Raw genomic sequence first — 72,089 nt, 5'->3', positions numbered from 1 at the left:
TCTACCAGTATCATCAACTGCACATAAACATTTATGCCCCACATTACTTAATTTTATTCTCATTTCATTTCCTAAATATAGACTATAACCCGTTTGTTTCTACTTTAAAAATATGTGATTTTACAGTTGAACACTTTTTTTTATTTTAATTGATTTTTTGAAAAGCAGAAATTAATTTATGTTTTTTTTACACCGGAAAGATAAATTACACCCTCTAGAGATTGATCACTGAATTATCTTCTCATCCCTAACTCATGTCTCTCAAGTCTTACCACTTGAGCTATCATTCGGAGATAATTTATGTTTGTTTATAAAATATTAAAATGTTTTCACTATAAAAACTTACTAGAAATAATAGATTATTACAAAAGCTAATAGAAATAGTTTTAAAGAAATAATCACATTTTTTTTAAATTCAACATTTTTGTTAAAAAGCGTATACAAACCCTAATTTAATAAAAAAAAATATATAAACAGTTAAAAATACATAAATAATTTTATAAAATAAGCGAAGATAAACGGACCCTTATATCGTCCCTATAGGATAGCTCAAATGGTAGGAGCTGAGTGACATATAAGTTGGGTAGGAAAGGTCTAAGGATCGATTCCTGGCGAGTGCAATTTATCTTTCCGATGTATTAAAAAAAAAGGAACCCTTATATCATTATATAGTACACTAACCACGATAGTGAGGCCCCTAAATGCATCAAGGGTTGCAACCCTCTTCTTCTTCTTCATGAGTGATTGCTCTTGCTCTATTACTTCCGGAACAGTCTCACCTAGCTCCGGTGCCGTGGTTCTTGTGGCTCGGTCATCATGCTCAATAGAATCTCTATAGCCATTGATTTCTAATTTTAAGTCATCCTTATGGTAATCATTTGGGGGAGTATTGTGCCCTTCTTTCATTCTATTGGCTTCATCCATTTTGGATGATGAATGTTAAAAACTCTTACCCAATATTAATTCTCTCTCTTTTGGCGAAGAAATCAATCACTATTGTATTGATTTATGGGGGCAAGAGAATAATGTAAATGAAGAGGAGGACACAACCAAATGAAGTAGAATCGTTTGCCTTAACCTTGTGATCATAGGATGTGGACATATTTATTGGTAATTACATCCACTAGAGACAGATAAACCGTCTTTGGTGTGAGAAAGACATGGAATGGGATCAATACGTACTCTCATTTGATTGAGATCAAAGTACCATGCATGTTTGAACTCAAAAAACACTATGTTTAGATTTTGAATCATGTCAAAACGTTAAAATCGAACATTTGGTTTGTTTCTACTTTCCTATTCAACATTTGGGATTTTTTTTTCCAGAAAGAATATTGAAATCATAAATCATATTATTGGTTTACAAATCGATTTAGAGTAGGTAGCTTTGTGGTCGGCTAAGAAATCAATGTAATGATTACTTAATTAAGCGGTTATTAAGACACTCTAAAAAGCTCTCAGTGATCGCTATTAAGAAGTTGCGACTAAGGTAAAACCATAAAATAAGTGAATGGCTAAAATGGGTAAAAGGCTTAAAGCGATAAAATCGAAGGTTGAAGCAAAGGATTGAAATGTAAGGGGCTGAAACATTGTAAATGAATTAAAGTGCTTAAAAGTAAAAATAGTAAAATAAAGACAAAAGTTAAATGCGGGAAATTTGTAGATTTGATTGATTGTTTGAGTTGTGTGTTGTACAAATGACCCTTCCTAGGTCAATTCGGCGAACCTACGATAGTTATCAACTACCTGCCACTACCTACATTCCTCGGTCTTTACAATCATTTACTGATTGTGGGGTGTTAGTACTTTGCTTCTCATAGTCAGCTCGAAAGCTTGTTTTGAGCCAACATTCATTGTATCGGTTGATTCATTGGCAATAACTGTTTTTTCTAAGTCAAAGGGGTTGAACCTGTTGATACTTTTGCACGTTAGAATCTTCTAGAAGCCCATAAAATCCCTTTAATTCTGCATTTGAGGCCTTGTACCTTTTCTCAAATCTTGTCCATGTACATAATTCCTTCATCTTGTCGTTTTATCATTGTCCCAGCAGTTGACCCTAGACCCTCAACTAGTACATGCAACTACTAGTTTATCTTGGCGGCTAGCAAGTTTCTTCGGCTGTTGTAGTAGTTGTCGTAGATTTTTAGGCAAAATCAAACCATTTTTGCAAAGAGTTGTTATATATATATTGGAACATGTTAAATACTAGCTCACTCATATTTTTACAATTAACATTCAGTACATATGATAAAAAAACATATTACATATTTACTATATGCTAATTAATTTGTAGAAATTTCTTTTTAACTTGTGAATTTTGTTTTTCTTTGTCAACAAGAGGCAAAGCCTTTTGTCCACCAAATTGTTCTTCCACTAATAGAACTTCAAGCTAGAACCTCCGCTTTTTGTGTGGCGGAAGTAAGCTGAATGGTCTGGTGGTGATAACAATGACCATGACGAAGCTTGTCCGAGTACAGAGGGATGTACCCAAAAAAATTACTTCGAAACTCAAGTGATCATCTTAGACTAGAAACAAAATCGATCTCAAAACTTCGACTATAAGAAAAGCTTGTTATATAGGAAAAATTTAGCGACGACCCGGCCTGATAAGTGCTCATTTTACATATATTTGAATATCATTTTAAGCACTTATTTGACTTGTATGCTTGCATTTTTTATCATTTTATCCCCCAAAGTAGATAAATTATTATATACTTAATTTTAGCTTAGAAATAGTATAAATATTATATATTTCATAAGATTAACTTGGACTTTTGATGCAGGGAAGAAATTCATGAAGAATCCAAGTTTAAAGTGAAAAATTGTATTTTTAGAGAAGCAGAGCGCTGAGCGCCCCGAAAGGGGCGCTGAGCGCCCATGGCGGCTAGAAAACCCAATTCTGAAGAAAGTTGGGCGATGAGCGGCCTCTGAGGAGCGCTGAGCGTCGTCGGCCGCCTCAAACACTTATAAGTGGCCAGAAATCAGATTTTTTGAGGATCTTTCACCATTTTCTCTCAAAACTCATAGCAAGAGAGCTAGGCACGACTCTAGAAGGATCCCTGGGCTAGGATTGGATGGATTGGAGCTTCAAGATGGTGATGGCAACCATGGGAGGACGGTGACAACCTCCCGGAAGCCATGGAAAGCTTGGGAGAGCTTCCATGGTTGTGGTTACATCTTCTCCTCTTGGGTTTCAGTTCTTTCTTCCCTTTCCCTTGTAGTTGTTGTTTTCTATTTGTGTATTTAGATTTGTATAGCTTGACTCTTTGATTGTTCTAAGTTCATTCATTGATGTATATGGAAATCTTCCATGCATGGTGTTTCTTTCTATGCTTTATGCTTTTAACCAATCAATTGATAATCAAATGAGCTTCACTAATTTGTAAATAGATCGAGAGGTTGATATGAGTTGGTGAATGCTTAGATAAATGAAAGTATAACGCCTATGTCTTAGGTCACAACACTGTGTTAAAGTTTTACTTTCTCGCTTCAGGTATCGATTGATTTGTGTTAGATTTCTATGGACTAGCATGAGATCGGGAGATAATTGTGGGTCCGGTTTAAGAGAGAAACCACTCAGTGAACTAGTTGTCCTAAAATGAGAATATCTTGGGTAGGAGCAATAGTGGATTTTCATGTGACAGGTGGGGTTCTGAGTTCTAACAGAAGTTTCCGACGTGACAACGGGGACTTGCAAGCCTAGGGTACCTTGTTCTAGGAAAAATTGGTCGTTGGGAATGTCTTTGAGAGAGAATCTGAGTTGTATTGTTCCTTTTCGGTTTTCTAGATGGTAAGGGATTACGTCTAGGAATTCCAACTGATAGATTCACCTAGGCTAGGGATAGTTAGGTGAATAACTCTCAGCATCATAAATGAAATGAACTATTACAAAAGTGATTGAGCGGAAGCAATTAGAGGATTAGGTGAATGCATTCTAAATACGTTTTCTTCTTCGTTGTCTCTGTAAAGATTCTTTTACTGCTTTCATTTATATTCAAAAACCACAAAAACAAATTCTTCAAATATCTTTTCTATCCACTCGAATCAATATTTAGCTTGTGGAACTGATATTCACACAGTCCCTGAGGACGATAAACCCGTATCTGCTTTACTATGATTGAATCATAAAGGTTTAGCCAAAAGCAGTACAAACAACGAGGAAAAAACCTTTATCAAATTTGTTATAGGTGATCAGGCAACACTGTTTTTACTCTTTAGGGTTCCTGCCGTTGTTCAACTTAGCTAATTTTCATTCTAAATGGCCAATATATATTCACTTAGTTGTGAAACATTTATGCCATCTATGATGATATTGAGTCTTGTGGCCACTTGGACCGACCAGAACAGAAATAGACACCACCATATATAAATGTTGATACTTTTTTTTTTTTTTTTTGAATTTGGTGTTTATTAGAGTTCATTAATACTACCTATTTTTTTTTGGCCTTTTTAAGCAGTTTTGTTGAAAAATTGTTTTTGTTGTTGTGTGGAAGTTGAGATGTAATGTGCTGATGGATGAGGTTTCGTAGACAGTTCATGAAGCTTGGAGAAAGCTTTGCCATGACCACGACGAAGTTAGATTTATGACGAATCTCCTGGAGGTTGGGGGAGAAAGCCTTAGCAATGTTTAGCAGGGACCTCTTGTGGACTACGTCAAGCTCAATGTAGACGGTAGTTCCAGGGAAGCAGAGCGATGTATGTATGGTGGTCGGCTCGTGAGAGACCATGAGGGGAGAAGGTTTTGCGGGTTTCCATCTTATGAGGTTAGGGGCGATACCCTGAGCTTGAAGGCTCAGGCTATGACGAATTGTCTCTCCTTGATGTGGAGTAGAGGTTGCGAGGTTGATTGTAAGGACATGTTTTCTTTGTTGGAAGATGTTGATAGTGTGACGTTCTCTCCTTTGTCTCATGAGATAAAGTTGTTGTATAGGGAGTGTTTGACGTTCCTGATGTTGAGTACGTTAGAGACCCTTTTGTGTCTCATTTTTTGTTTCTAGTTTTCTTTGCTTGTGTTTTATTTTTCGATGCATCAAAGAAAATTTAATACAACATTCGTTGTTATTTTATCAATTTTACCCTTATTTCACTTATTTAATAAATTGAAGACATTTTTGAGAAAACATTAACAAATATTGAAAAAATTAAAATATAATTTTAGAATAAATAAAGAAATTATACATTTTTAATATGTGTGGTATCACTTTAGACTTGTTCAATAATTACAAAAAATAATAGAGTGACTTTGAAGTCAAAATATTTGTATAAACGATTTTAATTAGTTATCAACTACTAAAGGCTTAATCCTCAAATTAGTCCCTGTCTTTGTCTCGCCGTCTGATCTAAGTCCCTCACCGGAAAAATTTGTGGAATACGTCATCATCAACCCATTCATCTACAGCGATAGTGCGACGCGAAGATGGAGGTTTGAACTGGTTTGGCGGTGGTGCTGGTTTGCGGGAGATCGTGTGGTGGTTGGGTGCTCCGTGATGGTGGCTCCATGAAGACTCAGAGGTTGATGATGGATGATGTGTGCGGAGGAAGGAAGGAAAGGGAGAAGCAACAACGTTAATTGTTGTTGATGTATCTGAGTTGATGCAATTTGGAATTGGGAATTAGGGTAATTTGGGGGGAATTAGGATAAGTTTGTGGGAGAATTAAGTTTGGTTAATTAAGTTTGGGTTAGATTAAGAAATAAGTTTATTTATGTTAATTAAAACTTAATTATATGATGTGTAAAATATTTTTTATTTTTTTTAAATCTACGTAAGCGTTATTAGTCCAGTCATCATGTCATTTCATCACTCGCCGGAGCTCCGGGCTCCGGCGAGGACTGGCTCCATACGTTTTTCATTCATGAGGACCTTTTCCATAAATTTTTCCGATCAGGGACCTACCTCAGACGGCGACACAAAGACAGGGACTAATATGAGGTTTAAGCCAATAATAAATTATTTATAAGAGAGAAAAGGTTTGTATACCAATGTACTTACCAATGTACCATTTATTCTTATTTACATATTTAAAAATTAGTTTTCAGAATAATTTTTAATTATAATAAATAATAAAATCAAAGGAAACTGAATTGAAATATTAAAAAACAAAATTTGAAATATGATATTGTGTTTAATCTAACCAAATTTAATTTTTTTTAATGTTTCTATTCCAATACAATATATCATCTTTTATTTTAATCATGCAATTTCAAAATGATTGGATTTCTTCTAGGTAATTCTAGACTCGCGTAACTTTAGTAAATAATAAATCGTGAATATTTAATAATTAATAGTATTATAAAATTTTTATGATAAATTTATTTTTATAATATAATTATTTATTTCTTCAATAACATTAAATAAATAGTAATTTATAATGTATAAAATCTATTATTAATTCAATTTTTGGTGAGTGGGTAAAACTATTATTCAGTAATTAACATATTCAAATAAATTTTATCAATATATATTATATGGTTGCCCTTTTAATTAACATTAGAGTAATTTTACATTTAAACGTGTAATAATATATAAATTTAACATAAAAATATCATAACTTAAAATAATTTTCTATAAATTAAGGAAAAATTAATTCTCTGCTTTTTTTATTGGTGAAGCCAATTTTATTAATATATTTATATGAATTAAATGTATTTAAAACAATTTTCTCAAAACTACGATTGCAGTTTTAAGTAACTTTTGCACTTATATATATATATATATATATATATATATATATATATATATATATATATATATAGGGAGCATATCATGTGAGAGGAGTGTGTTATTATGAGAGATGAGAGGACCCAATATTGATCGTTGGATTTAAATCGACGGCTGAAATGCAGTCTCCCTTAAATGTTTCACGTGACACTTCTTTTTCGTGGTATTTCCAAATCCCACGCGCACCTGTCAATTTTCTGAGTATCTGATCCTCCCTGCTCCGTTCGATCTTATTTTGGCGAGCACCATCAACCTCGCCGCCGTCGCCGTCAATGGCTTCTGTGTGAACCGCCGCCGCGCCGTCACAAGCTCCACTCTTGCGTAACAGCACTGCCACCGCGAGCTCTGCATCACGCCGTCGCAGCAACTCTCTCCGTCACTGGTCGCAGCTCTCCATGACCCACCGGAGCTCCTCATCGACGGCGTCGATGCCGGCTAGGCAGCCTCCTGTGCACGGCACGAAAGCTTCTCCCCTATTCTTCGTTTGACCGCTGCGTTTCTGTCACACAGAAAAGCAGCATCACCACTGTTCTGTTCTCCTTTCAGATCTGCGTTTTTGGTTCTTCCTATTCTCAGGGAATTGAGTTTGGTGCCCCACCCCTTAGGCTTTGCACCCCACTTTATTAAATACGGAATTTAAAGTTCCGTATCAATACGGAAAATAAAATTCCGTATCTGTTTTAGTATATAATGAGTGGTTGAAAATGTGACACGCATGCTTAAATACAGTACGGAATTTTAAGTTCCGTATTCAATAGGGAGAATACAGAATTTTAAATTCCGTATTTGATAAAGTGGGGTGCCAAGCCCCATAGATGGGGTGCCAAACCCAACTCCCCTATTCTCATCGCCATCATCGTATTCCCTGTTTTTTCCATGAATTAGTCATGCCATGGGTGAATAGGCTTGAGGCTTGTATTTCCTACCATCAATTGTTGCAAGCACAGAGCAAAACCCCAAGTGAAAATGGTGATCATTTTAAATTGCAAAATACCCAAAATCAGTAGCAGCATGAGGATATTGGACGGAGAGAATGATTGAATATTGGTTTCATGCTGGGTAAGTGTTGAAATTGCATCTTGATACACAAAATTGAAAAAGGAAAGAGAAGGCATCCAACAGGAATACAAGATATAGAATCGGTGGCAATGGTAGAAGGAAGAGAAACCAGAACCAATAAAACGCACAGCAGAGAAGACGAACGGTGGGTGTGGTTCACGCGCAAGAAGAAGGAGTGGAATTTGTAAGATAAACATTAAAAAGAGTCACGTGGATTTTCTAGACTGGAATTGATCCTAACCGTTTATCAAGATCAAAGGGTTATTATTGGGTCCTCTCACCTCTCACAATAACACACTCCTCTCACCTGATATGCTCCCTATATATATATATATATATATATATATATATATATATATATATATATATATAGTTAATGGTCAAATTAGTCCATGAGTTTGTAAGCGAGTTTGATTTTAGTCCCCCTGAAAAAAAATAACGTTTAGTGACGGTTATTTTATAATTACTAGTGGGTTTTTTTTAAGGCAAATTTTTATTAATGAGAAAAAAAGCAACATGAGTACAAACTAAGCGAGATAATCAAAGCAAAACGTACAAAACCAAACTAACACGCCCCCAAAGCAAGACACACTGAAATCAAATAAGGGTGATCTCGCCTAACCTGAGCATATAAATCCTTAAGCATAAGATCTTCTGAGCCTCTAGGACGCAATCCGAGTTCCTTTCCAACTAACCAAATTATCTTCGCCCTAGTAGTAACCCCATCCTCGGGAGCGACGGGCTCTAAAAAATCTCGCGGCGGCTCAACCTGTCTATTGCGGCTGGCGACCACGCCGTGACCCACCATCCTTCCCCGTTGGGCTGGGCGTCGTCTCCAAATTTTGCAAACCATCGCTACACCCGGAGACTGGGGTTGGCCCTTCTCCAAACCCCCACTCCACCAAGGACATGACCATCCCCCACATTCGACTCGCTAACTTGATGCTCCCCATTTCTTAGAACTTCCATCCCAACATGAGCTCGATCACACCCCAACTCCTTTTCATGCTCAAGCCCCAAACGCAACGACGGGTCACGAGAACTGTTGTTCCTTTGTTTGATTGTTTGAATTTTAGCTAAGTATGTTGTGTGCCAACTTGTCGGACCCGATGTTGTAACATCAGAGCCTATGACATATGTCCCTGAGTATCTGTTGTGAGTTGGTTGGTTGTGAAGCTTTGTATTCAACTTAGGGCTTTTGCTGGAAGCTTCAGTGTGCCGTCAAGGAATATTCTTTGTGTATTTGGAGCTATTTATGGAAGTTAGAATCTGCTTATTTATTGATTGTTCGAAGATCTTGTGCAGATTTGTTACTAGGTTGTTTCCAATAACAACTTCCTGATCTTGTGTATGGACCGTGTGATCCTTCAAGCCCAATGAAGACAAGGCATGGAAGACTATATATGAAGACCCAAGACCTAGGCTCTAGGTATCGAACGTATCATTGTATTAGGATTTTTATTGAGTTCATATTGTTCTTGTACCCTTAGCAGCTTTATGCAATTGTTGTGAGCTAAGAGTTGAGTGTTTACTGTGTGATCTTGAGATCTGTCTTTGTAACTCATACTTGAGTTCAGTCACTGTGACAGTGATTGTGAGAGAGAGTGAGAGGGAGTTGTCATACTTAGGGGGAGACCTAAGTAATATTCCACGGGTAGAGTTAGGTAGAAAAGGTAGTTGAACTGGGGCAGTTCCTGTGAGACCTTTTGTGTACAATTTCTCTATAATAGTGGATTATCTCTCTTGGGTGAAAACCCTCCAGACGTAGGTGATATTGTACCGAACTGGTTTAACAATTTCCTATGTGTTTTTAGTTTTTCAGTCATATATCTTGCTGCAATATTCACTGTGCTTTTGTAATGTTATACAAGATGTCTTAGACATCTGGTAGAACAAATTGTCCTACGGTTGCCAGAATTTCAATTGGCATCAGAGCAGGTACCCCTGTTCTACTATTGGGTGAGATCTAGGGAGATACTTCTGGTATTATGGACAACAGCAAGGAAGGAAGATCTGTGCATAGGCCACCAATCTTGGATGACTCTAACTATGACTACTGGAAAGCACGAATGATTGCATTCTTGAGATCCATTGATAGCAAGACATGGAAATCTATTGTCAGAGGTTGGAAGCACCCGGTGAAGAGTGACAAAGAAAGAACTTCAACCATTGAACTGAAGCCTGAGAAAGAATGGACCAAAGAAGAAGATGATGAGGCTCTAGCAAACTCAAAAGCACTGAATGCTATCTTCAATGGAGTGGACAAGAACATGTTCCGATTGATCAACACCTGCACTATGGCTAAGGATGCTTGGGAAATCCTCAGGGTGGCTCATGAACGTACCGCAAGAGTGAGAGTGTCAAGACTTCAACTTTTCACCACTAAGTTTGAGAATCTGAAGATGAAGGAGGATGAAACTGTTTCTGAATTTCACATGAGGGTACGAGACATGGAAAATGCATCATTTGCTCTTGGAGAACAAATGTATGAGGAAAAGTTGGTTAGAAAAATTCTCAGGTCTTTACCTAAGAGATTTGATATGAAGGTGACGGCAATTGAGGAAGCTCAGGATATTGGCAACATAAAAGTTGATGAGTTAATTGGTTCTTTGCAAACCTTTGAGATGCCATTGAATGAAAGGCCAGACAAGAAGAGTAAGAGTATATCATTTGTGTTAAAGGCTAAAGATGATGATGATTCTAGTGAGAAAGAGTCTGATGAAAATCTGTCTGAGGCAATTGCATTGCTTGGGAGAAAGTTCAACAAAGTTATGAGGAGGTTTGAAAGAAGACCTAGACCAAATGTGCCAGACAAACGGTCGGACATTGGGAAGAACTCTGGTTTTGCTCGCAGAAACAAGGAAGAAGACAAACCCAACAAAGGCAAAGGAGTCCAGTGTCATGAATGCGAAGGATATGGGCATATTATAGCAGAATGTTCAACATATCTAAAGAATCTAGGAAAAGGGATGGTGGCAACTTGGTCTCATGATGACACAGAAGAGGAAGATGAACCTCAAGTCATAGGTCTTACTGTGAAGTTCAACTCTGAAACAGAGTCAAGTGATGGTGAGATATCTGAGGAGGAACTTGCTGAAACCTATAAACTTCTATTCAATAACTGGAAGAATGCATGTGAAAAAGGGAAGAAATTGGAAGGAATTATCAAAGATCTGGAGATTGAGAAAAAGAACTTGCTGATCATAAATGGCAATCTTCAAGAAGAAGTCACTGTGTTGAATTCAAAGATTGAAGGTATGATAAAATCTATTCATATGTTGAATAAAGGAACTGATGTGTTTGAATTGATTATGGAAACAAGAAAAGTGGCAAAGGATATGATAGGCTAAGGCTATGCTGAAGGCTCCACATCAGATAAAATAAAAAGGTCAGTAACAAGTTCATTCCAGCTGAGAAGAAGACTAAGTTCAAGGTGTCAAACCAAATGTCAAAACATGGTGTTCGACATGGGTATCGTCAGATTCCTTATTCTTATCCTCTAGTTCAGAAAATGAGAAGCTCAAACTGGATATGTCACCACTGTGGTAAGCAAGGACATATAAGACCCTATTGTTACAGGCTGTATGGGGCTCCTCAAAATTGGAAGATTACTCAGATGCACACCTATACTAGTCCAAAGAGAAGATAGTGGAAACCTAAGAACAATGCCACAACACTAGTTGCTTACACTTCTCAGAGAGTATCTTCTAAGGACGATTGATACTTTGATAGTGGTTGTTCCCGGCACATGACAGGTGTGAAGATGTATCTTGACAATATCAAGCCACATTCTACCAGTTATGTTACTTTTGATGATGGTGCTAAAGGAAAGATCAAGGGATCTGGGAAGATAGTTAGTAGTAGCTCTCCAAATCTGAATAATGTACTACTGGTGGAAGGATTGACAACAAACTTAATCAGTATAAGTCAATTGTGCGACTTGGACCTGAATGTTTCATTCAACAAAGCTGGCTGCAAAGTCATTGATGAGAATGAGGATGTGGTCATGGCTAGAGTGAGATCCAAAGACAACTGCTACATGTGGTCTCCACAGAACAAAGCTATGACTTCAGTGTGTCTCGTGTCAAAGGAAGATGAAGCAAAACTATGGCATCAAAAACTAGGGCATCTAAACCCTAAAAGCATGTAGAAGGTCATAGCTAAGGAAGCTATCAGAGGCATTCCCAGACTGAAGATTGAAGAGGACAAAGTGTGTGGAGAAGACCACGAATTTTTATTTTTTTTGAAAATAGTCTTTATGACATCACCAATCACTTTAGAAATATGTTTTACTTAGACACCCACCTACGTGACAATCCTAGTAAGATATAAGTGTCTACATGTAATTTTCACATCATTTTAGCCATTCAAAATTCACTTTCATCAAATTTAGTTATTCTCCCATTTCCCCTCTTTTTTTCTCTTCCTACTCACACCCATCACCTCTTCTTCCACCATGTTTTCTAGCGAACCACCGCACTCAAACCTTCTCTCTCCTCTATATAAAACTAAAACTAACAAGATTTCCAAATAGATTTGCATTTGTAGCATTCATATCAGACACTGCATGTATATAGTTCCAAGTTATGACGGTTTTCACCGAGGATCGCATGGTGATGCATTTTCTTTATTCACGTCTCACTGATGGAACTTCTCATTCTGTCGAGAAAGAACGCTTCCTATTAAGCAATTGCAAGATTACAACAAAACAACGACTTCTAGGTTGAAAGGTTGCTCTATCCCACGGGATGACGCCTATACTTTTGGTGAATGAAGGCTACAACTTCCCTGTGAGGAAGAGGCGATGAGTGAGAGGGAGGAGGAAGAAAATGCGAAAAGGGAGAGGAACTTAATTTGTTTAAAGTGAATTTTGAAGGGCTAAAATTATGTGAAAATTACACGTGCACACCTATATCTAACTATGATTACCACGTGGACAACTATATTTGACTAAATTTTATTTCATTATCTACCTCTTCTTCCTCCACCAGCCCACCCACCATTATCCTTATCCTCGATCTGTTCCCACCACCTACCTCTTCCTCATCCTCCATAACCACCACATCATAGATTCTGGCCTCCCACTGCCAACTCTATCACTCTAAAGAAAAAACTAACCATAAAAGATTTTGCATATTAAGAGATAAACATTGGAGAAATTTCAGGGTCAAAAATCTTGTTTCCATTCTCTATTGTTGTAGGCTTAAACATCTGGCTTGGTTGAAATTGAATATCTTTCAGTTGGTGTTTCTTCCACTTCTTTTTAAACATCTGGCTTAAAAATTGTTTCTTCCTTCGTGTAAAAGGTAATCGCTTCTCCTTTCCTACCAACTTAGCAAGAACGACCAATTCTGTCCTAGATTAAAAATTCAAACCCTAAATCGCAGCGATGGTGGTTCGAACTATGGTTCAATTTGCAAAAAGCTACTCTTATTTTAGAAGGGTTGTGACGATGTTGGTTCAAATTGATTGCACGGGCCAAGAGGGCATTGATTGCGTTCCATGGATTTTGGCTCGCAAGAACTTGAGCTCCTTGATATGTTGTTTACTATTGATGTTGACACTGAAAGGAGGGATAAGGCCACCATGGATGAGTCAGAGATCTCCCAGATTGAGGGTCTCTATGCAAAGTTCCAACCTTTTCCAAGATCTGATCAACGTCATCACCCCCTTCTCCAAGCTCGAACTAACGACCATACTGCATAACTCACACCGCAACACATCTGTCATAGACCTCTCTCTCCCCTATTTTCTTCTTTCTACCTTTCTCCTAGACATATTGTGTGGGGGTGGGTTGAAGTGAATGATGAGTTGTTCTTAAGGGAAAGTTATGGGTTTGAGTTTTTTAATTTGGGATCTGGATTTTTGGGTTTTGTGGAGAATTTCTGGGTTTGGTGAACATGGTGGGGGTGGGAGAAGGAATATAATTTTTTTAATGTTTATTTCTTAATAGGCTTTTTGGGGTTTGTTTTTCTTTAGAGTGATAGAGTGAGAGGAGGAGGAGGAGGAGGAGGAAAAAGAAGAAGAGAGGAAGAAAGTGGTGTGGTGGGTGGTCGGAATCTATGGTGTGGTGGTTTTGGAGGGAAAGGAATAATGAGGAAGAGGAAGGTGGTGGGTGGTGGGAGGAGATTGGGGAACAGGAGGGTGGTGAATGGGAGTTGGAAGAAGAAGAAGACGTGGAAGATAGAAAAAATAACACCTAGGATGAGTGACATTGCACGTAGGCATTGACTAGTCAAAATTAGGGAAACATAAGCGGGAAAACTCAAATTGGACTATTGCAAACAAAAAATGTACTTAAAGGATTGATTGCTAAGGATTTTTTTATAAGGACCTACTTAGAATCCTCTTTAAATATTAGGGACTAAAATCATATTTAAACCTATATTTTACCCTGAATGCAACAACTCATGTGGGTATCTTGCCAGTATACTGGAGGAGATTTAAGTGGGTTGTAATAATTTCAGCTTAACAATTTCTTGAAGAAGTTGTTATATGAAGTGCTTCACCTACTAAACATAATGGTCTAGTTGTATTTGTTAACACTTATTTAATCATTTTTAGGGTTAAATATGTTTCGGATCCTGACTTTTTGATCCTTGACAAAGTTTCTTTAATTCAAATAAGAACAAGTGACGTCATGATGCTCACATTGCCAATCTATGTGGACTTTTCACATCACATTTAATCCTTCTAAAAATTCTTCAATCACATCTGGTCCTTCTCCTCCTATTTCTCCTTCTTCCTCTTCGACTTCGTCTTCCTCCTCACACCCAACCTCCACAACAACCACTCAGCCTCCACCCCGCCCTTCCTCCTTCCCTTCGCCTACCTCCATAATCCCCTTTCCCAATTAATAGACAAAAATTTCACGCTGGAGAGTGAAAATTGTAGGAGCAACTAGGGTAAACCTCCGAAAATCAAATCAATTTACGACTTTTCCATCTCTGTTGTCTTCCCTGTGCAAGTTTGGGGTAGAATAAAGGTAGTCTACTTTCGATAACAAGAGCTAGAACATTACATTGAGGTGATTTTAATGGTCCAACTATGTAATAAATATTTAGGTCATTTGAAACATATGGGGCAAGACCGGAATCGGGGAAGAAAAGGAATTTACAAATTACAAATTTCCGCTCATAAAAGAAAAACAAATTGCAAATTCCCTGGAAATGTTAAGATTTTAACATTCAAAAATAACATTTGGGGAAAACAATACAATGAATATCAATTATTCCTCTTGAATCCAAAACTTCAGAATCTTATCAATATCAAGTAAAGGTTAAAAAATGGGGAAGTGGAGGAAGGGGAAGGGGTTGTAGAGGTAGGGGAACAGAGGGGGAGGAGGGGGTTGGTGAGGGCTGGGTGGTGGTTAAGTAAGAGCTGGGTGGTGGTTGTGGAGGTTGGGTAGGAGGAGGAAGACAAGTGATATAAAAAAAGTCTACGTGACGGATCATGTGAGCACCATGAAGTCAATTGTCCTTTTTTGAATTAAAAAAAGCTTCGTTAAGGACCAAAAGTCATGGAAAAAAAATTTCTAAAGACCTACATGGATTTAATCCTATATGTTAGCAACCTAGAACATATTTAACCTAATTTTTATATTATTAGAAAGCCACAACATTTGTTATTATAATTAGTTAGCAATTTATAGTGTGATAACTCTGAATAAAATTACTAAAAGGGGGCTCTTCTAGCTCTCGTCCAAAATTTTGCTGGTAAATGCTCCATACATAATAGGCTTATATTAGGAGGAGGAATTACAAGACACCAAAAAAAAAATATTGAAAGTAAAATTGCTCATGTGTAATAGACTAACTAGCACCATCATATCCTAAAAACCAACTTCTCAGACAATCTCAAGAAGAAAGTTACATAGACATCAGCTTTGGTCCATTATCAGGCATGCCCATCCCTGCAGCTAAATCCGCATCAAGTTGAGTATGTGGTGCAGGTCCCATCATTTGTTTTGCACTGCACAAAGAAACACCAATATCAGAAGTAAAGCATTCCAACAAGGTGGGATAGCAGCTAACATGCTCGTAATGCAATTGGTATTAGTGCGAAATTACACCCTGTGTGCTCGGTTTTCAGTTCATATGTTATGAGACACCTTAATATGAAAAGAACTCCTTGTTTCTTTTGGCTCAAATGTATTTTCAAGTTGATGTCAACTTGAATCCAAACATACACATTTGTGTGATTTTGAAGTTAAAGGTTTGGTCATTTCACCTTTTGTTGACAGAGCCTAGATGAAACAAAAATATCGGCTTGATTAAGCTCAAGCTCAATATATTTTGGTAAATGACGCTTGAGCTTACTAGGATTCAGTTCAACTCAACTCGAAAACCTTAATATATTTTAGCGAAACAAGCTTCAGCTCGTTAGAAGAAAACAGAATCAAATATATGGATTATGTAGCATGTTTGGTGTATACTGAAAATGCAAAAGATATCAGCACAAACAGTGCGAAAAGCAGTATATTTTAACTCTATATAAAAGGGTAGAATAAAAATAAGAACAGAACAAGACAGGTTACTCTGTTCTCTTCGGTATACAAGTCAAACACAGCCTAAGGTATGTTCCGTCCAAGTGTCCAACAGCTTTATGTGTTCTTAAGCAGAAAACTTCAAAACTCAAATGACACCATCAATCTAACAACTCTTCCCCAATATTAACACAGGGAGAATGTTTGATAGGATTGAAAATAAGAGAGGGAGATATCATACCGCTTCTTGTGTCGTTTGCTCTTAAAATGCTCATCCCTCACAGCTACATTTGAAAAGTATCGGCTGCAGAAATGAAAAGAAAAATCACTGCTTAATAAAAACCCAGCCAATAACTAAAAAAGAATGGACCAAAAGAGGATACAACGATGAAATCGAAAACTAAAATGAACTGAGCCCAATTCAAATAATATCAGTTTCTCTATAACAAAAGCTATTCACATAAGCCTCTTCCCAAAGTTATTCTAGCTTCAAAATCAATTGTAGAAGAGATTCCAAACACGCGCTAAATAATCAGTAAACTAATATTTTTCTCCTAAGTTGCTCCAAACCCTCTGTCAACACTTAGTATGGCAGTATTCTAGTAACACTAACACACTAAACTTTTCATACCCATATCACAAAATCATTAAATTTGCAAACTTTTTTACATAAATCAAAAAAAGCACAACATAAGAATCAAGAATAAGAATTTAGCAACATACTCGCAGTGCAGGCAATAGTACTGGCCCATTCCAGGCAAATCTTCATCTACAGGTAAAGGGATCCTCTCTTCATCAGGCTTGTTAAGCTGCGCATAAACCAAATCATCGCGTGTCGAATTCACCAGTCAAGAATCACATGATCCAAATAAATTCGAAAAAGTGAAAATTAGGGTTGGGGAAAAAATCAAAGAGAACAACAAAAAGGATATCCATGTTGAGGAATTTGGTGCGGCGAGCAGTTTTGTGAGAGTATCTTCTCTTCTTCACGTGCCGGTGCGGACACTTGCCTCCCATTTTCGCGTTCCTGGATTGTTAGGGTTTCTGAGATTTTGGTTGGTCTTCTTCTTCTGTGGACTCGAATTAGGGTTTTTGTTATCAAGGTGAAGAAGAAAGATGGAACGACGGCGCTTCAGTAGAATTCGTTGATAAAACAATTACATATTTATATGTTTTGACTTTTGAGCGGTAGATGTGTGGCGGTTTCGGAGGAAATAAACCGGGCTTTGCTTAAATTCTAAGTGGACCAAATTAAAATTCTTGAGTTTCTTGCCACATATCCTCAAGTGGTAAGAGATAGGGGACATAAGGGTTGGGGAGGGGAAGGTCAGGGTTCGAATCCTGGAAGGGAAATTTGAAGGGATTTTCTAATTTACTAACAACTAACCACTAACATTTGCCTATCAAAAAAAAATTTGTTGAGAATTTAAGTATGAAGTAGGAGCTCCACATTTATCTCCCCTAACAAGTGATATAGGAGTCGATGATTTGTGCAATCATGGTTATGGCTCTGTATCATTACTCTACGAGTAACTTGAAAGAGTTGTCTCCTCCATCCAATTATTAAATCTTAATGGCTGAGATAATTTCATTAAAACCATCACATGACCCGAGTTGTGCGCCTCTTCTTCTTCTTTGTTGTTTTGCATCTCGTGATATTGTGTTCGAGAGTTGTCCGCCCATTTTATTTGAATCTAATTTTTGTTTCATCGATTGGATTTTTCTCCCTATATCATACGTGAAGCTTCTCTCTTTTCAATCTTGAGCTCTCAACATGATTCATGACTTATTCTCCAAGTAAAAGTTATCACTCTGCTTGTTTGTCTTTGTTTTGCAGCAAAAGATCATATAATTATTCCCTCGTATGGATAATTATCACCGCTTTCGCTGCAAGCCTGCGATGTGTCGTGCTCAACGTTTCGCTAAACACTTTTGTCGAAGTATTTTATTACAATCGATGGGAACGATCACATCGAGTTCTTGGCCAAATCTGTATGATAAGTTTACAATAAAAAAAAATCGAAATTAAAATTTTATTAATAATAATAGATAAAGAGTACATAGACCCCCCCCCTCCAAAAGTCAATCAAACCAACCAAAAGAACAAACAACAATGCAAACCACAAAACTATACAAGACAAAGCCCACCCCCACCAACCTAATCACAAAGACTTGAATGATTAACCTTAATTTATTGTGTTAATCCCCTAATCATGATGCCATCACAACCTTTGATTACATACGGTTTAATATGTTCAACCAAATGACCTACTGACTTATGATCTTCACCAAGTTGAGATGACCAATTTGAGTTTTATTATATTGTTTTTTTTTTTTGAGAATAAACCAATATATTATAAAGAAAAGGGAAGGAACGGTGCAAAGCACCCAGTACAGAGGAACGAAACCGGAAAGAAAAAGAACAGGCAAAGGAACAAAAACAGCTACAACTAAGGGAGAAAAAACATAACAGATCAAAAACAAAATAAAGCAAGTAACAACAAGTAACAAAAAGGAAAGCAGGGAGGCCAGCATCCAGGATCACCAGCAGCAAGGAGACACGGCACTAAGGCAACCTCACAACGAACCGGAGCACCACCAAAGAGAATTTGTTCTGTTGCACCCCGCTTTAGCCACCGAGTCAGCAGGACCGTTGGCTTCACGAAATATATGAACCACCTTGGAGCATTTAGTTAGTACCATCAAGGAATCAATCTGGTTAAGCTCATTCAGTAATTTCCAGGGCCTATTTGCTTTGGAATTAACCCAACCAACGGCGATTGTCGAATCGCTTTCAATCACCACCCCCTGGATTAGGAACTCCTGGCAGAACAGAAGGGCTTTAAGGATGGCTCGCACCTCAGCCTCAAAAGCCCAGCCAAACCCAGCATTAATTGAAAAATAACCAAGGACACGATTCTGGTGATTACGAAGGACACCCCCCAGGCCACTAGGCCCCGGATTCCCCTGAGAGGCACCATCAACATTAAACTTCAGGGTTCCAATAGATGGGGGATGCCAGGACGCTGATCTAGGAATATGAACCTTCCTAGAAATTTTGATATTGCAGAAGTTTGTGCTGAATTGATCCGAATTGAAGGGGTAGTCCTTCCAATAGGCTTTCTGTAACACCCCGATTTCGGTGGCGTCACTTTAGTAACCAAAAATAAACTTAATGCGGAAAAACGTGAATATTTTTTTTTTGATAATAACTAAGACAAGACTGAATTAAATAAAACCCAACAATAACAATAATCAGAACTAATATACAATATATAAACAGCCCCCGCTGTAGTAGTAACCTCGTCACGAGTAAACCTTCAGTGACGGAAAGAAAAGTGTAACGCCCGAAGGCAATATGTACAGACTGAAAGTAAAGGTGAAGTGTCCGCAACACCATCCCTCAAACTGAGAATGAGCTGGCCCATCGGCCTGAAACAAGACCTCCTATGTCCAACCAACTCTCTGTGATTCCCGTAAAGAAACCACACAAAAAGCTATAGGTGAGAAACTACCCTGTCCCAAAAGAAACAAATGATGTTCAGAGCTAAGACTCTACTCCTACACTAATCCCATCTTGAGGAGCTCACACCAGCACTAAAACCTACATGCTAGCATGATCGTCGTCCGAATTTGAAATCCAGAACGACCTAGTCTATGTACACCATCCGTCCTTCTCTCGCTACCGCGATGCACTCCTGTTCCAGCATCCCAACCCTAGTTCCCCCCGAAGGGTGAACCATCATGAGCTAGCCCGTCAAAGACATCTGACAATGGGCGTTTGTCCGCCAAAGCACACACAGAAGACGCGAGGGTCAACTTCAAAGAATTATATAAATAGTACCACCGATAGATACAGATAAGGAAATAGCCATTTAGGCTTATAGCTAGGGATAACATCCTAGGGTTGCATATTTCACAATGAACATAAACGACAGTAATCACAATTAACATGCCTCAAATAGAATTAACAAGTATCACACACACTCATCAACTAAGTCAGTATGCATGTTGCATGAAATGATATGCAGGTTAACCCAGTCAACCAATATGCAATCCGGAACTGATGGACATCAACGGATCAGCCCTAGCACCAGCCACGGTGGGACCATTTCGGCCCGCGTGCCTCTTATTCCAACGACAGCGGTAGTCAGATCAGCCGTAACCCGTAGGTCTGCCATTTCGGTCTGCTACAAGAGACGTCTACAGACGCTCTTACACGGAAATCCGGGTCTTATGACCATTTTGGAATCCGACGAGGTCCAGAGTACGTCCTGTGTTAATACCTCATTAATGTTGCATGAATGCAGGATGATTAGTCAAACAACGTCTCCGATCTCACTCGACACGTCGCCACGTGTTCTAGCTAAATTAATGTCTCTAAAAGCTTACCCTAAGGTAACAGTCGATTCTGCGACAAAAGACACACTTCACAACAACACATAACTCATGATGATCTCCAAATCATCCGACTCATCTCAATCCGATGGTCAAAACTACTCAACGAGCAAGAGTATCAACATACTCGGGAACTATCAATTCCCCGGACTTATCCCCAGGATAGCCCAACCACACAGCTGCTCCAACAGCACAAGAACATCAACATACTCAACACAGCTGCTCCAACAGCACAAGAACATCAACATACTCAACACTTGGATCCGACGACACTTCTCGTTTTCCAAAACTAAGATTTGCATCCGAAGCTTCCTTTCGAGTTTGTTATCATTATTTGAAGATTTAGAGGTTGTTTAATGTCTTATGAGTTTTCTTTTCAAAATAATATCCTTTTAGTCTTATCGCAAAATCTTATAAGTTCTCGGGATCTCCTAATCCCCAACTGACACCAGAGAATGTCTCGATCCATAAACATCCTAACAAGGCCCGAATCTCATTCGTCCTATCAAGCTTTCTCAAAACTCTCAAAATAAAATCGGCATGACCTGCCCGCTATTCTCACCGTTCAGAAACTCAGATTTCATTGCATAAGTATAAATAACTCAGCACAACCAATCAACTGAAGGTATGAAAAACGGTAGAAAGGGGGGGTTTGAATAACGTTTTCAGTACAAAACTTCCACCTTAAAGATTTTGACAAATCTTTCGAGAACTTAAGTGCTAAAGATAAGAGATAGAAAAGCACACAAGGATTTTATCCTGGTTCACTTGATAAATCACTCAAGCTACTCCAGTCCACCCGTTAAGGTGATTTCTTCCTTCTTAGAATGAAGGCAATCCACTAATCAGGTAAGAGTTACAACTGCACTTGAAACCTACAAGTGACTAACAATTACACTGACTTAGCTCACACTAAGATTCACTCTCTTAGTCTTCTCTAGGATCCGATCAACCTTGATCTCCTAAAGGAACTAAACAAACTGTTTATCAAAGAAATGTTTACAAGAGATTTGCTTCTAAAAAGCTAATAGTAAACTCAATGAATTTCAGATGAAAGAAAGCTTAGAATAATTTGAATATGTCTTGCGCGTGTGTATTTTCTTCTTCTCTTTTTTTTCTTAGCCGCTTCTTTCAATCTTCAGCCTCTATATATACTCCAAGGATTAGGGTTGAGCGTTGCATGGGAAATGCTACCGTTGGAGGGCAGTTCTGGAAAATCCAGCTTCTGCTGTGGCTGAGAACGTTAGGTAGGTCGTCAGGAAGGTACACTTGCTTTTGTACTTGGATAGCGACTTGACCTTTTAACCTAGGAGACTTCTGATCAGAGGAATACTTCATATTGGAACTTGTGAAGCCGGTTGATCAGAGTCAGAGGGAAAGCACAGATCCTCTGACCATTGTATCTTCTGATTCTGAACTCAGAGGGAAGAACATGGCCTTCAGAGTTTCTTGCTTCTGGACTTCAGAGTTTCCACTATTCAGCTTCTGGATCTTCAGAGTCTTCTACACCATCAGAACATCTGAACCTTCAGTGTTTCTTGGTTATCAGAACTTCTGGATCTTCAGAGCTTCTAGCGTATGAGTCCACATCAGAGTTTGTATAGCTTCAGAACTTCTGAAGCTTTTCCACTGTTCATACTGAACATGGTGAATGCGAAAGCGTTGCTTGGGTTACTCTTTATACACAGTGCTTCTGATTTGTGTGAGATTGAGTTGAGGTCAGAGCCTGTAAATAGCACACTCAGAAAAACACGTTAGAGTACCACAATTGTTCATATCAAAAGGTTAACTTGTAATCATCAAAACATAGAGTTGTACTACTAGATCAAAACTTGATCTTACAATCTCCCCCTTTTTGATGATGACAAAACTAAAATTTTTGATGAACAATTCTTAAACATTAAACTGAATTCACTCAGAGTTTAGAGATAAGGAATAAGACTTATCCTGATGTGAATAGTTTATCTTGCTCATTCTGAATTCAAGTCACTGCTTGATTCTGAGCTTAGCTCCCCCTGAATCTAATACTTGATGAAAACGTTAGTAAATTCTAGATTCTGAGCTAAATGATGTAAGAGTTCAGATTGAAAAACTTATGACATAGATGAAAAACGAATAATCAGAGCGCATAAGTGATCAGAGTCATGGACAAGGTATCAGAGTCATGGGTATCAGAGTCAACTTAGAATCACTTCAGAAGAAGTGAAATGTATTCCTTGTATTTGCCCAGTGACACATCTATGGTCATGAAGGTGGAACTCTTAAAATCTCCAAAAGAAAAATAAATCACACTAACACATCTTACACATCAAAAACTGGGTTTACTCCCCCTTTTTGTCATAAGCAAAAAGCTTGGGGTGTGAAAAACTTAGCTTGAAGTACAAGGTACTCCCCCTTAGAGAAGGTCTAAGTTTAAAAGAAGGTAAAAACGATGTAAGAACCAGAGTGAGGCGAAATAAATAAAAGAGTTAATGCAAGGGATGAACGTTTACCACCGGTCAAGTGAGTAAATAGAAGGGTCAGTTACCAAGAACTTAACCTCGAGAAACTGTAGAAGCATTAACTTGCAGAGAGAAAGTGAAGCCTATATAAAGCGTTGGAGAGAAAGGTAAGCTTCACACCTCGAATAATTTTCAGTAAAAAAAAAAATGGCATCATACAACGTAGCACTAGAAGAGCTGAGGAAGAAGGCCTTTGAAGAGGACTTGTTCCTGAACATCAGGCATCCAGAGGGTACAACGACCATCTCGGAGCGAACACGGACACTGCTGGAAGAGGACCTGCGTCCAGAGTTGGAGAGAGACCTGAAGGAATTTCTTGCCTTCGTGGAGGAGGTGCAAGAACTCAGCCGGCTTGAACTCAAGCTGCTGGAAGAAAAAGAAAGTTTGGAAGAGAAGCTCAAGACTTCAGAAGAGAGTCTGGAGAGGGATGAGCTAAAGGTCAGGCTCAACAACATCCAGCATGTACTGGAGCGTCTGGAGAAAGATAGGTCAGAGCAGCGCCAGGAGTGCAGAAGAATGAGGAGAAATCCTCCATTTTAGACTTTTTAGGGAAGTAATGTATGATGTAAACGCAAAAAGATTATGAATAAAACGAGTTTAGCAAACATATGTGACACAAGTATATAGATATGCATATATAATCACAAACGAATAAAATAGAATAAGTAAATAAAAAGAAACAGAGTTTAAATAAAACAACGTTAGATAAAAAGAAAGAAAAAGAAGAGATCCTAAAACTAAGGTTTGTCAGATCGTCGCAGAAGTTCCATCATCATTTGCTTCATCTCAATCAGCATGGATTCATGAGTGTCAAGACGTTGTTCCATGATGTCGAGTCTGGATGAGCTTGGCTGAGTAGAACTGGAAGGAACATTCTGAGCAGCTTGAGGATCTGGAATGGAAGCAGAAGCAGCAGGAGTAAACACAACTGGTGCAAGTGCTTGGCATCTAAGAGCTTCAGCCTCAGCTTCAAGTCGCTCTGCCTCAAGTCTGGCTTGTTCAGCTTGAGCTGCTGCTTGACGTGCAGCTTCTTCTGCTTGAGCCTTCTTTCTCTTGGCTTCTTCAATGGCTTCAAGAAGCTTATTTCTCTGTTCGAGTTCATGAAGAGCCACCCTTCTAGCAAACCTTTGCTTTGCAGCCTCAATGCTCTGACTTCCCTCTGCTTGCAGGAGCTGCATCATAATTGGAACTTGAGCCACTAGCCAAGTGCTCAGATTGTTCCACTCATCAGCCACACTTTCAGCGTTCTCACTGAGGTCAGTCTGACCGTGCACATTGCGGAGCCTCAAGGAGGCTTCATGATAGAAAATATTGATGCACTCAGAGAGAGATGTGGGTTGAAGGTGAGTATAGGGAATTATGGAGAGGTTGGTTTCAGGAGAGGCTGGGTGATTGCTGCTATGAGCTTCAGAGACACCTTGTGGAGAACCAATGTTAATCATGGGAGCATTGGGTTCAGAGGTTCCAAGGTGAGGGTCTGAAGTGTCAACCAGAGGATGAGGTGATCTAACCGAGGATTGGTTAGACACTGAATGTTCGGGTTCAGGTTCTGGTTGAATAGGCTCGTGTTGGTCAGGGACAGGGTAAGCTTGTTGAACCAAGGGGTCTGCCTCTTGTAAAGGATTAGCCAAGATAGGTTCATCTGGGTCTACTAGACGTTCAGGTCTAGGTCCAGGATATCTCCTAGGGCTTGGACAAGTTAGGTAATATTCTTCCAAGGCAGATACCTTTTCTTTTCTAACCTCCATGAATTTTCTAATGGATTCAGAGTTATTGGAGGGAGAAGAATCAACAACATTGATTGGGAAGGATACGGGTGTATAGGCTGTTGATGAGTCTGTATCCGTGGTTCTGGCAGCAGGACGTTCTGATGCTCTGGGAGCAGAGTGATCAGACGTTCTGGGTTGTGGTTCTGTTTGGTTTGGCTCGGGTTGGTCATGGATGGTTGGTTCAGAGGTTAATGGGTCGTACGGAATGGTGAGGAGAGAGGTTGGTTCTTCTGACCTAGAGGGTTGGTTCTGAAGCAAATTCCAGAGAGGTGCTTCAGTAGGAGAAGGTTGAAAGAAGGAAGATCTTGGGGAATGTGGTGGAGAGGTGGTTTGTGCGGCTGGCTGGGATTCAGGAATAGGAGTGAGGGGATTGGAGGAGTGTTTGAGCATAGCAGAAATAGGGAGTGCATCAAATAAATTCAAATCATCATCAGAAGCAAGTGCAGGCTTACTTGAATGTGCTGATGATCGAGTCACTCTGGCAGGAGGTTCAGTCCTTCTGACCACTTCAGCAGCTGGTTCCACCCGAGTAGGCTTCACCACGATTCTGACCTTCTTCGTCTTCTTCTTTGGAGGACCATCCTCACTATCATCACCATCATCATCATCAGGCTTTCTCTTCGTCTTCTGGACCAGAGGGACATCAGATTCCTCAGAAGATTCGTCCAGAACCATCTTCCTCTGAGCTTTCCTCTTGGGAGGAGAAGGAAACTCTGGAGCTGGTGGTAGTCTGTTGACGAAATCATCAAGGTCAATTTCGAAACCTTGAGCCCTGAGGTCTTCAACATAGCATCTGATGGCGTCAGGATGGTCTGCTTGAGTCCACAGAGGGTAGTCATTCAGAGGCATCCTTCTTCCTCTGATTTCAGAAGATGTGTCTTCATGAGCAGGAGCAATCTTCTTCTGGATCAAACCCATCTTCTTCAGGGAGTTTGCAGTGAAGACATCACTGACAATTGTGCTTAAATCCTCTGTGCAACCAGCATTGATCAGATCTTGAATGAGGCCACTCTCAATCAAGAGATCAGACAACAGTCTCCCAAAGGGGATATACTTGATTGCAGACTTGATGGAGGCGGTGGTGCAAGACTTCCGGATGCATTCCTTCAAGTAAGAGAACAGGAAGTAGGGAAGGCAGATCTTCTCCTGATTTTGGATGAAAAACAACATCGCCTTCTGGTTGAAGTTGATGTAGTCTGGGGAACTGCCCTTCGGTCTCTGGTTTATGCAGTTGAGCAGGATCTTGTCCAGATTCTGAGTTTGGGATGAAGATCCATCACCTTGTAACTAGTCTTGCCCGGTTTGAAGGTGGTGTACAGAGCCTGGTTGACTATGTCCTTGGTGCTGGGTTTCAGCTTCGATTCCGTCAGTTGGAACCGATACCCAAGAGCAGTTTCTGCACCTAGCAGATTTACGAATGACTTCTCAGTGATGATGATCTTCCTTCCAAGAATGTGAGAGACCACCTGAGTATCATCGTAGTCGGCGTGCTTCCAGAATTCCTTTACCAATCTATCATACACCGGTCCTCGAAGTCGATTGAAGTAGTTTCCCCAACCTTGAGCTTGGACTTCAGGACGAAGATCAAACCCATTTGCAGCCAGGTTGTCGAGGTTGAATCTCCATTCTGCCAGGACTTGGAGTTCCTCAGGAGGATAAACACAGTGAACGGCACAGCCCCGTTCTGCAATTAGAACACTCTGTTCTTGAGCTTGAACTTGTTCTTGAGTTGGAATCTCAGAGCCCCTTTGACCCGTTGCTAGACCAACTACCATGTGAGGGAACTGAGGTGCATCTGCAGTAGATCTTCTGGTTTGTCTCACCATTTTGAAGAGGTTGAAGGTTTAAGGTAGAAGACGAAGGTAAAAGATGAAGAGAGATCGAGAGAGAAGTCGAGAACAAGGCGGTTTTGAAAAGCAGAGAGAGCGAGAGTGAAAACCGGAAGTGAGAGAGAACGTGTGTGTATAGTGGGTTTTATCAAATAACCGTTGTTGATTCAAAAAGCACTTTAAGATCAACGGTTGAAAATTAAAGATAGATAGTAACAGTAAAATACACAATCACACACAGGAGATAAGCATATCTACACGCAATCATAACAGACTGTCACACGGGCACAAGGAACTATGCATCAGAAATTCTGACGCACGTGTTGTTGTCTCAGCTTCAGAGTCAGTACCAGTGGGTACACACACTCTGATTGAGTTACCTTCTGGACTAGACATCTTCTGATCAAGAAGTATCATAGTCAGAGGTTCTGATCCATCTTCACTCTGGACAAAAGTCCATGTTTAGATTTTTCAGAATAAAATTAAATCTATCTTCAGCTAAGGGCTTTGTAAAGATATCTGCCCATTGATGGTCAGTATCAACAAACTTCAGAAGAAGTACGCCCTTCTGCACATAATCTCTAATAAAGTGATACTTTACCTCAATGTGCTTTGCCCTTGAATGTAGGATAGGATTCTTACTCAATGAGATTGCAGCAGTATTATCACAATAGATTGGGATATTGCTCTCAAGGATCTGATAATCCTCCAGCTGATGTTTCATCCAGAGCATCTGAGTGCTGCATATTGCTGCTGAGATATATTCTGCCTCTGCAGTTGATAGTGCAATGGTTGATTGCCTCTTGCTTGCCCATGAGACTAGATTGCTTCCCAGAAATTGACAATTTCCGGAAGTACTTTTTCTCTCTGTTCTATCTCCAGCATAATCAGCATCACAATAACCTGAAAGCTTATACTCTGATGTTTTCTTATACATCAAGCCAAGGTTAGTGGTGCCTTTCAGATACCTTAGGATCCTCTTAACAGCAGTTAAGTGGGTTTCCCTTGGATCTGATTGGAAGCGAGCACATAAGTGAACACTAAATAATATGTCTGGCCTAGATGCAGTTAAGTATAGAAGTGAACCTATCATGCCACGATAGAGCTTCTGACATACTTTACCACTTTTATCTTCTTTCTCCAGAATGCATGTTGGATGCATTGGAGTCTTGGCCACTGTAGATTCCAGCATATTGAACTTCTTCAGAAGTTCTTTAGTGTACTTGCTCTGATGGATATATGTTCCTTCTGGTGTTTGATCAACTTGTATTCCCAGAAAGTACTTTAATTCTCCCATCATACTCATCTCAAATTCAGCCTGCATCATCTCAGAAAATTCTTTGCATAGAGATTGATTAGCAGAACCAAATATAATATCATCAACATAAATTTGCACAATTAAGATATCATCTTTATAAGTCTTGCAAAAAAGAGTTGTATCTACTTTACCCCTTACAAACTCATTCTCCAGAAGGAATGAGCTAAGTCTCTCATACCATGCTCTGGGAGCTTGCTTCAGACCGTAGAGTGATTTCTTCAATTTGAACACATGGTCTGGTTTCTTTTCATCTTCAAAACCTGGGGGTTGATGAACATAGACTTCCTCTGAGATATAACCATTTAGGAAGGCACTCTTTACGTCCATCTGATGTAGAACTATGTTGTGATTTACTGAGAAAGAGATCAACAGTCTGATTGCTTCCAGTCTTGCTACTGGAGCAAATGTTTCAGTGTAGTCTATTCCTTCCTGCTGGCTGTAGCCTTGAGCAACTAGCCTTGCCTTATTTCTGACTACCTCTCCTTTCTCATTCAGCTTGTTTCTGAATACCCATTTCGTTCCAATAACATGGACACTCTCAGGCTTCTTCACTAAGCTCCAAACATCGTTCTTGGAAAATTGATTCAATTCTTCTTCCATGGCCAGAATCCAATCCTTGTCCTGAAGAGCTTCATCTATGGACTTGGGTTCAATTAAGGACACCAATCCTTTCAGACTCAGCAAGGTCTCTTCAGAGGGTCTGAAGGCAGATCTGGTTCTGACTGGTTCGTCTTTGTTGCCTAGAATCAATTCCTTAGGGTGAGCTGCAGTGATTCTGCTCTTCTTCAGAGTTTGTGAGTTAGAGGGACCAGCTTCTTCCTCTGGCTCATCTTCCTCTGGCTCAACTTCCTCTGGAGCTTTGCCTTTGTCAGAAACATTAATGCTTAGATCTGCAAACTTTTCAACTAGCTTTGACTGGTCAGAGTCAAGCTTATCATCAAATCTAACATGAATAGATTCTTCAATAGTCTTAGCATCAGTATTATAAAATCTAAAACCTTTAGATCTATCAGAATAACCAAGTAATAGACACTTAGAAGACTTAGCATCAAATTTATGCAATCTATCCTTAGTATTGAGAACATAACAAACACAGCCAAAAGGATGAAAATAAGAAATGTTGGGTTTTATGTTCTTCCACAATTCATAAGGAGTCTTATTCAGAATTGGTCTCACAGAGATTCTGTTATGAATGTAACATGCTGTATTTACTGCCTCTGCCCAAAAGTGCTTAGCCATGCCAGTTTCTTGGAGCATGGTTCTAGCCATCTCCTGAAGAGTTCTGTTCTTCCTCTCAACGACACCATTTTGTTGAGGAGTTCTGGGACAAGAGAAATCATGTGCAATTCCATAGGAATCAAACAGACTCTCAAACTTGTCATTCTCAAACTCTCCACCATGGTCACTTCTGACATGCACAATCCTACAAGCCTTCTCGTTTTGCACTTGAGCAATGAAGGTAGAGAACACAGCATGAGACTCATCCTTGCGGGTTAGAAACTTTACCCATGTCCAGCGGCTATAGTCATCAACGATAACCATCCCATATCTCTTGCCACCTATAGACTCAGTTTTCACTGGTCCAAAAAGGTCGATATGCAGAAGTTCCAACGGCCTTGAGGTTGAGACAACATTCTTTGCCTTGAAAGGGACTTTTGTGAATTTGCCTTTCTGACATGCTTCACAAAGAGCGTCTGAAGCGAACTTCAGATTGGGTAAGCCCCTGACAAGGTTTAGCTTGCTCAGCTGAGAAATCTTTCTCATACTGGCATGCCCTAACCGTCTATGCCATACCCACTGCTCTTCATTAACAGACAGAAGGCACTTCACATTCTGAGCCTACAACTCAGATAATCTGATCTTATAGATGTTGTTCTTCCTCTTGCTGTTAAATAGAACAGAGCCATCGATCTGACTTACAGCCCGGCAGGACTTTTGATTGAATATAACATCATAACCCTTGTCAGCTAATTGACTTATAGACAATAAGTTATGTGTTAAGCCGTCTACCAATAAAACATTATCAATGCATGGGCTACTATCTACACAAATAGTACCAGTACCAACAATTTTACCCTTTTCATTTCCTCCGAAGCCAACTTCACCTCCAGGCTTAAGTTTCAGCTCTCGGAACATACGCTTTTCTCCCGTCATGTGACGCGAGCATCCACTGTCCAGATACCATGATTGGTGTTTCAGTGGAGCTATCAAGGATATCTGCAACATAGATAATCTTGTCCTTAGGTACCCACTTTCTGGGTCCTCTTTTGTTAGTTACCCCAGAGGTTCTGATCACCTTGGGTGTCTCAACATAATATTTTAAAGGAATATTTGCATGATATTTAGTCATAGAGAAAGATCCCTTTTTAAGAGGATGTTTAGCAACTTTAGCAGGTACAGGATCAGGCAATATGGTACCAGAGGGAACAAAGCATTCATACAAGGATTTAGCTTTAGACACAGAAGGCTCATTTCTAATTGGTTTAGAATAGCCAATGCCATGCATTCCATTTCTGCTTACGCCATAGATCATTGAAGCCATTAAGCTTCTATCCACGCTTTTAGCTAGGAATCTTTGAAAAGACTTTTCATACTTAGATTCATTTTTACAATCAGAGGCATCACAGGCAACAATTTCTTCTAACTTAGCAATCTGGTTCTTAAGCACAGAGTTAGAATTTACCAAAGCATGATTTTCATTTTTCAAATCAGAAATAATTTTCTCATGTTCAGAAGGAGTCTTGGAGACAGCAGATAAGTTCTTTTTCAACTTTTTATGCTTAGACAATAAAGAGTTATACTTATCCATGATATCAGACAAAGCATGTTTCAGTTCAGAGGTAGAGAAAGAAGCAAATACCTCATTTTCATCGTCTGAGTTAGGATCTCCTTCTGATTCTGAGTCAGAGTCAACAGCTTCCTTTGACTCTGCTCCTTTGTCTTTGACAATGGCCATGAGTCCTTGGACTTCACCATCAGAGTCAACATCCTCTGACTCTGATTCATCAAATGTCACCATCAGACTCTTCTTGGTCTTGAAGTGCTTCTTTGGCTTCTTGTCTTTCTTCAACTTTGGACAATCACTTTTGTAGTGCCCAGATTCTTTGCACTCAAAACATGTGACTTCCTTGATTGAAGACTTCTTCTGGCCTGAGGACTCATACTTTCCTTTTGCCTTTCCAGAGCCTTTGAACTTGCTCTGCCTGTGCTTCCAGATGCGGTTGAGTCTCTTGGAGATCAGAGTCAGCTCATTTTCATCAGAATCTTCTGATGCTTCTTCAGATTCTTCTTCTTCAGCTTGAAGAGCCTTTGACTTGTCAACCTTAGCCTTTTCAGATTTGGATTTCAAGGCTATGGACTTTTTCCTCAGATCTTGCATCTCTGAGCGCTTCAGCTCATGGCATTTCAAAATGCTGATTTTTTCCTCAGCTATGGACTTTTTCCTCAGCTCATTGCATCTCTGAAGGTATGAAAAACGGTAGAAAGGGGGGGTTTGAATAACGTTTTCAGTACAAAACTTCCACCTTAAAGATTTTGACAAATCTTTCGAGAACTTAAGTGCTAAAGATAAGAGATAGAAAAGCACACAAGGATTTTATCCTGGTTCACTTGATAAATCACTCAAGCTACTCCAGTCCACCCGTTAAGGTGATTTCTTCCTTCTTAGAATGAAGGCAATCCACTAATCAGGTAAGAGTTACAACTGCACTTGAAACCTACAAGTGACTAACAATTACACTGACTTAGCTCACACTAAGATTCACTCTCTTAGTCTTCTCTAGGATCCGATCAACCTTGATCTCCTAAAGGAACTAAACAAACTGTTTATCAAAGAAATGTTTACAAGAGATTTGCTTCTAAAAAGCTAATAGTAAACTCAATGAATTTCAGATGAAAGAAAGCTTAGAATAATTTGAATATGTCTTGCGCGTGTGTATTTTCTTCTTCTCTTTTTTTTCTTAGCCGCTTCTTTCAATCTTCAGCCTCTATATATACTCCAAGGATTAGGGTTGAGCGTTGCATGGGAAATGCTACCGTTGGAGGGCAGTTCTGGAAAATCCAGCTTCTGCTGTGGCTGAGAACGTTAGGTAGGTCGTCAGGAAGGTACACTTGCTTTTGTACTTGGATAGCGACTTGACCTTTTAACCTAGGAGACTTCTGATCAGAGGAATACTTCATATTGGAACTTGTGAAGCCGGTTGATCAGAGTCAGAGGGAAAGCACAGATCCTCTGACCATTGTATCTTCTGATTCTGAACTCAGAGGGAAGAACATGGCCTTCAGAGTTTCTTGCTTCTGGACTTCAGAGTTTCCACTATTCAGCTTCTGGATCTTCAGAGTCTTCTACACCATCAGAACATCTGAACCTTCAGTGTTTCTTGGTTATCAGAACTTCTGGATCTTCAGAGCTTCTAGCGACTGAGTCCACATCAGAGTTTGTATAGCTTCAGAACTTCTGAAGCTTTTCCACTGTTCATACTGAACATGGTGAATGCGAAAGCGTTGCTTGGGTTACTCTTTATACACAGTGCTTCTGATTTGTGTGAGATTGAGTTGAGGTCAGAGCCTGTAAATAGCACACTCAGAAAAACACGTTAGAGTACCACAATTGTTCATATCAAAAGGTTAACTTGTAATCATCAAAACATAGAGTTGTACTACTAGATCAAAACTTGATCTTACATCAACATGTCATATATCAATATATTAAGCAATAACCACATAGCACTTAGCATATAAGGCATGCACCACACATCCTAAATTACCCAATTAGCACTTAGCATGAAGATTCAATCTCAAAAGCATTCAGTAGATTTATCATCTACATTGTCAGCCGAAGCCTCAGAAAACATTTTTCCAATCAAGCACAAACAAGTGCATAAACAGTAAACAATGTCGAAAGCATCGACCCTAAGCATTAACTAGAGATTCAGTGAGAAGCCCTCACCTGTAGGTTCTCCAGGATTATCTTCTAACTCTTCCTCACAAGCAAAGCGTTGCTCCTCAGGAAATTCCTCAAAAGTTCCTTTAAAGCAAAGCCACAGAAATACTATCAGAATCTATCGAAAACTAAGCTATCGATACTTACTAAGGTTACAAGAAGTAATCTATACTCTAAGGTACGATAATCTAGCGCGAAAGACAAGTTTTCGGAAAAGGAAATTTTCCTCCTCCCCCCCTAATAGGTTCGGCCACTTTTCACAATTATGGGGCTCGATTTTTCTTCGATCAAACTTGGTTCCTATGCTATCATTAGCCGTAACTAAGGGTATTCTGAACTCGGAAAAATTATCGGATCAAAAACTGTCGTAGGGGTATTTTGGTCATGATTTTTAACTTAGAAATTTCAAAACTGAAATCCCAAAAACCAAATTTGACAGGGACGTTACTAACGACGTTTATGACAACTAATCCTACTAGCACTAAGCTAAGGCGATAGTTTTCAGCCTAAAGGTTGAAGCTTTACTCCAAAAACTCCAAAAATGGGTATTTAAGGCTAAAATTGATTCCGGCGGAATTCCGGCGACATAACGGAAAATCTAACCCGGCAGAAGTGATCTTGGGCACATAAGGAAGAGGTTTAGAATCAGAAATGAAAGATTCGGGATAGTTTTGCAAAAACCCATAAACTATCAGCTCAGAAAAGTCTACAGAAAAGCTATGGAAAAAGCGATCAGAGGTAAGGATTAGCGACTATACCTCGAAACCTTGAAGCAGCAACTAACGGATCAACGATCAAGCAAGTAATGAAGAAAATTCTTCTTCCTTCTTCCTTGGATGAACTCGCGGCCTTGGAGAGAAAAATGGAGGAGTTTTGTGTTTTTTTCTCACTTGCTTGCTATATATAGAAGATGGAAATTCGCGGGAAAATGAAAGTTTCGCGAATCTGATTTTTCCGGCGTCATTCTCCATGAATTCTAAGATAGGTTTTGGCGAAAGAATTCCAAAACTAAAATGAGGTCTCCTTGTATTTTTAGTGACTAATGCATAATCGGTATAAAACTATTTTACCCGATAAGTTGCTTTTTGCATCGAATGTCGGAATGGAAAACTTCCTTCTGAAGAAAGATTGAAATCATCAAGAGAAATGGGTGTACGCGTGTAGAATCTTCATTTGATGTTCCGAATAGAAAAAGTCTTCATTGTCGGTTGATTCTAGGGTTTTGAAATACCAGGGTTTCGGTTTCGGCAAACTTCCGATGATTGGAATCAGACGTTCGTAGATCCTAGAGTTTCGCCTCGAAACGATTTTGATATATGGAAAAAGAGAAGTTCTAACATTTCTCTGAAGATTTTTGGACTAAAATCCTACAGTGTTCCAAGGGTGGAACATAGTGTTATTTCCTAAGATTCTTGTCCTAGGTTTTTAAAGCGAATATTAGTCGTGCTATAACTTAAATCGACTTCGATACAATCCTCAGACTTTTCCTGAACTTTCTCCTTCACATATTTATTTCATTTGGTAAACTCTAGTTCAGGTTTCCCTTCACGATACATCAACCCTAATCGTGAATAGGATTCTATTTACTTGACACAAGCTTAAAAACTTGGGCCTTACACTTTCACCCACCAAACAATCCTCAACACATGGAGATCCCATACCTCTTCCTTGCTGAAAGGTTTGTGCCTGAAAACCACATCATTTCTCCCCACCCACACAGACTACACCAACGAGTAGGGAATCAATTTCCAAAGCAGAGGATCAGAAGCTACACACAGAAATTCCCACTGATTAATCTATCTCTCTATCTATCTATCTATCTATAATCTATCTATCTATAATCTATCTATCTATAATCTTCTATAATATATATAAAAGCAAAGTTTTGCAGCCTTGGGGGCAAAAAAGTCCTTCAACAATTTATTCCAATAACTATGAAAGCTGGACATGGATATTTTTGTAAAAATTCATTTTATTTCACTCAGGTTTGATCTCAGCCGTTCATTCATATCAATTTCACTCCTTCTTTCATTCAAGGGATTTATTAAATTTGTGAAACGCTTTTCAGTTTCAACAAAATACAGACGTTTCCCCTTTCACCTTACCTTCTTCCTTTTCTCCTTTTCTCAGCCGTTTCTCTAGGTTTCTAAGTTCGTTTAAAACCTTCTCTCAGACACAGCTTTTCCATGTCTACCTCTGATTTCCAGCACCTCCTCGACACCCTCCCTCGCCCTTCCACCGCCGTCTGGAACACCCTCATCATCGGCTTCATCTGCGATCAGAAGCCCCTCGACGCCCTCCTCCTCTAAGCCCACGTGAGAGCCACCACTTCCCCCCACCCACTTCGATTCCCCAATTGACACTGCGGCATCTTCTTCCTTTTCCTCTGAAGCTCACCTGTCATGTTCTATTATGTTCCAAAGGTAAGCACTGTCACCAGTTTTCCTCTAGATTCCATCTTCGCTTTCCATGATTCTTACGCCTTCAGATTTTTCCATAAGGTTTGAAAGATTTAATCTTGATTGTCCAAAGTTTTCTACAATGTTTCAGGTTTGCTTCTCTTTCTCGCATCTAGGAATCGTTCATTCTGGTGAGTAAGACGTTTTCCTACCCCTTTTTCTTAGTTTTGATTTCACCCCTTTATGCTTTTACTCCTTAAATTTCAGAGAGTTTTCATCGTTCGGGTTCATAGTAAGCACTGTAACAACATAAAAAATGGATTTTTAGGTTTTGGGAATTGGGCGGTGAAGTGTGGACACAATTGATTGATGATGGCGGTGGAAGAGAGTAGCGATTGCCTTCGCACTTGCAGAAACTATTGCGTTTCAGAGCGTCTGTCATCCTTCATGAACATAAGCCACGAAATTGGAAGTTTGACTAATAGGTATGAGTGTTTAATTTATTTATTTTACTTTAGTTGTTTCAAGCTAGGTTTTCATCTAAAGCATTGTATTTTCTGATTCTCTAGGAGCTTTACTGTTTAAACCAATGGTGTTTTCATCATTTCCTCTTTATCAATTGTGTACCTATATCCTTTTGAATAGTTTTGGGGCTTAATATTGATGACCCTATTTTAGTAGTGTTTTTAGGGTCATTTCTTTGTTTGTTTTGAGTCTTTTTGTTGAGTCTCATGTAGTGTTTCATGCATTATCATGCATTTTTATCTTTTCGTTAGTCTTTATTTTGTTTTGGTAATTTAGTAGTTTTATAGGGAGTTTTCTTGCATTTTAAGTAAAGTTTAGGACTTGCATGGTTTTGTTGTGTTTTATGAAGGACCTCTTGTGCTAATGAGCTCTTTGAGCTTCTAGAATCTTCCTTGACTTGTTGGTTAGGTTTAGAGAGCAGAAACTGAAGGAGAAAGAAGGCCAAGAGTGCATGGAATTGAAGGAGATCTTAAAGAGGATTGAAAAGAGGAGTTTCAGAAGCCAAAAAGTCCTTTTCAGGCGAGCTTGAGCGCCTAGGCGCTGGGAATTGGCGCCTAGGCGCCAATTAGGTCCAGAAGCATGTTTTTCAACATGCAATTGGCGCTCAGGCGCTCTGAATTGGCGCCTGAGCGCCCAGCCTCGTTTATTTTGCCTATAAATAAGGCTTATGCCAATTTCTTTGATACATTTGGACATTTCACTCATTTTTGATCAAGTTTGAGAGCTGAGGAGAACTTTGGGGCCAAGGGAGGCTTCCAACTTGTATTTTTCTCAGGTTTTCTTTACATTTTCCATATGAATTCACTAGCCATGAGTGGCTAGTTTACTTTTTGCTTTGGGTTAAGAGATTCTATTAAATTTTAGTTTGTTAAATCCTATCTCACTACACCAGAAAAGGGCTTTTACAGCGCCCCTTTTACAGCGGATTAGGTGGCAGCCGCTGTAACAACACAAACACGGAGCGGTTGATGGGCTATTACAGCGTTTTATTAAACTAACCGCTGTAAAAGCATTACCTTTTAACAGCGGTTCTCTTAGAAGGCGCTGTAAACACAAAAACACGGAGCGGTAATAGGCTTTTATAGCGGTTTATATACTGACTGCTGTAAAAAATAGGTTCCACTATTTACAGCGTTTATTAAACTAACCGCTGTAAAAGTAACGTAAATAATAAAAATCAAGAATTCAGGTTCCGTGGATCGAACCCAGGTTCCCTTAATAAAACGCAATAGTCTTTCCACTAGGCTAGATTCACTTTATGGTAGATATGTACAATTTATAGTATTAATATAAGATTTAGTTGATTTCTCTTTAATAATTGGTTCAAAAAATGTTCTGTGTGGGATTCGAACCCGAGGCACCACAGAAAATATAATGAGTCTTTTCCACTGGGCTGTTACACGTTTTTTATTAGTTTGTTCGTTTTGTATATATAAGTATTATTTTCTTTATTGATTTTGTAAAATTACATCTGTAACTGCAAACCCTTATTTTTTACCAGTTACATTTTTCACCAATCTGCTACCTCACGACGTAATCTCGACCTGCTACTTCTCTCAAAGCCCTCGCCACCTCCTGCCTCCGCCGTCCTTGCCGTCGCCGCCTCCATCCCTTCCGCCGCCGCCTCTGCCTCCGTCCCTGCTGCGCCGCTGCCTCTCTTGTTTTGGGTCGCTTCCTGCACGGTTGTTGCCCTGTTCTCATTATCATCCTTTCGAGACTGTAGCTTTGAAGAGCGTTGCTTCCACCGTGTAAATCATGATGTGGAGACTCCAGGTAGCTTCCATTGCTCAATGTTCATTATTGTTCTAACTCTTGATCTTGCTCTTTGTTCATCATCGCTCCTATTCTCGATCATGCTCTCTTTGCTGTTCGATCCTGGATTTAATGCTCTAACTCAATGGATCTCATAGGCTCTAACTCAATGGCTCTATTCGCTATCAAAAATCCCTCTTATGCAGTATTTCTCGCTCAATTTCATCAATCTAGGTCTTCTCAAGATCTGATGCCTTAGTTCAATAGATAGTTTAGTCGAAGCTTGTTGTGTTTTAGATTAATGTTAGGGTTGTTTTTTTTTTTGCTAGATTGACATTTCAATTAACATTGCTTTCTTACTTTCATCGAGGTGAACAATGTATGGTTAGAGGGAACACCCATCAGTTCCCCTTTCAGCGCTCTGGAAGAGCGAATTGGCGAATGAGAAAACTAAGAACCGGAGATGGTAGAGGCTAGCGAGAACAAGAAAGGAGAGGATCTCATGCTACTAAAAATCGAATGCCAAAGGGTGGTGGGAGATGGAGTGTGTACATACTCTGTTTTTTTAGTATGTTTCTTTCTTGCGCCATCACCTCCTGCTTTTCTTTTACTCAGATTTGATAGATTGTGATTTTGATGCATCAAAAAGTCAATTTTTGTGTGATGTCTTATTTTCTAATACTAGCATGGCAAGATGATAGAGAAAAGTAAATGATTGAGTGAAAATGTTATGCTATGCTGCTTGATGCTGAGTTGCTTTATATTTGTCTCACCTTTGTTATTCAGTTTGAATTTTTAAATATTCTGAACTGTTGATGCTACACATGTATGCAGAGGATCAGGAGGTATTCGCCGACTGAAATTGAAGGCATACACAAGTATTTTTATAACTTCGTATATTAAGAGAACATATTGAGTACCCTCTCTGGAAGCTAAATATTTGCATGTGCTTGACAATTTTTTCAGGAATATATACGAGATGGCATTGACTGGGCTAAAGTTGAATTATACCTGTACCCTTCCTTGGATGCTGTCATTTCGGTTCAAACTGATTTACGGAAGGCACACTTCCATTAGCAATGGATTCACTCTTCTCCTTATCTCTCTATGTGGATAATGATGTCTTATGCTTGATTGTGTTGTGTTTATTAGGGTTTCATTTCGATTACATTTCAAATTTGTTGTTTTGTATTTGATTTAGGTTTGAAATTGATATCGTTAACTTATAATTTTTATTTCAGATCTTTCTCTCTTTGAATGCTGCAATTTAAGATTTGGATTTGTGGGAGATGGTGATTCCGGTGTTGTGTTGCAGGTTTTGGATGCATGTGTCGATCATAAGATGCGTTCAGTCTCTCATACAATACTTTCTTGATTCTTCACTCTACTCCACCCTCACAACATCGATTCTCAGAATTGAAGGGAATATGAAGAACACCTCTGTCCAAGCATAGTTGCCTATGCTACAGTCCCCGGAAAAGAAGCAGGTACCACCAGTATAAATAATAATGCTAGGAAATCATCTTGCTCCTGTTCAGGTTTCTATTTGTCTATTTGTGTATTATTCCTAATCTAAAGAAATTAAAGCTAGGAAATTCCAGATAAATTTTGTTATAGATGCATGTGTCTCTTAGTTGGATAGTGAGTCTAAATTTTAGATGTTAATGTCCTATAATGATAATTCCTATGATTTCCATCTCAGCTTACATCGTCTTGTGACTTAAATCATAAACAGGTATTGATTTTGCAGCAATATATTTTGCAGCAATCATAAATCTGTAGTTGATGTCTCATGTTTAAGGTTTGCATTGTTATAATCCAAACTCCACTGAGAAAAACTTTGAGAAAGTTGTTGTATAACTGATTTTGTTCTGAGGGAAATTCCCTCATCCGGTGGCAAACTGAGGAGATGTTTTAGAATATCTTTCATCTTTCCAGAACGTCCCGGGTGCAATAAAAGAGAGAATTTTTTCGAGACAAAGTCTCGGAGAGTCTGCAATGCTTTCTGGGTTTCTTCAATTTTGTAAATGCAACCTATGGGTAGCAACTAAAAATAGAGATTCAAATGTGAGAGCACAGGAGCATATAAGCCTATTAAGTGGTTGTATTGTTGTTAAAACTCTGGAATGAAACTTGAATAAGAGTTATTGTATGTTTAATGAAGCTGTGAATGGATTTGCAGATGATGGCTGGTCCATGTTAGAGAGTGATGGCATTGATGATGTCACCCTTCTTGTGAATTCATCACCGAGCAAGATGATGGGTGCAAATCTTGGATATAACAATGGATTCCCATCCATGACCAGTTCTGTGCTATGTGCCAAAGCATCCATGTTGTTACATGTATAATTCTTTAATACTCCATAATGTGGACTAATGCTATTGCTTATTGCTCAGCTCTTAGGAATTGCTTTTACTTTCTATTGTTTTCAAGCAATTGATTTCCATGTATTTAGTTGTCTCATGCTCTTTTTCTGTCTTTGTAGAATGTCCCTCCAGCTATTCTTCTTAGATTCTTGCGGGAGCACCGATCAGAATGGGCAGATAGGAGTATTGATGCTTACTCAGCTGCTGCCATTAAAGCTGGCCCCTGTAGCTTGCCAGGGGCCAAAGGAAGTTTTGGGGGTCAGGTTATTCTTCCACTAGCTCACACAATTGAGAATGAAGAGGCAAGTTGTTTTCTCCTAATTTTATAATCTAGTACATATTTACTATTTAGAAATTACCATTTAATCTTCCAACATAAAATTGAATACATGTTAACTTGGCTTGTGGATTATATTAACTTTTTTGTGTTTCTCTTCCGGCATATTACATACTAACTGACACTTTATCTCTAAAATAGTTCATGGAGGTTATTAAGCTTGAAAACATGGGCTACTATCGGGACGACATGACTATGCCTGGTGATGTTTTCCTCTTGCAAGTAAGTACTGCTCCATGATGCCATTCTTTTCAACATATCTATGTCCATACCTTACAGCATCATGGAAAAATTCATAAAATTTTAATTGAGGGAATGCCTTCAATTAAAATCCATTAATATTCTGTTGGTTAATTTTTCTCATTTGTTGTTCCTTTGTTGTCATCAATTTTGTTAAAAACAACCTGATGTCCTAGCCGATGTTGTGACATCTGCCTTGATGAAGGCCAGGACATCCGCCCCTGCTGGCATGCAAGTGGGTCCCTTGTGGTTATGCTTTATGGTATGATCTGTGCTTACTTGAAGGTCAAGTAACTGTGTGTTGGGAGCCAGTTGCGGGTTGTTATTGTTGAAGCAAATCTGTGATTAAAAAGATTTGTTTCTATTTTTACTTGTTGATCACTCATATCAGATCTTGAAAGATTCTCTGCTGATATGAGTTGGATCAAAGTGTTCTTCAGCCCAAATAAACCCTAGCCGCCTCTGCTGAAGTATATATTGACAAAGACCTGAAGCTTGAAGTTGATCGAGAGAATTACCTTGAAGATCAAGTGTTCTTAAGAGTGTAAGTTGTTCTTTGTCTTTGTTAGTTGTGAACTCGTCTTGCTCACTGATTCTATAAAGTGAGACTGAGTTCTGTGTTGTGTTTGAGTGTCAAACAAACTCTGTGTTATTGTTGTTCACCAATCACTGTGGCAGTGATTGAGGAAAAGTGAGAGGGGCTCTCATACTTAGGCTGTGGTTCTAAGTAGAATACCACTGGGTAGATTAGGTTAAGAACAATGAACTTGATGTGTTCATGTGGGTCTGTAATACCTAGTTCTTGAGATAGTGGAATTCCTTTTCATTGGGCAAAAGCTAACCAGACGTAGGTGTAGTTTCACCGAACTGGGTTAACAACTTCATGTGTCTTGTTTCCTTTTAGTTGTTTGTTGTTTTGTGTTCAGGTCTTTCAGTTGTATGATGTTCTAATCGATTGTCCCAGCATCGTGCAGGACATTTGTTCTAAGGGATCTAGAATTTCATCATTCGCTAACTAATCGTCCCTGGCTTCTAGAGTTTGCAAAGGATAAGATGCATCAAATATCATGAATGGATTTGCATGTAGTTATAGGAATAGTCAGGAATTAAGGATCTATATGAAGTTTGATTTTAATTGAATAGCTATAACACTTGCGCCTGCATATAGTTCAGAAGGTTTAATCCAATATCAAGTTTATAGCTAACAGTGTTTGTTGCTGCACCTGTCATCAGCTTTGCAGTGGAGTGGATGAGCATGCAGTTGGCACCAGTGCAGAACTAGTTTTTGCTCCAATAGATGCGTCTTTCTCTGATGATGCACCCATTTTACCTTCCGGTTTTCGTATTGTACCTCTTGATTCTGGCACGGCAAGTCTTTAGCTTGACACATGATTTGATTGTGTTGTTTTTGAAATTTGCTTGCTTGCTTTAATTTTCCCTTTTTCTTTAAGTTAGGATTCTGATTTCTGTCTTATATAAGATGCAGGATGCTGCTAGTCCAAACCGGACACTTGATCTTGCCTCATCACTTGAGGTTGGAACCACAGCAAACAAAGCTGCTGGTGCCAAATACAGACAAAAAAAAAACAAATTACAGAGCGGTTACCGGCTGAAACCGCTGTAAAAGAAGACTCAATTACAGCGGTTATTCTAGAGAACAGCTGTTGTAGGTCTGTATTTACAGCGGTTTTATTAAATCAACCGCTGTAAATAATGCATCTTTTACAGCGGTTAGAACCGCTGTTAAGGCTTTTACAGCGGCGAGATCTACAGCGGTTCTGGACCGCTGAAAACCGCTGTAAAAGGCCAAAAAAAACCGCTGTAAAAGCCACTTTTTGGTGTAGTGTCTCTATGCATGAGTCTTGATTCAATCTTGTATTTCAATTCCTTATTGCATGTTTAGCTTTGGTGCACCTTTGCTATAGGCTAGATTATAATCAAATGGAAGTTTGTTATGATTTAGGGACATGAATTGGAATAGATCCTTCTATACTTGCTTCTAGGCATAGAGTGAGGGTAGGGTTTTGTTGGCCTGAATATACATGCTATCATGCTTAACTTTCAATTTGAGAGAATTACTTTTGTGAGGAATCAACTAGTAAGTACATAGGCTATAACAACAAGAGTTAAATCAAGGTTTCACATGCATAGGATAGGTGAACTAAAGTGGATTGGATGATCAACAACCCAAGGCAATTTTCCATCAATTGTTATTTCAAACATTTGCAACATTGCTCTTTTGCAAAACTTTTGTCACAATCAACCAAAACCAATTACTGAATTTTACTGTTTTAAGAACTTGCAAACTTTAGGCTTAAATCAACAATTCTCACTCACAATCCCTGTGGTTCGATATTTTAAAACCCGGAGGTATTCGTACACTTGCGAATTGACCAACAAATATCAAGAACCACACTTTGGTCGCTTCTTTGTGTCTGTTCATTTTCAGTTTTAGATTTCACAATCTCTACTAATTCATTTTATGTTTCATATTACATTCATCAGAATCGTCCTCTACACACATCGATGCGGCGACTCATGCCAGAAGAACGAGAGCTTTAGGTGGACTTGGGGTTGCGGTGGTGGGGTTGTGACATGTTGGGATTGACGGAGCAAACGCCGTTGCCGTCAAGATGAATAGCGGCAGCGCACCAGGTTTTGTTCCCTTTATTCCAGTCTTAATTTTAAGGAGTTTTTTGAATTCCTCAGTACTTAACTTTTTGTTAATTTCTTCTTCTTCTCATTTTTTCTTTCCCTGGCAGCTTTCTTTAAAAAAAAAAATTGGCATGGATCTAGCCATTTTGCTTAAGAAATTTTTGAGGTTATGCGTGGTGCCTTTGCTATATTGGTTAATTATGTACATTTAATTATTGATGTTCGTTTCTGTTTGATTGTAGGACCTATGCTTACTTGCTCATGTTGTATGTTCTTCTATGCTAATTTGATTTGTACACAAAAACCACCTCTTTCCTTCTCTTTTTTCCTTTGTATTTTTTTTACAACTTCTTTTTCTTTTCCACTCCCTCTTTACCTTGATCTGGCTCTCATTCTCATCCATCTTCCACTTACTCATCATCCTTTTGCCAATCTCACCTCATTCAGCTCTCCATCTTCTTTCTTTTCAAGCTCAGGGTTTCAATTCCTACTGTGACTTCTCTTTTCTATCATGGTTGCGATTTGGGCTTTTCCATAAGGTTGGTTTTGAGACATTGTTATGCTTGAGATGGTCAACATAAAAAAATGATCCATTTTTGTGTTGACATTGATTTCGCGGTCATGGTAAACCTTATAAACTTGGATTCATAATATTCCTTTTTTGGTCAATTTTATTTTTAGTCCTTTGGAAATGATATATATGTGTACTTGAATTACTTGCATATTGTTGAGGTGTTATGGTCCCTATAGAATGACAAAGATACTTACCCACCTCTTTTTTAAATAATCAGGTTTTTCTCACTTCTTCACTCCCATCTTGAAGAAAGTACTCCATTTTTTTATAATGTGAAAAGAGAATGCACCCCGTAAATGGAGTTGTTATTTGTTCATTCACACAGAAAAGAGAATGCACCCCCTAAACTTGACATCTCCCACTAATTTATTAAAGTAACCTTTTTTTTGGTCTTTCTAGCACAACTCCATTTAGGATCCATGAGTACTTGGTGCATGTAAATGTTATCTCTGATTTTTTTTATTTGTTCTCATATATGTTTTAATGAGTTGTTTTAGCCTTATGCGGAAGACAAAAGGTTTGATTCTAAATCCAACCAAAGTTCAGCATCACTAATAAGGCGGATTACCTGAGATCTACCAAAAAAAGTGAATGTGAAGAAAAGGGAATAAGACAGATTTAGTGCCAGAAGTCTGCTATCATGCTTAGTTTCTTTTCATTGGTTAGAAGTCTACTCACACTTCCCTCTGTAACAATTAAATAATGGAATTTGGACTTTCCATGTGAAACTTGGGTGGCGTTGTGGTCAATGAATGAAGATGCTTGCAGCCTCCAAGCTTCCGCATGTGCTTTCCTTCAGTGCCATTATTATTGATATGAAATTAGGTTTACCCATAGGGTGGAATAGACTGTCACCGTTGTTGACTGTTTTGGTGTGTGTTCGGTATTGTGAGATTGATTTGTAGAAAGAAGGCTTTGACCTCCACTTTAAATGCTTGGAAAGATTTGAGTTGTCATTGTGGATCTATAATAAATATTAAATAGTTATATTTTGTTTCTGACTGTGAAGGGCAATTTTTTATATCTTTCTTTCAATTTTTTAAATTTTGAAGTTCGTTTGTAACTCTCAAACTTATTTCTTCAGTTAAGAGCATTCTTGAAATAAGATAAAAAAACATTAAAGCTGTGCAATTGATGGCTGCAAATTTGATTTTGCTTTGCAAATTAAGCTATTGATTACTATATTATGAGTAACTGTGTGAGTAATGGACATATTTAAGCCATAATTTCAAAACTCAAAACCCAATAAAGTTACAAACACATGCTATATGCAAATTTTGCACTCAGTTTTCTGTAATGTCATGTCCAACATCCAAGGCCAACATTGGTCCTTGATTAATCATCCAAAGCCAAATTTTTCCATGGCATTTACTTCAAAATAGTCCTGAAAGCCTGCAATCTTTTTTTGTGCACAATATTTGACAGTTTAATCATCCACAGCCACAGGGTGACAATTTGAGTTGCTGTTACAGAAACATGCACAACACATTAAAAGAAAGAAAGAAAAATGGTTTCGAAGGTCTCTGTTTCTTCTTCTAAGCGCTCTTCAGCTACTCCTAACTTCTCCAACTCATTCACTACAAGGTACTAACTTCCACTAACTTCTGTATTATCACTTGCATTATGTAAACTTTGAATAAACCATACTACCATTGAGATACATGAATGTTTTCTGTTTTATTTTTATGCCAATATATTTTTAACAGATTTGTTTTCCTTAACTTTCTAGGGCTGCCAGTGTATCTTTCTAAATTCCTTCCACTAAATTGTGGAATTATGAAGCTCATATTGTGTCTCTTTGTTTTGTTTTGACTAGCGGCTGTGTAACACCATTAAATTATTAAAAAATTTGAAACTGATTAGGGTTGTGCACAAGCAATAATATGGACATGATTTGATTAAATTAAAACACAAGGGGTTAGCACAATGATGGAATCCCAAAGGAATTTTAATGAAGCTTACAATTGAATATTAAAGGTACACAAATTAATAAATTTAAATATTTATTACTATGCACTATTAAATCTATTAAAAAGATTGAAGCTGAAGGGGTTGTGCACAAGTAATAATGTGGAAATGATTTGATTAAATTAAAACATAAGAGAGTTAGCAAAGTGATGGAATCCCAAGGGAATTTTAGTGAAGCTTACAATTGAATATTAAAGGTACATAAAATAATATATTTATTAGTATATTAAAAATTAATTTAATTCTTGCCTTTTGTTCCTTTCTTTGATGTTAGACTCACACTCTTGAGCTCTATATATAGTTACAATAGTATGTGCATAGACATCAAAGCCAGAGCTAATATTCTGTCATGGCTAACTTCAAGAATCCATATTCTGTCATGTGCAACACTGTTCCTCCCTTTGCATTTGCAGTTTTGCACCAGATGAATAGGGTAATGGTCAATTGCTCTTCTTTGTTGATTTACTCTCTCTTATATGTTTTCATATTAATAGTTTCATTTTGGCTCTAATTTACTTGGTGCAGAACTATGGTAAGATTGGTGAAGATGTGGTGGAATACCTACAGCTCCCAGATGATGGAGAATTTCTCCTTACTGACCAATTGGGTGTGACCAAGGAAGTATCATTTACTGTGGTGGGCAAAAAGGCTTACCTAATTATAGGATGGTGTGAGCTTCGAGAATTTTACCATTTTTATGGGAACTGTTGGTTTCTTTTTAAACATGTGAACAACTTTAACTTTTATTTTTCAATATTTGATCCAATATTTGCTGAGGTGAAATATCATGGTTGGCCTGTGACTGTGAAGCAAGAGAATGTTGATATTATGAGTCAAATGTTCCCTGCACCTAAGCAACCAGAAATACCAATGATCTACAAAAATTCAAGTGGTTCTGCTGTTATGTTTTGGTTTAAAAATAAAAATCCTTCATGTGTGGTAACTCTTTCAAAAACCCAAGCTGTTGGGAGTTATGTGGTGAGCATCACAGAATATTTTTCTATTTGTTCCTTAGTTTCACTGATATTTTTGTATTCATGTTTTGGTGAACTTTTTCATTTTTCAGGCCTTACCAGCTAAAATTGTTGTGTTTATTCGTCAATTTGGAGTTTCTCCATTGAAGCTTCGAGGGCATGTGGGTGATGATGTTACGTGCAAGTTGCTGAGCAAAAACAAGAAAGATGTGAGGATTGGATCAGGCTGGAAGAAATTTTGTACACGTAATGGGGTTCGTGCGGGAAATCTGTGTTGCTTTAAGTTTACAAAGATCGCAGAGAGGATTGTTGAAGTGTCTATTGTTTTTGGATAACTTTATGGGAGTATAATCGGATGGCTTGCTGCTATGTGAAAGTTTAATTTTGTTTCTGAATAATAGTTATGTCAATTCCAATTGGCAGATTCGTATGAGTTTGTTCTAAAACTTTTTCACAGATTGTTATTATGTATTTGGTTTGTTGACTCAATGTTAAATGTTAGTTGTCTTGAATCTTTACTGTGAGTTTAAATTTAGCTTGGATTTTTACCTATCTAGCAATGTTAAATTAACAAAGCCTTTAAAAAGCTTATCTAACAAAAAAAATAAAAAACAAGATTTAAGAGGGACATAAGAAATTGATACAAAACAAACCATGATTATGATGATAAATATAAGAAAATGCATTCAATGTGACTTTTCTTTAGCTATTTTAATAAGGAACTAGTATTATACCTGTTTATTCGTGCGATGCACTGATAAATTGTTGATGCATGATACTGTTAATTACAATTATTGAGTATTTTATATATGTGAACGATTTAATGTTGTATTAACTAAGATGTCTACCTTTAATCAGTTAAACACGTATACGTTGTTATTTACTTATGTTTTATATTCCTTATATGTATATATATGAATTAGATGAGTTTCAAATGTTAATTAAGTTTGACCCCTTGTCGACTTGCATTGAGCATATTCATGAGTCTTGACTAATAAATAAAACCAAAAAATAACTCAACATATATCATTATCTAATGGGAAAGAAAACTATTGATAGCAAAACATCACACACAAAGTATAGCATAGTATCTTACATAACGTCTAATGGAACAAACCAAGAAACAGATAATTGTTCAAAACATGAAAATCAAGTACTACAACACAATAATTCAAACACTGTATGAAATCACACATCATAGAAGTAAACGATGTAGTTATCTGATTCAGATGTCTGCCACGGTTCAATCTTGTGAACTTGCCCATAATTGTCATGACTGATGATATTATTCATGTAGAAGTCACACCACCATGCAGCCAACTCACCAATCCTGCCACCACTGCCAAATGCCCCTACGATTGGATAGCGTGGAAGATGCCATGTAATGGGCCACTGTGCAATAGTATCATCAGGAAGCAAAACTTTTATAACAGGAGGAAGGTTAGGGAAAAATGTTTGCTGTATCTGGCTTGAAATATTCTACAAAATAGATATAATATAAATTTAGTATTTAGTATAAAACAATTTTATAAGGACAATATAATATGAATAAACAAATAAGACAAACCACAGTTCGATGATCATATATCTGTGCAGCACTAATATCAGTTTCCCAAATTTCTCAAACCAAGGTGCTTCTTCATGTTCATAATTGGCCTCCTCATCACTGGATGTATTATCATTGTCTTCAGCATCATCAATGATAAGATTTATCTGAGGAGGTAGTTGATGAGCAAGATTGTATGTAATCTCCCTGCAAAATGGATCAAAGATGTGGATACTAAATCTGGTCTCTCCACGATAGATAAAGTGCATTATGACAGTATGTTGTATTTCGTGAACGGATATGATGTTAAAGAATCCAGCCCCAATTCTGTGCTCTCCTTGATTGTAGTAGTATGACAAATTAAAGATGTTCCCCGCAGGATCTTGCAATTGAACAGCATGATTGATTTCAAATCCAACAGCTTCATGAAATCGCTTTGGCACAACAATAAATCTCTACATTGGAATAAATTTTGGAATGAAAATCAAGATTTGGCTACATGGAAAGATTGTATACAATATTTAGAAAGAGTGTAAAATAAAAGATCATACCATAGAAGGAAGGACATGTTTGACAAAAATTCTTGGGTTGCTGTGTGGAGATCTCAAACGAAGAGCATACATTTTCGTTGCACGTTAATGTCTACAGGAAGACCTAAAAACAACAATCAATATGAGTAGATAAGTATGTATATTAGAACTATGAGAAGTTTGGTCATGAAAGGCAAAAAAATTAAATTGAAGAAACTCGTGTTTTACATTGATATAAAACATTATATCAAAACTTATAATCACCAACCAAAACAACATTCATTTTACTTAAAAAAAAAAGAAACTCATTGAAATAATAAGGAATTCCAATGAAAATATTATAGGGTACATTCATTATACTTTTGTAATAACAGGAGCAACATACTGATCAAAGTTATCTACTACTAAAATTGACATCCATAATATATTATACCAATATAGAAATTTTTTAATATGGCTTGCTCTTTACAAATAGTTCAGCAAACTCATCCAAACATGTAATCTAAATTTGTTCAATGTTTATCTTAAATATTGTGGACACTTTAGATCAATAGCAAGAAAAAACATAATTAAAAAACATATTGAGGAATGGAAACAGATGATTCTTCAACAATATCACAGCAAAGGCAAAACAAATTGAGGAACTAATTGTAATGTAGAGACAATAGTTGCACCCAAAGTAAAGGCAAAGATACCAAATGCATGAATGAAACGTGACAAAAGATATCAGAAATGTGGTTACATAGAGGAACATCACAAAACAGGTTATGGAATGTTCAGGACTAATGAATGAAGTGGAGATCCAAAAATGCCATAGGTGTAAACCGTGTTAAAATTCATCAATTGCAGAAAAAAACAATTAATATTAAAAATCAACACATAAAAATAATTTCATTAGAGATGGAGAGAAACAATAAGAGCAAAGTGAGGTATGCATGTAACAGATTATGTCATAAAAAAGTGGAAAAACCAACTACTGTGCAAGGAATGTCAAACAAACAGATGAAACGATCAAATCTGGAGTACAAATAGTGTTCAAGTAGATTGATTCCATAGTATAATGGTATATGATTTAGAAGACAGACATAGAAACCTTTTGTTTAGATTCATCCACAACTAATTGAGGAGGTAGAAGTAGAATTCAAGGACCCTATTGGGAATGTTTTCCAAGCTGAACTGGGTTTTTTTGGCAAACACCCACGCTATGGAGGCTGCTTCAATGAAATCCGTCAAACTTATGAACTGGAAAGCTATGTCCACATATTCTTTACACGCAAGGGAGAAATGAGTTATGACATAAGGATTTTTGATGAGCAAGATTTTGAAGTACAGTACAAACTTGAAAATGAGCAACAAAACATTGTTGCTGAGGATGAAGCCTTATGGAGTTCAACTCTCACAAATGCATTATGCGAAGGGGGTCAAACTTTGGTAAGATTTCAATTTCTTTTCTCAATATCCTATTTTTTGAAATAAATCCTTACTTGATTTCAATAAATTTCATTTTTTAGAGTATTCCGGTATCAATTGTCAATGAGCATTTCAGACACCGACCTAAATCAGTCAACATGTTACTGCCTAGCGGGGAAACTGATCAATGGACGATGAAGTGGGATAGCAAAAGACGTCGTCAATGTGTGTTTGGTGATGGATGGTACAAATTTTGCAAAGACAACGAATTCCATTATAGGGACTAACTGAAGTTCTATAAGCTTGAAGAGGAAGACACATTTGAAGTCAAAATATTTCGAAGTGCTTAAGTACTGAATCTTTTCAACCACTCATTATGAGCTATGAACTGGAAAATATGAGATGAAGAAAAGTGTAACATAAATGCTGTATGGATATCTGGATTGTTAATTTGCTAAGTTTAAGACTTGTAACATATCTGCAATTTTAACTATGTCATTTGGAATATGTATGTTATGATTTCATGAAGGGTACTCAGTCCAAACATTTCATTTTGTTTTTGGTCGACATTAAATTTTCTGGGCAATACAAAACCGTTTCCAAAGGACCTTACACATTAAAGTTCAAACCTTGTATTGTTCAAATATCCAGCAAAGGTTATTTACAAAGGGGATGATTTGCAATTTCAAAATATATGTGTGTCTATGTGTTTCTAAAAGAATCAAAAGAACATAAGAATAAACAATTGATGAGAAACAACATAAGTAGGTTATATAAAAGAAGCTTCAAATAAACATATGTCTTAGAAGATACACATTAGGATCCCCAAAATACTAAATATTGGACATCTCTTGTCCTTACAATATCTAATTATATAATAGATAACACCCAAACACATAAATACTACTCAGAATGATTACATACTTCATAGTACTTAGAGTTACAAAATACATGTGAATATCCATGAAAGCACAACCACAATACTACTCTGAAGATGTTCATAATAGATACATAAACAACTTTTCTTTTCATTCTTCACTAACCTCTTCTTCCTAGGAGGTCTGGGTGTACTTGCATCTTCACTGCCGGGTTTGGAAGTTGGTAAACTGACTGCTAAATCTCCAAATGGAGAAATGTCATCAAGAAAAAGATTTGTGTCAGCAACTGAAGACAATTGGCTAGCAGAATCGATAGAGCTATCAACAAACAAAGGTTATTTTTCATCTGATTCAAAGTTTGATCCATATGGGTCAATAATTAGCTGCAGAAATAGAACAAAGTAAATATTAATACAGTTAAATGGAAACTACAATACTCAACTTAACATATGTATTAAACAGTTTCATTAAAGTGAATGTATAGCAGACCTTGGTTGGGGTTTCAATCTTGGTCTTGTCATTGAAAAGATCAATTATGAACTTGTCATCACATGTTTTCTTCACTTTGTATGAATCATCATACTTTGTTCCATGGTCACTTAACTTCTCAACTTTGATAAGAACTTCCTTTCCAATAAGTGCCTTTATATCATCAGGATATTCATCAGCAGCTTTTCCCTGCACAATTTGTATACCAAAATATATCAACATATGGTTGGATTTACAGTTTAATAGTTAATACCTAATAAACTGCAAAAAAGAATTCAAAAGATTTAACAATAAACTTAAACTTCCTACTGATTTAATAATCTTTGAGAACATAACCAACTCTCTGCAGCTTTTCCCAAGCAGATTTTGACAATCTGTGTCAAACATGACAAATGTAGCAACTTCATCTCTATCAGATACCTCAAACTTGAGGCGAAATCTGCATAATGAAATCAAATCTCAATGGCCAAACAGAGTAAACAATTTAAACATTAAACACATCATACATGGGAGTAAACTCAACCACATGAGTTCAACAAGAACCACAGTAATAAAGAACTTCTTCAATAGTCACAGCTTTGCGACATTGGCAAGATGCATACCACCACTTCTCCCCCTCAATTAATCCACTAATTTGTGCTAGGACTATAAACAAACCCTCCTATATTTTAAGGAATTCAAGAAAAAAACAATTCATTAAACTTGACATCAAAAACCAAAACAATAATGAAACAAAAATTAGTAGAATACCTCAGCTGTATCATGCAACTCAACAATATTCTTCTTAGGATACATACTAATAAACTCCTCATTGGCAGGCACGTTGCGAAATCCACCACCAATTTGACCAATAGGCAAATCAGAATCAAGACCATGTAAGGCCAGACTTGATAATATATGAAAAAATATAGTTAGGTCCTAAATGAATGAGTAATCAAATAGAACCTGAATATAGTATAAAAGTTCAAACATATTACCCATCACGAAAAACAGAAACTTCAGGAATATCAGCATTCCAAAACAACTTAGTAGCTTGCATAACATTTTGGATAACAACTTCTCCTACATAGGAATGTTATGAAATTTATCAAACTACTAAATCTACTATAATAATAAAAGAACATATAGACATTTCTAAAATTTAATAATAAATTATACCTCTGTATGTCTTAACTTTGGCAAATTGCACCACAATAACTGCAAGTCCAACTCCAACAGCAGCAAGAAATCCTTTAACCATATCAACATACTTGCCAAATAAAGCCATCTTGATCTTTCCCCTGTTAAAAATAAAAAATAACAACTTTCAATATGCTAATAACATACTTGTAAATGAAATAAATGAATAACCAAAAAGATAAAGGAAACATACTTGTGATCAGTAATCTCCATTTCAATTCTTCTAGTAACATTTCCAGAATTTGGAAATTGCTGCTCATCAGATACAGCTGTGACCAACCCAATAATATCTACCAAAGAAAACACATAATAAATGTATCACAATATTGAACAGGTATAGTACTCTTTAAATAAAATGTTGGATGTTGTTAACTAAACACAAATAAGACAAACTAACCCATAAGGTAATCAGACTCCCCCATAGTCATCTTAATTTCAGATGTATCCTTCAATGTTAACCCAAGCATGGGAATGGTATCACACTGGTCAATTTGGACTTTAGTCTTACTATGGAAGAGAATTTTGTACTCATGTTCAGCAGCACGATAAGCACAAACTAACCCATATCAATTGTATCCCTCTGGAATTTGCTCATCAAATACTTCTTAATATTTGCCTCTATTTTGCAACCCTGACAAATAATCATGGAGTTGATATAAATACACCAATATCATGAGAATGAAAAGTAAAATCAATGAATTCTAAAATAAAGTTAAACAAAATACCTCTGAATCAATCAACACAAGCTGCATAGCATATGGTTTGGAAGGTTCAACATTAGGTGCCATCTCCCACTTTCTAATAACTCTAGCTTTGATTTTCCATGCTTCTCGACCAGGTCATAAACTTCGAATGGAATTCATCTCTGCAAATACAGAATCAATAAAAACACAGTAAGAATACAACACAGTAAGAATCATGCAGATCAATGAATGAGATAAAATAGAAGAAAAGGGTTTCAACCAGAAGGATTGGGATATGGGAATGGTGAGAATGGGAGTTCACAACAGGGGTATTTATAGCCAAATTTTTAAACTGAACTGACAACAACATAACTCAATACACTGATAGAGAAATTTCTTTGTGCAGATTGAAGTGTACGAAATGTATTAAACAAAATGAATAAAATGAATGAAGATTGGGATTGATACTGACCATTTGATAGAGTATACAACTTTAGCTGATGCATTCAACCATAGTAGTTGGGGTTCTCGTGAGGAGGATGACAAATGAACAGTAAACCAATTGTGCTGTCGATCAGGGATTGGTTCACCATTAATCGACGGAAAAGTTGGCTTGAAATAAAAATCAAACGGCGGCAGAAAGCAATTCCTCATTAGATCAATCAGAAGAGACTCTATTGATGGATTGCTGACAGAGAGGTTGAAAGAGGAAGGCTAACACGGAACCACACCTAGGGTTTGAGATTGAAATAGATTAAGAGACGGTTGTGAGAGAGAAGACTCGAAATCAGACGGAGGTGGATCGTACGGCGGAGTAGGTAGAGAGGAAGAGAAGACACACGATTAGAGACTTAGGGTTCAGGAGAGACAGTGATGAACAGTGTCAAAGGCAAAACGACGTCGTTCTACACTCGTTCACTTGAAAAAAAAAAGAGAACTAAGTCAAAGAAAGACACGTGTCAAGCTGTGATTGGCGGTTTTATAGCTACAGTAGTGGAAGAATAAGAAGTAGTAGATATCAAAAGTACAGAGGTCATCTTGAAGTCAAAAAAATAATGTCATTTAAAATGCCTTTTCATAAGTTTTTATGTTACCGAAGTTTTTATGTTACCCCAATTTATGGTTATTGATTCTTCTGGTGTCTTCGCTTTCTACCAACATGAGAATTTAAATTATAGTATATTTCTCATAAACTCCCCTCATGAATTGCTAAACAGCTTCACACAATTTCGACCACAGTCATGTTTTATCTGATGAAGAAGAAGATGTAGACTATGATAATTCGTTAGGTGATACACATATGTTAATTTAATTTCATGCATTTTCCATAAATTTTATATCAATATACATTTCACCACAAAAAAAAATACTTTCACAATTTTTTTTTGGGTTACATACTTTCACAATTTTCATAACGTTTATTTATGCTTCACATAATAAAATAAAAAAAATGTAATCAAAGTTCATTTAAAATATATTTTAAGTAATCTTGTTCCTGTAAAAAAAATTAGATTAATTTATATTTAATTATTTATTTATTTAGCTTAATCCCTTCCACTTCTTTTTGCCGGTGAAACAGATATTGAAATTTTATGTAGCACCAAGATCATGTTTATTTTAATGTGTATTTTGATAACATTTAAGTTTTTTTTAAAGTTTTTTAACTTTAAAATTTATTGATAATACACAAGGCTTTATAACATGAGCAGTGAGGTACAAATTATGGTTTGATATAATATAAACAGAGTTGATTATGTTTCTATAGCATGAAATTTTACATTAAATAAAACATTATTTCAATATTTCCATTATTACTCATGAAAGTATCTTACATTCGATCGCTTTCAACTTTCGCAGATATAGAAACCCAACAACAACCAAATGACCAAGGCAAGCCTGTGAAAGACATAGAAAAGAATGAACCTACAGGTAATTATCTTTTTTTTATAAATATTACAGCACTAATTAGTCTGTATGAGCTTTCATAATTTTTATTGATATTATTCAATTCAAATAGATTATTAAGATGCCGGCGACCTATCATATGAGTGTCAATATTGCGGGGCATTGATGTGGTATGGAGAAAGACTAAACAAAAGGGCCAAATCTCCAAACCCAAAGTTTTCCTTATGTTGTTTGCAAGGAAAAATAATTTTGCCCCATCTGTTGCCTCCTCCTCAAGTATTGAAGGATTTAATCAACAAAAATGATGCTGCGTCCAAGTTCTTCCTTGACAATATCAGATCATTCAACATGATGTTTTCATTTACATCAATGGGTGGAAAAATAGATAAATCAGTCAATGATGGAAATGGCCCACCGATGTTTATCATGAGTGGAGAAAATTATCATAGAATGGGAGGCTTAATCCCTCAACAAGGATCCCAACCAAAATTCTCCCAGCTATATATATATATGACACTGACAATGAAATAAAAAATAGAATGACTGTGGTCAGGTTAGTTTTTTACATAATTTTTAAAATTATAAATTTAATTTCCCTTTACAATCCTTATACCAATTATTAAATCTGATTTATCAACAGAATGGAAAATGGTTCTTCTTCACTTCAAGCTTCAATTGTATATAATATACAACAGATGCTGGATGGGTGCAATCCTTATGTTCAAACCTATAGACAAGTCAGGGATCGGATGGCTGAAAATAATTTCACCAACCTAAAGCTCCGATTAATAGGTAGGAGGCGGAGTGATGGAAGAAGGTATAATTTACCAACTGCATCCGAAGTAGCGACATTGGTGGTGGGAGATTTTGATTCCATTGATGTAGAAAGAGACGTATTTGTTGAAACTCACAGTGGATACTTACAACGTGTTTCTATATTGAACACATGATATTTGCCTTTACAATATCCATTATTGTTCCCTCGAGGAGAAGATGGATATAGAGAGGATGTCCCCTCCACCAAAAAAAAGGGTCGCGTGTCAATAAGAGCATTTTTTGCTTATAGAATTCAGCAAAGAAAAATTGAATTCTCAACAATATTAAAAGCAAAAAGACTCTTTCAACAGTTTTTGGTGGATGCTTACAGCATGGTAGAATCAGCCAAGATGTGGTATCTCAGGACTCATCAGAAGGAACTAAGAGCTGAGATGTATAGAGAGCTATCTGAGGCAATACTGAGAGGTGAGACAAACACTGCAGCAACTGGAAAACGCATAGTTCTACCATCATCCTTCGTGGGAGGACCTCGATACATGTTTCAAAATTATCAAGATGCCATGGCAATATGCAGATGGGCAGGATATCCTGATTTGTTTATAACATTTACCTGCAACCCAAAGTGGCCAGAACTAACTAGACTTTTGTTGCAAAACAATCAAAGCAGTGAAGACAGACCTGACCTTACATGTAGAGTTTTTAAGATGAAACTTGATGATTTGATCGCAGAGATAAAAAAAGGCAAAGTTTTTGGCAAAGTTATAGGAGGTAATATTAACATTTTGATTACCTTTCACATTACATTTGAGCACGCTTTACTGATGTTATAACATGGTTTTTTTACAGTGGTATACACTATTGAGTTCCAGAAAAAGGGGATTGCCTCATGCACACATTTTGGTATTTTTGGATCCAAGCAGCAAACACCCAAAGCCTCATGACATTGACAAGATCATCATTGCTGAAATCCCTGACAAAGATGAAGACCCTTTGTTATTTGATGTGGTGCAATCTTTGATGATACATGGACCGTGCGGACTTGAAAACAGGAATTCACCATGCATGCAAAATGGGAAATGCATTAGACATTTTCCAAAAAAAATTGCTAACACAACAAGTGTTGATGAAGACGGTTATCCTGTTTACCGACGAAGGGAAAATGGAAGGGTCATTAGAAAAGGAAGCATTGTCATTGACAATAGGCATGTTGTCCCATACAATCGACACTTATTGAAAAGGTATAATGCACTCATTAATGTGGAGTGGTGCAAGCAATCAAGGGCAATAAAGTACCTTTTCAAATATATCAACAAAGGTAATGATCGTGTGGTAGCGAGCTTCTATGAAAGTGCTTCGACCGACAACTCGAACGTGGTTGATGAAATCAAACTTTATTATGACTGCAGGTATTTTATTACATTAAAAATAGACAAATTATATTTTATTATATAATTCAAAGTTATGCATTATTATAAACTAATAATAAAATGAATATTATTGGAATCCATGTACTTGTCCGCGTGTGAAGCAGCTTGGAAGATATTTAAATATCGTATCCATTTAAGACAACCTTTAGTTGAGAGGTTGTCTTTCCACTTGCCTCACGAGCACTTACTTTACTTTGAAGATGACGAAGACGTAGCTGCCGTCCTCAACAATCCACGAAATGAGGTGTCAAAATTCATAGCATGGATGGAGGCCAACAAGAACTATCCAGAAGCTAGAACTATAAGATATTGTGAGTTTCCCACTAAATTTGTGTGGAAGCCAAAAGAGCGTGAGTGGCGCCCAAGGAAAAGAGGAATCTCCATTGGAAGATTACATTTTATTTCTCCTGGGAATGGAGAACTATATTATTTGAGGTTATTGTTAAATTTTACAAAGGGGTCATTGTCATTTCAAGACATAAGAAAAGTAGGAGAAGTCATATACAACACCTTCAAAGACGCGTGTTATGCTATGGGATTGCTTGAAGATGATAAAGAGTACATCGATTGCATTGAAGAAGCTTCGCATTGGGGTATTGCACACTATCTGAGAAGGCTTTATGCTATTCTTCTTTTATCATATCAACTTTCAAGGGCAGAATATGTTTGGGAAAAGGTCTGGAAGCATTTAAGCGATGATATTTTGCATAGACAAAGACTTCTTATGCAGCGTACAGGTAAAAGCATTTGAAACTAAACCTTTATTTTTTTTATCAACGGAAAAAAAAGAATGTTATTGAGATGATTTTTAATACAATGTCATTGCAGATTTGAAGCTTACTGACGAGCAAATTAAAAATTTAGCTCTTGCCGAAATAGACAATTTACTGCAAAGCAACAACGGGTCATTAGCAGACTTCCCACAAATGCCTCAAATTGATAGATCCACAATATCATCTTCTCAAAATAGGCTAATTATGGATGAATTGTGTTATGATAGACGAGCTTTAACCATAGAGCATGCAAATCTTTTGAGTAACATGACATCAGAGCAGAAAAAAGTCTATCAAACAATCATGGATGCAGTTACTTATGACAAAGGGGGGTTGTTTTTTCTCAATGGTTATGGAGGGACAGGGAAAACTTACATTTGTAGAGCCTTATCAGCAGCTATAAGGTCCAAATGGGAGATTGCTTTAGCAGTTGCATCAAGTGGAATTGCAGCTTTGCTCATTCCTGGCGGTCGAACACCTCACTCCAGGTTCTGTATTCCGATTAATGTTGATGAAGACTCTACCTGCAACATTAAACAGGGAAGCCCATTGGCTAAATTGATCATCAGAGCTAAAATCATAATATGGGATGAAGCACCGATGACTCATAAACATTGTTTTGAAGCGGTGGATCGAACTCTAAGAGATATTATGAGATTTACCAATAAAAACAGCAACAACAAGCCTTTTGGAGGAAAAGTTGTTGTGTTAGGTGGAGACTTTAGGAAAATTTTACCAGTAATGCCTAAAGGTAGAAGGGAGGATATTGTCCACGCAACCATCAATGCTTCTTATCTTTGGGATCATTGTCAGGTACATTACCATTCCTCCAAAAAATGTCAGCTTTTAAGTTGATCAATTCCTTCCAAACAAATAAAAATCAACCAATAACTTCAGCTATAACAATAGTTCTTATTTTTTGAATCATGACCAGGTGCTTACATTAACAAAAAACATGAGGCTACAAACTGGAAGATCAGCTGCACAGGTTGATGAGCTAAAAAAATTTTCAGAGTGGATATTAACCATAGGAGATGGAAATGCAGGTAGAAGATGAAACAATCCTAGACATCCCTCAGGATCTTTTGATCCCACATTCAGGTGATGCAATGGGTTCTATTGTCAACTCTACTTATCCGTCTTTCCTTCAGAACTACGAAAATCCAAAATTTTTCCAAGATCGTGCTATTTTAGCTCCTACAAATGAGATTGTTGATAGTTTGAATGAATACATGATGTCATTGTTGCCTGGAGATGAGAGAACTTATTTGAGTGCCGATAACACATGTTCATCAGACAACAATTATGACAGTTCAGATGATATCCATACACCAGAGTTTTTAAACACAATAAACTCTTCAGGCTTGCCTAATCATCTGTTAAAGCTAAAAAAAGGAGCTCCAGTGATGCTTTTAAGAAACATCGATCAATCAGCTGGATTGTGCAATGGTACACGTCTGATTATCACTGAAATGGGCAAATATGTTTTGGAAGGCAAGGTTATATCAGGAACAAATGCCGGAAAAAGGGTGGCTATACCAAGGTTAACATTAACCCCATCAGATAGGAGAATTCCTTTCAAGTTTCAAAGGAGACAATTCCCTATAGAGCTCTCTTTTGCCATGACAATAAACAAAAGTCAAGGACAATCTCTAAAGAGTGTAGGGTTATATTTGCCAAAACCGGTGTTTTCACATGGCCAGTTATATGTAGCCTTCTCTAGAGTCACCCATCGTAAAGGATTAAAAATCCTCATTTGCGATGGTGACGACAGTAATTCAAATAGTACTTTAAATGTAGTTTACAAAAGAGTGTTTCGCAATGTAATGTGAAGAGGATGTTTTTCACAAAAATGTTACTTTAATTGTGTGTTTAACTTTTTCTGGATAATCATGTGTATTCAGACTCTACAATATATTTTTTTCCGCTTGCTCATTAATGAAGGTTATTTGAATGATAAAACACTTCATATATACTTAGCTTTCATCTAGCCAATTATTTCCCAGCAACGAAACAAAATTGCTCATCATCAGTTCAAACCAATTCACCATATTTAATTAAAAGAAAACATCAGAATTCATAAACTAATTTTTTATATCTTTTAATCAATAAAATATATTTAAATAAAGACAAATTTAACAAAAACAACACACAAAAAAACCAAAAAATGAGTATCCCCGTGCATCACACGGGTAAAAAGTACTAGTATGTTCATAATTCAAATGACTAACAGATCAATTTACTCAAATTTTTACAATAATGATTCTTATCTATGACCATATGTATATTTGATGGAAGACATTCCGGTGCAACTTCAGAACATATTTCATAACTATAGTTCGGTTGAATTTTTATGAACAAAATAAATTAAAATATAATATAACAAACTAAAAAGAAAAGAAATCACCATATGTTTTGGTTTAGTTGTAAAAATATTATAAAGTAAATTAATTGACAAAAGTTGGGCTTCTTAGTGGGTCTGTTGACTCTGTTGTTATGTATAAAATGGGCTAGAAGACAGTCGATATAACCTACATGATGTATTTTTTTAACTTTGTAGAAAAAAAGTAAAACAACATATTTTCACTTCTTTGACAAATAAACCTTTTTTTCTTCATCAACTTTTATTTTATTTACAATGTATCCTTTATGGGTGTTTAAAAAAAAAATCCTTTATGGGAATAATTTTTGCACTTTAGTAGTGTCTATACCCCCTTCAAATCTTTGTAAATATAGATAGAAGAAAACGGTTTAGTCATCCAATGCAATATTGTTATTGCCACATTTTTATCAACAAGTCCGATCCAATGCTAAATATGTATATGGGAGAGTGAGCTGGGCTTGTTTTTCTTTTCTTTTCTCTAAGGCCAGATGTGACTTATCTTCAACTTTTAGTTGACTTGTATTTTTAGCCCAATACCATATTATCGTGTTTAAATAATAAAAAATAAATGTCCAGAAAGCAATATCCTCAAGACAGTATTGAAAGTTTGAAACAGAATCAGAGAAACAAGTTTTGAAGAATAAGGGCTCGTTTGGCACGCCGTATTAGGCATGATAGTATAAGCTTATACAATACATTATAAGTTTATCCATTGTTTGGTGATGACATTGTATTGTATAAACTTATCCATCAAAGTCCCATTATACGTTAAAATGACGTATTATTTAATCCATCATGTGAGTGATGGATAAGAAATGATAAGGTTGTGACGTATAAGTCACCATCACCACCACCCTCCATTGCTGCCAACTTACACCACCATTGGCCCCACCACCGCCCTACCGTCACCACCGACACCACAACCACCACCCTATCGCCACCACCACCATAATCGCTGCCACCACTCTATTGCCACCACCGACACCACAACCACCACCCTATCGCCACCACCACCACCATTGTCTCCACCCTCCACCGTCGTCGCCACCTTACTGCAGCTGCCACCGCCTTACCACCACCAGCACCATGATGGGAAATTCAACACAAATAACAATAGCAACTCTAACAAGCAATGCACAGCTGATAATAATTTTCCCAAACTTGCTGAATCTGTGAGGAGTAACAACAAATAATGCAACAACTTAAAATCACAAATAAAAAGACACCAAGATTTTTTAACGTGGTAAAAACCTTCTCAATGTGAGAAGGAAAACATCCACGGGACCAAGCCAGTAATAGAGCTCCACTATGATCAAATCAAGTTACAAGAGAGTCTTAATACATAGCACAATTCGTGCACAACAATGGCCAAGCAACTAAGCAAAAACAAGGAAGTAGAGAACCAAGAAAAACCAGATTTCTGAAACGACACTGCCACTGTTCGAGGCCTATTTCTCACACTGCAGACAAGATCTCGCCGATCCGACCGTACAGATTGAAGTACCACGAGTCACGAACCTGCTGACAAAATGTCAGCCCGGTCCGACGGTGAACGAAGGAGAAATCGCGAATTTAGTGCAGCTGCTCTGAGTTATAGCGGAAATCCGTTTTCTTTATTTTCTCTCTTTTCTCTTTGCTTCTCTTGCCAAATTCAGACCTCTCTCTCAACCCTAACTGACCCCTCTCCACTTGTTTAAGTGAGGCAAAGTGGGCTTACATATTTGGGCCTTTCTCCACATAGGAAGGGAGCCCAAAACCCCAACAAATCTCCCCTCACAACTATGTGGTGAGGACCGCCAAACCGGCGATCTCACAGCAAGTTTCAAACTTGCCTCTTGGTAATGTCTTTGTCATCATATCAGCACCATTGTCATCGGTATGAATCTTGGCCAATTCCAACAACCCAGCATCCAAAGCATCGCGTATCCAATGATACCTCACATCAATATGTTTGGATCTAGAATGAAAAGTTGAATTCTTACCAAGATGAATAGCACTTTGACTATCACAAAATAGCATGTATTTGTCCTGCACAAAACCAAGCTCCTGCAAGAATTTCTTCAACCAAATCAATTCCTTGCATGCTTCTGTAATGACAATGAACTCTGCCTCAGTAGTGGACAATGCAACACACCTCTGCAATCTAGATTACCATGCTACAGCTCCCCCTGCAAACTTAATCAAGTAGCCTGAAGTGGACTTTCTGGAATCAATGTCTCCAGCCATATCAGAATCAGTATAGCCCACAAGGGTAGCTTATCACCTCCAAAACAAAGCCTCATACTACTAATGCCATACAGATACCTCAAAATCCATTTCACAGTATTCCAATGCTTTCTACCTGGATTAGACAGAAATCTACTGACTGTACCAACAACATGCGCTATATCTGGTCTTGTGCACACCATTGCATACATCAAACTACCCACAACAGATGCATAAGGAACCCGTTGCATATATGATTTTTCAGCTTCATTTGAAGGACTCTGTTTAGCACTCAATTTGAAATGAGGAGCAAGAGGAGTGCTTACCGCCTTAGCCTTTTGCATATGGAACCTCTGTAGCACCCTTTTAACATAGTGTTCCTGTGACAGCCAAAGTTTCTTCTCTTTTCTATCACGCATGATTTTTATACCAAGAATCTGCTTAGCAGCTCCCATGTCTTTCATGGAAAATGACTCGCCCAATTGCTTCTTTAACCTGTCAATCATGGAAATATTTTTCCCAACAATAAGCATGTCATCAACATACAATAACAGGATAATGAAATCATCATCAACAAACTTTTTAATAAAGGCACAGTGATCAGAAGTAGTCTTCTTGTAGCCTTGCTCACACATAACAGACTCAAACTTCTTGTACCACTGGCGTGGAGCCTGCTTCAAGCCATATAAGCTCTTCCTCAACCTGCAAACATAGTCCTCCTTTCCTTCAACAAGAAAACCATCAGGTTGCTTCATGTAAATCTCTTCCTCCAAATCACCATGAAGGAAAGCAGTTTTTACATCCATTTGCTCTACCTCCAAATCAAGAGTAGCAGCCAGACTCAACACGGTTCTAATAGATGACATCTTCACCACAGGAGAAAAAATCTCATTGAAATCAACACCCTTTCTTTGTCTGAAACCTTTCACCACCAATCTGGCTTTATACCTCAGAGATGTAGAATTACTCTCTTGCTTCACCCTGTAAATCCACATGTTTTCCAAAGCCTTCTTGCCTTTTGGTAATTTCACCAAATCAAAAGTGTGATTATTATGCAAAGACTTCATTTCATCTTGCATAGCATCCAGCCACTTCTTCTTTTCATCACTCTCCATGGCCTCTTGAAAACACTCAGGTTCACCACCATCTGTCAAGGTAACATAGTCATCATAAGAATACCTGGTAGATGGTTTCCTCTGCATATTAGACCTTCAAGGTTGAACTTGAGGTGGTTCAGGAGCTTCACCAAGATTCTCATCTTATGACAACTCATGTTCCTCTTCAACATCATCAACAGGAGGAACATCTACATCATCTCCAAGCTGCTGCTGATCATCAACATCATCATGTTGTTCATCATTCTGAACATTATTCTCAGCAGTACCCAAATCATGAACAGGTGTCCTAACTGGATCAACATCAGACAAACTGCTATCTTTCTCGGGTGTAGTCTTCTCCATCTTATCAATGTCTTCAATGGTTTGGTCTTCCATGAACTTCACATCACGGCTTCTAACTGCCTTCTTCTCAACATGATCATACAGCTTGTAGCCAAATTCATCTTGACCATAACCGATAAAGATACACTGCCTTGTCTTCGCATCCAACTTGGATCTTTCATCCTTTGGAATATGCACATATGCCTTGCAACCAAAGACACGCAAATGATCATACCTGACATTCTTACCAAACCAGATTTTGTCTGGCACATCTGCATTCAAAGCAACTGCAGGACTGAGATTAATAACATGCACTGCTGTGTACAATGCTTCACCCCAAAAGTGCTTAGGTAACTTTGCTTCAGAAAACATACACCTAACTCTCTCAATCAAAGTCATGTTCATCCTCTCCGCTAAACCATTCAGCTGAGGAGTTTTAGGAGGAGTCTTTCCATGTCTGATACCTTGCTGCTTGCAATAAACATCAAATGGACCACAATACTCACCACCATTGTCAGTACGAATGCATTTCAGCTTCTTGCCTGACTGTCTCTCCACCATATCATGGAACTCTTTGAATTTCTCCAGAACTTGGTCTTTTGTCTTCAAAGCATAGACCCAAAGCTTCCTGGAACAATCATCAATAAAGGTTACAAAGTAAAGTGCACGACTAAAAGGACACTCCTGGAAGGATGTACCAATTCAAGCAACTCTGACTTCCTTGAGGGAGGATGCTTCTTGAAGGATACTCTAGTCTGCTTGCCAGCCATGCAATGAGAACATTTCTCCAACTCTGCACTCTTCAATCCTGGAAGCACATCATTTTTAGCTAAAATTCAGCCCATTTTCACTGATATGACTAAGCCTGCGGTGCCAGAAAGAAGCCTCCATATCCATGGCGTTTACACTATCTCTAGCAACCAATGTTTTAGTTCAATACAGTTTATTAATTTTCTCCCCTCTGGCCATAACCAAGTTACCTCTAGTGAGTTTCCATTTTCCAGAACCAAAGTGATTATCATAACCACCATCATCAAGCATATGCACAGATATCAAATTAAAGCGAACATCTGGAGCATGTTTGACTCCTCTAAGCAACAACTGCACTCCCATGTTGGTTTGCAAACAAATATCACCAATACCAACTACCTTAGAAACACCATCATTACCCATCTTCAACACTCCAAAATCACTAGAAGTGTAAGATGTGAAGAAATCCTTCCTTGGTGTAACATGCAGTGTAACACCACTATCAATTATCCACATGCTCTCATCTGATACAAGATTGACTAAATCATGGTCACAGAGAATAGTCAGATCATCACAAGTAGCAGTAGTAACACGGTCATCATCATCATGATCCTTCTCTCTCTGCTTGCCCTTGTTGCCTTTGCTCTCCCGTTTCCATATAAAACAGTTCTTCTGTAAGTGCCCCATTTTGTGACAATAGTTGCACTCCACATTCTTGTATATAGACTTGGACTTACTCCTGTTGTTCTCTCTACTCGCACTTTTGCTTTTCGGTTCCTTTTTCTGACTTCTCCCCCTGTTCTCAGTAACAAGTACCTCAGAATGAGATGAAGTACCCTGTGTCTTCCTTCTCATCTCCTCATTAAGAATGTTGCCCTTTACATTTTCAAAAGAGACAACACCATCTGAGGATGAATTAGTAATTGAAACCCGAAAAGTTTCCCAAGAGTCTGGTAGATTATTCAGTAGCCATAGCCCCAACACTTCATCATCAAACTTGATGCTCATTCCTGACAATTGATCTCGGAGCCCCTGAAAATCATTCAAGTGATCTGAAATAGAAGTGCCCTCCTTGTACCTCAAATTCATCAATGAATTCAACAAATACAATTTATTATTCCCTGATTTAGAAGCATACAAAGACTCAATCTTCTGCCACAAGGATCTTGCATGTTCTTCACTAGCAATGTGATTGTAAACATTGTCTTTTACAAACTGCCTAATGAAACCACAAACCTGCTGATGTTCAAAATTTCATTCCTCATCAGACATATCTTCCGGCTTCTCAGTAGAAAACACAGGACGATGCAACTTCTTCACAAATAGTAGATCCTTCATCTTGCCCTTCCACATGTGATAATTAGTGTCATTCAAACAGATCATCCTATTCGTATTTGCCTCCATGATTCAATTAAGTCAAACAATCCCTTAACCAAAGAGCTCTGATGCCACTCTGATGGGAAATTCAACACAAATAACAATAGCAACTCTAACAAGGAATGCACAACGGATAATAATTTTCCCAAACTTGCTGAATCTGTGAGGAGTAATAACAAATAATGCAGCAACTAAAAATCACAAATAAAGAGACACCAAGATTTTTTAACGTGGTAAAAACCTTCTCAATGTGAGAAGGAAAACATCCACGGGACCAAGCCAGTAATAGAGCTCCACTATGATCAAATCAAGTTACAAGAGAGTCTTAATACATAGCACAATTCGTGCACAACAATGGCCAAGCAACTAAGCAAAAATAAGGAAGTAGAGAACCAAGAAAAACCAGATTTCTGAAACAACACTGCGACTGTTCGAGGCCTATTTCTCACACTGCAGACACGATCTCGTCGATCCGACCATACAGATTGAAGTACCACGAGTCACGAACCTGCTGACAAAATTTCAGCCCGATCCGACGGTGAATGAAGGAGAAATCGCGAATTTAGTGCAGCTGCTCTGAGTTATAGCGGAAATCCGTTTTCTTTCTTTTCTCTCTTTTCTCTTTGCTTCTCTTGCCAAATTCAGACCTCTCTCTCAACCCTAACTGACCCCTCTTCACTTGTTTAAGTGAGACAAAGTGGGCTTACATATTTGGGCCTTTCTCCACTTAGGAAGGGAGCCCAAAACCCCAACACACCACCTTATCGTCGCCAACACCACAACCACCATCGCTTCCACCACCGCCACCACCCGATCACCACCACCGTCGCCGCCACCATTGGTGTCGCCGCCACTGCCGCCACCGACACTACAACCACCACCCTATCACCACCACCACCACCACTCTATTGCCACCACCGCCACCACGGATACCACAACCACCACCCTATCGCCACCACCACCACCATTGCCTCCACCCTCCACCGTAGCCGCCACCCTACCGCAGCCGCCACCGCCTTACCACCACCACCACCACCCTATCATCGCCACCACCACAGCCACCATCGCTGCCACCACCACCACCACCAACCTATCTCCACTGTCACCACTACCGCCACCAACACCAACCTACCACCATTGCCACCACCACCAACCTATCACCACTTCCATCACCACCTCCACCACCGTTATAATCACCTCCATATTCGATTTTTATTATATATCATTATTCAATACTTCACTAAACATATAATTGCATAAATTTAAACGATATGGTATATTATACAGATTATGGTCAAACGCTGAATAGTATAAGAAAGTTATCAGGGCTTATACTATCAGGCCTAATACTATCAGGTCTTATACTATCAGACCTTATACTATACGTCGCACCAAACAAGCCCTAAAATATTCCATGATTGAATAGAAGATACACCACCGTTTTATACAATGAAGATGAAATGCACAATTATCATTTCAGAAATAACAAACTAACTACAATTCTAAACTACAATGGTCCAAATTCTGAATTAGAAAAAATGACTTTCTTTGCAATGCTGGCTTAAATTGTGTCAAATTGCAATTGTTGTTGTGTTCTTGGTGGGGATTTTAATGCTATTCTCAACATGGGAGATAAGAGAGGAGTTAATGATGGGGTCAAGATAAGGCTTTCAACAACTTGGGGGGGCGGGTGAACCTCATTGATCTAGCATTACAGAACTCAGATTTCGCATGGTTCAGTTTTAGAAATGAAGGGGTTTGAAGTAGACTTGATAGATGGTTAATTAATGAAGATGTTATAACCTAATTTGAAGGGATTTCCAAATTTGCAGAAAATTGAGGACTTATAGATCATCGACCTGCCATCTTATCTTTTGGAGCAATTAACTTGGTCTTAAGCCTTTCTTGTTTTACAATAACTGGTTATTATATTGGATAAAGTTATTGGAAAATTGGTCTAAGATTGGTGGAGTACTATTACTGTGGTCAGGTGGTCTGGTTTCGTTTTGCAACATAAATTGAATGGCCTAAAAACAATAATCAAAGGCTGGAAAAGATATTATATATAGGGGTTGTGAAAGTAAAAAATTCTGGCTCTTGAGTCAGAATTACAAGTTATTATGAACAGGTTAGAAGAAGATGGAGTCATTTGATCTTAGAAGAGGTTGGTAGCAAGAGTATAGGGTGGAGGGAAACAAGTGGAGGCAGAAAGTAAGACTGTGTTGGCTTAAGGAAGATGACAAAAACACTGCATTCTGCCAGGATTCTAACTTTCTCTGCTGGTGTTATTTTGACCAAATGGATGGCTTTGATCTGATGCAAGTTTTATCTTCGTGAGGATTAATCAAATGGCCTTGTAGTTTCTCTTGTGCAATGTTGTTTAGGGCACAATTAGGCTTGCAGACAACTTTAGGTTTCTCTTGTAAGCGGTATAAGATAGGTCTCTCATATTATGGCCTACTTTGGCTTGTTTATGCTATCAGACACTAAGAGGATTGACAGCTTCCTAATGTAACAAGGATTCAATAAAATGCAGAGTTGAACAAGGTGTTTATATGGAGGCTTCTAACACTGCAAATTTTCTATTGATGTGTTTATATGTGGATGATCTACTGGTAACAGGAAGCAATAAAGGAGAAATTTATGAATTTAAATATAAGATGAAATCCGAATTTGAATTGACAGATTTGGGCAATCTATCATATTTATTGGCCATGAAGTTTGTGCAAACTAAAAGAGGAATTTTATGACAGCAAAGAAAAAAAATATGCTACTAATGTTTTGAAAAAGGTTTAACATGTTCGATTGTAATCCAGCTACAACACCGATATAGACTAATATAAAACTTGAAAAGAATGTTGATTTCTCAGGTATCTCTGTAGCCGACATTCATGAGACTAATCCCCTTGAGACTCAAAGAGAACACTAAGTGAGTAGGTATCTCGTAATTAACGAATCCTTCTTCATAGTCCATACACACCATCCAATATGATCTAACTCAGACTAAATGCTTAAGAAGCCCAACTATCAACCAGCTGTGGTAGATTTTGTTGGTGCTTGAAAAGAATGTTGATGGGAAATCAATTGATGCTACACTTTACAAAAACAATTTAGGCTAACTTAGATATTTGTGTAACAACATGCCAAAAAATACTTTTGGAGTTTAGTTTTAGCAGGTTTATGGAGAATCCTAAACCCTCTCAGTTAGTGGCAACAAAAAGAATTTTGAGATGTATAAAATGGACACTTGACTATGGTACATCGAAATGCCTCAACCAGTGTTGGAAATAATTTGTTTCGTTACTTAGATTCTGATTGGTGTGTTTACACAACTGATAGAAGAAGCACATCCAAATATGACTTTCTGCTAGGGAAAAGGCATCAATTTCATGGAGCTCAAGGAAGCAAAACTGTGGTGCCACTTTTATCCTTTGAACCAGAGTATATATACTGCAACATCTCCCAGAGCTTGTCAAGCTGTATGACTTTGGACGTTACTTGAAGAAATACAATTGAAGAGTGAAGGATCCATGCAGCTGATGATTGAACAAATAAATAAGCTATGAACTTAGCTAAGAATCCAGATGCATATGGAAGGAGTGGCATATTAAGACAATATTTCATTTTCTAATGGATCAATATTAAATAAAGGGAAGCTTGGACTAACATATTGCAGAACAAAGGAACCACTTACTGACACCTTAACAAAACCTTTGGAAGTTGAGAGTTTTAAGATGATTAGAAAAAATATAGGTGTTGTATCTTTAGTCAATCTGTATCAAAGGGGTGTGTTGTGAATATTTTTAGAAAAGCTAGTGTTTGTTGCATTTGTTAGTTAGTTGGGTAAGTGTTTTCGTTTCAAGAGAACAAGTGTGCTAACTAGATTTGAAACCTAATGGAGGTAGAGATCTCAAAATGACCTAGCCGTTGCATATTTCGTTAGAATTCTGCCTCTTACAAGTAAAATTCCTCTTTTTTATAATGGGAGACATAAAATTTTAAATCTAAACCTATTGAAATCTTAAGCCTTATAAATCTTCGGCCGAAGAGCCCTTACACATAGATAAGCTAATTAAGTCTAGTTCCTACTGCGTGACCGAATCCTTCAATAAAAGCCTGACTTGCCCTATTAATTAGGATAAGACTCGCCACATGGGTGTTGTGGAGCTACCCTTTGAGAGTTGTCGTTGGATCACCCTCTTTGAGTTAGGGATGACCCCACCTTGCTCTGAAGGCGCCTTTTCATGAGAGGAGTTGCCCACATATATCCTTCACTGGGCAGTTCGCCCATATTTTGAATGTACGACATGCTATGTGCTATATGTATAAAATTTTGTTTCTCTATCATTCTGTCTTCTCCTTACTTTACATGTTCCAACATATTGTATGGAATAAACAAATTCATTTATTTATTCCTAGAAGAAAAAAGCTATATTGTCTTCGGAGTCATCCTTTTTATTATGAAATGTAAATTCACAAAGTGAATCTAAGAGAAGTGTGAATGATATTGATTTCTCTTTCTGTTGTCTTTAAGCAATATAACTCCTGTACATAAAGAATTTCTCAACCATTGAATTTCCCCCTTCTGCCCCCCATCAACATATGGTTCCTGTTCTCTTCCTTGCAGTCCAAGGTGGTCCTTGCATGAGCTGTTTTGTCGCTAAACATAATGGCGATGGGGAAATCTCGATCATGAGCACTGCTCGGTGTGGGACACAGATCGTGCTTATGTTTTACCCTTTTTGCTTTTCAATCAAGAAACACAACAACTAATTAATGGCGGCGAGTGTAGTAGCTGCGAAATGGTGGAGCCATATATAAGCCATTTCATTTCAATAATTAATTTGCTGAGGACGAAGTGATGAACCTTCCTATATATACTCTGCATATATAAAGCAGATATACATGTGTGACCATGAGCATTAATTGACTGTCACATACTCACATGAGACAAAGGATTATGCTATATACAGTAACATGTATAACGTGTTCTTAAACTAACTCCAAAGCCAAGTTACATCTTGGATTTTTTCACCCGTTACCACCATAGCATGTGCTGCCAAGTGATCGCACATGTTAATTTGATTATAATAAATTAATAATTATAAAGAATTCATTTATGCAAACACACGTTAGTTTATAACTAAACCATTAACTTCTGATGACAATTAAAAATTGAAGGGTTTTATATTTTATAGTAATTTTGATGCCCCTTCTTCCCCCCTCTAAAAGTTGTGCAACTCTAGCTAGCCAAATTGAAAGCTCTGTATGTGTATGTTTAGGAAACACATTTGTTACCATTAATAGAGAAGCACGTTTCTCAATGAAAAACGTGAAATGAGTTCATTAGCTCCCGGTGGACTCAATATGCTTTTACTGTTCTCTTAATTAACTATAACACAAACACAAACACACACACACACACTAAATAATGTCTAATGTCAAATACTGCCAAAGAAAGTGGACTCATTTTCCACACTTTTGATGCACGCAGAGAGTAAGAAGAAATTAAAGGGTTTATAATTTT

At 37.7% G+C, this 72,089-nt stretch overlaps 3 protein-coding genes, 1 long non-coding RNA gene and 3 pseudogenes across 4 annotated transcripts; 4 read left to right on the top strand and 3 right to left on the bottom strand.

Annotated features, from left to right (window-relative positions):
• LOC130719116 (uncharacterized) overlaps positions 1-924 on the bottom strand; it is a 3,809-nt pseudogene extending 2,885 nt beyond the window's left edge.
• A 14,505-nt stretch (positions 925-15,429) lies between these two features.
• Positions 15,430-17,415, bottom strand: LOC130721178 (uncharacterized). The gene is made up of 4 exons (XM_057571923.1): positions 17,196-17,415; positions 16,987-17,095; positions 16,505-16,567; positions 15,430-15,749 (listed from the first exon to the last, which is right to left on the bottom strand). The coding sequence occupies exons 1-4, from the start codon at positions 17,278-17,280 to the stop codon at positions 15,647-15,649; spliced, it is 360 nt and encodes a 119-aa protein (XP_057427906.1). The 5' UTR covers positions 17,281-17,415; the 3' UTR covers positions 15,430-15,646.
• A 20,061-nt stretch (positions 17,416-37,476) lies between these two features.
• Positions 37,477-39,237, top strand: LOC130718560 (uncharacterized). Its single transcript, XR_009012712.1, has 4 exons — positions 37,477-37,717; positions 38,067-38,264; positions 38,531-38,574; positions 38,663-39,237. It is a non-coding gene; the product is annotated as an uncharacterized LOC130718560 (long non-coding RNA).
• A 610-nt stretch (positions 39,238-39,847) lies between these two features.
• LOC130719115 (homeobox-leucine zipper protein ATHB-8-like) lies at positions 39,848-42,264 on the top strand. Its single transcript, XM_057569755.1, has 5 exons — positions 39,848-40,039; positions 40,183-40,365; positions 40,542-40,622; positions 41,874-42,008; positions 42,127-42,264. The coding sequence occupies exons 1-5, from the start codon at positions 39,848-39,850 to the stop codon at positions 42,262-42,264; spliced, it is 729 nt and encodes a 242-aa protein (XP_057425738.1).
• Positions 42,265-46,186: 3,922 nt separating this feature from the next.
• LOC130719113 (uncharacterized) lies at positions 46,187-47,146 on the top strand. Its single transcript, XM_057569754.1, has 3 exons — positions 46,187-46,270; positions 46,363-46,815; positions 46,904-47,146. The coding sequence occupies exons 1-3, from the start codon at positions 46,187-46,189 to the stop codon at positions 47,144-47,146; spliced, it is 780 nt and encodes a 259-aa protein (XP_057425737.1).
• A 3,853-nt stretch (positions 47,147-50,999) lies between these two features.
• On the bottom strand, positions 51,000-52,931 carry LOC130719112 (uncharacterized; annotated as a pseudogene).
• Positions 52,932-55,343: 2,412 nt separating this feature from the next.
• LOC130719111 (uncharacterized) lies at positions 55,344-60,240 on the top strand (annotated as a pseudogene).
• Positions 60,241-72,089: the final 11,849 nt, after the last annotated feature.

The sequence above is a fragment of the Lotus japonicus genome, chromosome 5 (assembly GCF_012489685.1).
Source record: "Lotus japonicus ecotype B-129 chromosome 5, LjGifu_v1.2".
NCBI lineage: Eukaryota > Viridiplantae > Streptophyta > Magnoliopsida > Fabales > Fabaceae > Lotus > Lotus japonicus.
The sequence above is the reverse complement of the archived record's forward strand: the minus strand, read 5'-3'. Positions and strand labels throughout refer to the sequence as shown.

What these genes read in the sequence shown, in the direction of transcription:
- LOC130721178 (XM_057571923.1), bottom strand. Translation starts at nt 17,280, where the DNA reads ATGGGAGGCAAGTGTCCGCACCGGCACGTGAAGAAGAGAAGATACTCT. An exon ending in CACCAAATTCCTCAACATGG is followed by an intron (nt 17,096 to 17,195) that starts ATATCCTTTTTG and finishes TGAATTCGACAC; the next exon opens with GCGATGATTTGGTTTATGCG. An exon ending in TACTATTGCCTGCACTGCGA is followed by an intron (nt 16,568 to 16,986) that starts GTATGTTGCTAA and finishes TCATTTCTGCAG; the next exon opens with CCGATACTTTTCAAATGTAG.
- LOC130719115 (XM_057569755.1), top strand. Translation starts at nt 39,848, where the DNA reads ATGTTTAATGAAGCTGTGAATGGATTTGCAGATGATGGCTGGTCCATG. An exon ending in AAGCATCCATGTTGTTACAT is followed by an intron (nt 40,040 to 40,182) that starts GTATAATTCTTT and finishes CTGTCTTTGTAG; the next exon opens with AATGTCCCTCCAGCTATTCT. An exon ending in TACCTCTTGATTCTGGCACG is followed by an intron (nt 42,009 to 42,126) that starts GCAAGTCTTTAG and finishes TATAAGATGCAG; the next exon opens with GATGCTGCTAGTCCAAACCG.
- LOC130719113 (XM_057569754.1), top strand. Translation starts at nt 46,187, where the DNA reads ATGGCTAACTTCAAGAATCCATATTCTGTCATGTGCAACACTGTTCCT. An exon ending in TTTTGCACCAGATGAATAGG is followed by an intron (nt 46,271 to 46,362) that starts GTAATGGTCAAT and finishes TACTTGGTGCAG; the next exon opens with AACTATGGTAAGATTGGTGA. An exon ending in AAGCTGTTGGGAGTTATGTG is followed by an intron (nt 46,816 to 46,903) that starts GTGAGCATCACA and finishes TTCATTTTTCAG; the next exon opens with GCCTTACCAGCTAAAATTGT.